Below are 72,089 nucleotides of genomic sequence, written 5' to 3'. Positions count from 1 at the left end.
TATATGATATAGTATATATAGTTATATACGCCTACAGTTTACAGTACGCCATGATCTCACCCACCAATGCTGACACAGCTTGGATGAAGGTCAGAATACCAGCCAGAGGACACCGCTCCTGCCGCTCAAAAAAGAAACATCATTTAGCAGTCACAGTGTTGGAATTGGGAAAATATCTTCAATTTGTTAGCTTTCCATTTTTTTAATTCTGCCATGGCCGGTCCTAAGCCCGTGCTGCGAAAAGAGGAAGGTTGGGTCCTGGGACAGTAAACCAGCCCTGTAAAAAAAAGTGCCGCTATGTTTCGAGTGAAAGGAAGACGTTCACTGCACCTGGGACTGGACAAGTGAGGCTAGCAGAAGGTTTAACAGGGTAACATGGGAATGAGACTGATCATTATATGATATAGTATATATAGTTATATACGCCTACAGTTTACCGTATGCCATGATCTCACCCACCAATGCTGACACAGCTTGGATGAAGGTCAGAATACCAGCCAGAGGACGCCGCTCCTGCCGCTCAAAAAAGAAACATCATTCAGCAGTCACAGCGTTGGAATTGGGAAAATATCTTCAATTTGTTAGCTTTCCATTTTTTTAACTCTGCCATGGCCGGTCCTAAGCCCGTGCTGCGAAAAGAGGAAGGTTGGGTGCTGGGACAGTAAACCAGCCCTGTAAAAAAAAGTGCCACTATGTTTCGAGTGAAAGGAAGACATTCACTGCACCTGGGACTGGACAAGTGTGGCTAGCAGAAGGTTTAACAGGGTAACATGGGAATGAGACTGATCATTATATGATATAGTATATATAGTTATATACGCCTACAGTTTACCGTACGCCATGATCTCCCCCACCAATGCTGACACAGCTTGGATGAAGGTCAGAATACCAGCCAGAGGACACCGCTCCTGCCGCTCAAAAAAGAAACATCATTTAGCAGTCACAGTGTTGGAATTGGGAAAATATCTTCAATTTGTTAGCTTTCCATTTTTTTAATTCTGCCATGGCCGGTCCTAAGCCCGTGCTGCGAAAAGAGGAAGGTTGGGTCCTGGGACAGTAAACCAGCCCTGTAAAAAAAAGTGCCGCTATGTTTCGAGTGAAAGGAAGACGTTCACTGCACCTGGGACTGGACAAGTGAGGCTAGCAGAAGGTTTAACAGGGTAACATGGGAATGAGACTGATCATTATTTGATATAGTATATATAGTTATATACGCCTACAGTTTACCGTATGCCATGATCTCACCCACCAATGCTGACACAGCTTGGATGAAGGTCAGAATACCAGCCAGAGGATGCCGCTCCTGCCGCTCAAAAAAGAAACATCATTCAGCAGTCACAGCGTTGGAATTGGGAAAATATCTTCAATTTGTTAGCTTTACATTTTTTTAACTCTGCCATGGCCGGTCCTAAGCCCGTGCTGCGAAAAGAGGAAGGTTGGGTGCTGGGACAGTAAACCAGCCCTGTAAAAAAAAGTGCCGCTATGTTTCGAGTGAAAGGAAGACGTTCACTGCACCTGGGACTGGACAAGTGTGGCTAGCAGAAGGTTTAACAGGGTAACATGGGAATGAGACTGATCATTATATGATATAGTATATATAGTTATATACGCCTACAGTTTACCGTATGCCATTATCTCACCCACCAATGCTGACACAGCTTGGATGAAGGTCAGAATACCAGCCAGAGGATGCCGCTCCAAAAAGAAACATCATTCAGCAGTCACAGCGTTGGAATTGGGAAAATATCTTCAATTTGTTAGCTTTCCATTTTTTTAACTCTGCCATGGCCGGTCCTAAGCCCGTGCTGCGAAAATAGGAAGGTTGGGTGCTGGGACAGTAAACCAGCCCTGTAAAAAAAAGTGCCGCTATGTTTTGAGTGAAAGGAAGACGTTCACTGCACCTGGGACTGGACAAGTGTGGCTAGCAGAAGGTTTAACAGGGTAACATGGGAATGAGACTGATCATTATATGATATAGTATATATAGTTATATACGCCTACAGTTTACCGTACGCCATGATCTCACCCACCAATGCTGACACAGCTTGGATGAAGGTCAGAATACCAGCCAGAGGACGCCGCTCCTGCCACTCAAAAAAGAAACATCATTCAGCAGTCACAGCTTTGGAATTGGGAAAATATCTTCAATTTGTTAGCTTTCCATTTTTTTAACTCTGCCATGGCCGGTCCTAAGCCCGTGCTGCGAAAAGAGGAAGGTTGGGTGCTGGGACAGTAAACCAGCCCTGTAAAAAAAAGTGCCACTATGTTTCGAGTGAAAGGAAGACATTCACTGCACCTGGGACTGGACAAGTGTGGCTAGCAGAAGGTTTAACAGGGTAACATGGGAATGAGACTGATCATTATATGATATAGTATATATAGTTATATACGCCTACAGTTTACCGTACACCATGATCTCCCCCACCAATGCTGACACAGCTTGGATGAAGGTCAGAATACCAGCCAGAGGACACCGCTCCTGCCGCTCAAAAAAGAAACATCATTTAGCAGTCACAGTGTTGGAATTGGGAAAATATCTTCAATTTGTTAGCTTTCCATTTTTTTAACTCTGCCATGGCCGGTCCTAAGCCCGTGCTGCGAAAAGAGGAAGGTTGGGTCCTGGGACAGTAAACCAGCCCTGTAAAAAAAAGTGCCGCTATGTTTCGAGTGAAAGGAAGACGTTCACTGCACCTGGGACTGGACAAGTGTGGCTAGCAGAAGGTTTAACAGGGTAACATGGGAATGAGACTGATCATTATATGATATAGTATATATAGTTATATACGCCAACAGTTTACCGTACGCCATGATCTCACCCACCAATGCTGACACAGCTTGGATGAAGGTCAGAATACCAGCCAGAGGACGTCGCTCCTGCCACTCAAAAAAGAAACATCATTCAGCAGTCACAGCTTTGGAATTGGGAAAATATCTTCAATTTGTTAGCTTTCCATTTTTTTAACTCTGCCATGGCTGGTCCTAAGCCCTTGCTGCGAAAAGAGGAAGGTTGGGTGCTGGGACAGTAAACCAGCCCTGTAAAAAAAAGTGCCGCTATGTTTCGAGTGAAAGGAAGATGTTCACTGCACCTGGGACTGGACATGTGTGGCTAGCAGAAGGTTTAACAGGGTAACATGGGAATGAGACTGATCATTATATGATATAGTATATATAGTTATATACGCCTACAGTTTACCGTACGCCATGATCTCACCCACCAATGCTGACACAGCTTGGATGAAGGTCAGAATACCAGCCAGAGGACGCCGCTCCTGCCACTCAAAAAAGAAACATCATTCAGCAGTCACAGCTTTGGAATTGGGAAAATATCTTCAATTTGTTAGCTTTCCATTTTTTTAACTCTGCCATGGCCGGTCCTAAGCCCGTGCTGCGAAAAGAGGAAGGTTGGGTGCTGGGACAGTAAACCAGCCCTGTAAAAAAAAGTGCCGCTATGTTTCGAGTGAAAGGAAGACGTTCACTGCACCTGGGACTGGACAAGTGTGGCTAGCAGAAGGTTTAACAGGGTAACATGGGAATGAGACTGATCATTATATGATATAGTATATATAGTTATATACGCCTACAGTTTACCGTACACCATGATCTCACCCACCAATGCTGACACAGCTTGGATGAAGGTCAGAATACCAGCCAGAGGACGCCGCTCCTGCCGCTCAAAAAAGAAACATCATTCAGAAGTCACAGCTTTGGAATTGGGAAAATATCTTCAATTTGTTAGCTTTCCATTTTTTTTAACTCTGCCATGGCCGGTCCTAAGCCCGTGCTGCGAAAAGAGGAAGGTTGGGTGCTGGCACAGTAAACCAGCCCTGTAAAAAAAAGTGCCGCTCTGTTTCGAGTGAAAGGAAGACGTTCACTGCACCTGGGACTGGACAAGCGTGGCTAGCAGAAGGTTTAACAGGGTAACATGGGAATGAGACTGATCATTATATGATATAGTATATATAGTTATATACGCCTACAGTTTACCGTACGCCATGATCTCACCCACCAATGCTGACACAGCTTGGATGAAGGTCAGAATACCAGCCAGAGGACGCCGCTCCTGCCGCTCAAAAAAGAAACATCATTCAGCAGTCACAGCGTTGGAAGTGGGAAAATATCTTCAATTTGTTAGCTTTCCATTTTTTTTAACTCTGCCATGGCCGGTCCTAAGCCCGTGCTGCGAAAAGAGGAAGGTTGGGTGCTGGGACAGTAAACCAGCCCTGTAAAAAAAAAAGTGCCGCTGTTTCAAGTGAAAGGAAGACATTCACTGCACCTGGGACTGGACAAGTGTGGCTAGCAGAAGGTTTAACAGGGTAACATGGGAACGAGACTTATCATGATATGATATAGTATATATAGTTATATACGCCTATAGTTTACCGTACACCATGATCTCACCCACCAATGCTGACACAGCTTGGATGAAGGTCAGCATACCAGCCAGAGGACGCCGCTCCTGCCGCTCAAAAAAGAAACATCATTCAGCAGTCACAGCGTTGGAAGTGGGAAAATATCTTCAATTTGTTAGCTTTCCATTTTTTTTAACTCTGCCATGGCCGGTCCTAAGCCCGTGCTGCGAAAAGAGGAAGGTTGGGTGCTGGGACAGTAAACCAGCCCTGTAAAAAAAAAATGTGCCGCTATGTTTCGAGTGAAAGGAAGACATTCACTGCACCTGGGACTGGACAAGTGTGGCTAGCAGAAGGTTTAACAGGGTAACATGGGAACGAGACTTATCATGATATGATATAGTATATATAGTTATATACGCCTATAGTTTACCGTACACCATGATCTCACCCACCAATGCTGACACAGCTTGGATGAAGGTCAGAATACCAGCCAGAGGACGCCGCTCCTGCCGCTCAAAAAAGAAACATCATTCAGCAGTCACAGCTTTGGAATTGGGAAAATATCTTCAATTTGTTAGCTTTCCATTTTTTTTAACTCTGCCATGGCCGGTCCTAAGCCCGTGCTGCGAAAAGAGGAAGGTTGGGTGCTGGGACAGTAAACCAGCCCTGTAAAAAAAAGTGCCGCTATGTTTCGAGTGAAAGGAAGACGTTCACTGCACCTGGGACTGGACAAGTGTGGCTAGCAGAAGGTTTAACAGGGTAACATGGGAATGAGACTGATCATTATATGATATAGTATATATAGTTATATACGCCTACAGTTTACCGTACGCCATGATCTCACCCACCAATGCTGACACAGCTTGGATGAAGGTCATAATACCAGCCAGAGGACGCCGCTCCTGCCGCTCAAAAAAGAAACATCATTCAGCAGTCACATCTTTGGAATTGGGAAAATATCTTCAATTTGTTAGCTTTACATTTTTTTAACTCTGCCATGGCCGGTCCTAAGCCCGTGCTGCGAAAAGAGGAAGGTTGGGTGCTGGGACAGTAAACCAGCCCTGTAAAAAAAAGTGCCGCTATGTTTCGAGTGAAAGGAAGACGTTCACTGCACCTGGGACTGGACAAGTGTGGCTAGCAAAAGGTTTAACAGGGTAACATGGGAATGAGACTGATCATTATATGATATAGTATATATAGTTATATACGCCTACAGTTTACCGTACGCCATGATCTCACCCACCAATGCTGACACAGCTTGGATGAAGGTCAGAATACCAGCCAGAGGACGCCGCTCCTGCCACTCAAAAAAGAAACATCATTCAGCAGTCACAGCATTGGAATTGGGAAAATATCTTCAATTTGTTAGCTTTCCATTTTTTTTAACTCTGCCATGGCCGGTCCTAAGCCCGTGCTGCGAAAAGAGGAAGGTTGGGTGCTGGGACAGTAAACCAGCCCTGTAAAAAAAAAGTGCCGCTATGTTTCGAGTGAAAGGAAGACATTCACTGCACCTGGGACTGGACAAGTGTGGCTAGCAGAAGGTTTAACAGGGTAACATGGGAACGAGACTTATCATGATATGATATGATATAGTATATATAGTTATATACGCCTATAGTTTACCGTACACCATGATCTCACCCACCAATGCTGACACAGCTTGGATGAAGGTCAGAATACCAGCCAGAGGACGCCGCTCCTGCCTCTCCTGCCGCTCCAAAAGGAAACATTATTCAGCCGTCACAGCGTTGGAATTGGGAAAATATCTTCAATTTGTTAGCTTTCCATTTTTTTAACTCTGCCATGGCCGGTCCTAAGCCCGTGCTGCGAAAAGAGGAAGGTTGGGTGCTAGGACAGTAAACCAGCCCTGTAAAAAAAAGTGTCGCTATCTTTTGAGTGAAAGGAAGACGTTCACTGCACCTGGGACTGGACAATTCCTCCCCATCAGCTACAGCGTGGGGGAGGGGCGAGGACTCCAATGCTGTTAAGGCAAGAAAACATAAGCCATGCCTACTCCGCTTGATAGTCAGCAAATCAGGTGCGTGGCGTGAAAGTGGAGCTCTTGAGGCTCAATCTGCGATTGGCCAACTATATAGCGGTAGTGTTTGGATGATCATACAGAAATTCCTCCCCGTCAGCTGCAGCGTAGGGGACGGGGTGGGGACTCTGAGGCTGTTAAGGCAAGAACATATAAGCCATGCCTACTCAACCTCACAGCACTTGGTTTTCCAGGGATGACCAGCGATCAGCAGACACGGATGACCAGCGATCTGCAGACAGGGAACCTCATGGTACTCAGCGATCCAGGGACGACCAGCGATCAGCAGACAGGGACAACCAGCGATCAACCACAGCTCTCAGGTAGGGACACGGCAGGCTTGCAGGGGCTCAGCAGGGTCCTGGCCGTGGGGTCTGTTTAATCTGAATTGCCTTGTTTAATGTGAACTGCCTTGTTTAATGTGAAATGCCTTGTTTAATGTGAACTGCCTTGTTTAATGTGAACTGCCTTGTTTAATGTGAGCTGCCTTGTTTAATCTGAGCTGAACTTCCTTGTTTGAGCTGAACTTCCTTGTTTGAGCTGAACTGCCTTGTTTGAGCTGAACTGCCTTGTTTGAGCTGAACTGCCTTGTTTGAGCTGAACTGCCTTGTTTAATTTGAGCTGAACTGTCTTGTTTGATTTGAGCTGAACTGTCTTGTTTGATTTGAGCTGAACTGCCTTGTTTGATTTGAGCTGAACTGCCTTGTTTGAGCTGAACTGCCTTGTTTAATTTGAGCTGAACTGTCTTGTTTGATTTGAGCTGAACTGCCTTGTTTGATTTGAGCTGAACTGCCTTGTTTGAGCTGAACTGCCTTGTTTAATTTGAGCTGAACTGCCTTGTTTAATTTGAGCTGCCTTGTTTAATATGAGCTGCCTTGTTTAATCTGAATTTGCGTTGAGCTAAACTGCCTTATTTAATATGAACTGCCTTTGAGCTGAACTGCCTTGTTTAATCCGAACTGCATTGTTTTATCTGAACTCCTTCTGAGCTGAACTGCCATGTTTAATGTGAACTGCCATGTTTAATGTGAATTGCCTTGTTTAATCTGAACTGCCTTGTTTAATCTGAACTGCCTTGTTTAATCTGAATGGCTTTGTTTATTCTAAACTGCTTTGTTTAATCTGAACTGCTGTTGAGCTGAACTGTCTTGTTTTAATCTAAACTGCCATTGAGCTGAACTGCCTTTTGAGCTGAACTGCCTTGTTTAATGTGATCTGCCTTGTTTAATGTGAACTGCCTTGTTTAATGTGAACTGCCATTGAGCTGAACTGCCTTGTTTAATGTGAACTGCCTCATTTAACCCCATTTGCGCTGGCGACACACAAATGTGCGGCCTCCGGGTGTCTGGACCTAGACGCCGAGCAGCCACACATTTGCGTTCAAGTAACAAAAAACATATGTGCTGAGAGCGCGCACCCTGCACGTTCCCAGCACACGCGTGGTACTCACGGAAAGGTCCCGGTCCGCTCTTTCGATCAGGAACTTTCCCGATCATGTGACCGCCATGATGACAAGTCACGGCGGTCACATGATCCCTAAACTGCTTTGTTTAAGCTGAAGTGCCGTTGAGCTTAACTGCTTTGTTTAATCTGAACTGCCGTTGACCTCACCCACCAATGCTGACACAGGAAGACGTTCACTGCACCTGGGACTAGACAATTGTAGATAGCAGAAGGTTTAACAGGGTAACATGGGAATGAGACTTATCATGATATGATATAGTATATATAGTTATATACGCCTATAGTTTACCGTACGCCATGATCTCACCCACCAATGCTGACACAGCTTGGATGAAGGTCAGAATACCAGCCAGAGGACGCCGCTCCTGCCGCTCAAAAAAGAAACATCATTCAGCAGTCACAGCTTTGGAATTGGGAAAATATCTTCAATTTGTTAGCTTTCCATTTTTTTTAACTCTGCCATGGCCGGTCCTAAGCCCGTGCTGCGAAAAGAGGAAGGTTGGGTGCTGGGACAGTAAACCAGCCCTGTAAAAAAAAGTGCCGCTATGTTTCGAGTGAAAGGAAGACGTTCACTGCACCTGGGACTGGACAAGTGTGGCTAGCAGAAGGTTTAACAGGGTAACATGGGAATGAGACTGATCATTATATGATATAGTATATATAGTTATATACGCCTACAGTTTACCTTACGCCATGATCTCACCCACCAATGCTGACACAGCTTGGATGAAGGTCAGAATACCAGCCAGAGGACGTCGCTCCTGCCACTCAAAAAAGAAACATCATTCAGCAGTCACAGCTTTGGAATTGGGAAAATATCTTCAATTTGTTAGCTTTCCATTTTTTTAACTCTGCCATGGCCGGTCCTAAGCCCGTGCTGCGAAAAGAGGAAGGTTGGGTGCTGGGACAGTAAACCAGCCCTGTAAAAAAAAGTGCCGCTATGTTTCGAGTGAAAGGAAGACGTTCACTGCACCTGGGACTGGACAAGTGTGGCTAGCAGAAGGTTTAACAGGGTAACATGGGAATGAGACTGATCATTATATGATATAGTATATATAGTTATATACGCCTACAGTTTACCGTACGCCATGATCTCACCCACCAATGCTGACACAGCTTGGATGAAGGTCAGAATACCAGCCAGAGGACGTCGCTCCTGCCACTCAAAAAAGAAACATCATTCAGCAGTCACAGCTTTGGAATTGGGAAAATATCTTCAATTTGTTAGCTTTCCATTTTTTTAACTCTGCCATGGCCGGTCCTAAGCCCGTGCTGCGAAAAGAGGAAGGTTGGGTGCTAGGACAGTAAACCAGCCCTGTAAAAAAAAGTGTCGCTATCTTTTGAGTGAAAGGAAGACGTTCACTGCACCTGGGACTGGACAATTCCTCCCCATCAGCTACAGCGTGGGGGAGGGGCGAGGACTCCAATGCTGTTAAGGCAAGAAAACATAAGCCATGCCTACTCCGCTTGATAGTCAGCAAATCAGGTGCGTGGCGTGAAAGTGGAGCTCTTGAGGCTCAATCTGCGATTGGCCAACTATATAGCGGTAGTGTTTGGATGATCATACAGAAATTCCTCCCCGTCAGCTGCAGCGTAGGGGACGGGGTGGGGACTCTGAGGCTGTTAAGGCAAGAACATATAAGCCATGCCTACTCAACCTCACAGCACTTGGTTTTCCAGGGATGACCAGCGATCAGCAGACACGGATGACCAGCGATCTGCAGACAGGGAACCTCATGGTACTCAGCGATCCAGGGACGACCAGCGATCAGCAGACAGGGACAACCAGCGATCAACCACAGCTCTCAGGTAGGGACACGGCAGGCTTGCAGGGGCTCAGCAGGGTCCTGGCCGTGGGGTCTGTTTAATCTGAATTGCCTTGTTTAATGTGAACTGCCTTGTTTAATGTGAAATGCCTTGTTTAATGTGAACTGCCTTGTTTAATGTGAACTGCCTTGTTTAATGTGAGCTGCCTTGTTTAATCTGAGCTGAACTTCCTTGTTTGAGCTGAACTTCCTTGTTTGAGCTGAACTGCCTTGTTTGAGCTGAACTGCCTTGTTTGAGCTGAACTGCCTTGTTTGAGCTGAACTGCCTTGTTTAATTTGAGCTGAACTGTCTTGTTTGATTTGAGCTGAACTGTCTTGTTTGATTTGAGCTGAACTGCCTTGTTTGATTTGAGCTGAACTGCCTTGTTTGAGCTGAACTGCCTTGTTTAATTTGAGCTGAACTGTCTTGTTTGATTTGAGCTGAACTGCCTTGTTTGATTTGAGCTGAACTGCCTTGTTTGAGCTGAACTGCCTTGTTTAATTTGAGCTGAACTGCCTTGTTTAATTTGAGCTGCCTTGTTTAATATGAGCTGCCTTGTTTAATCTGAATTTGCGTTGAGCTAAACTGCCTTATTTAATATGAACTGCCTTTGAGCTGAACTGCCTTGTTTAATCCGAACTGCATTGTTTTATCTGAACTCCTTCTGAGCTGAACTGCCATGTTTAATGTGAACTGCCATGTTTAATGTGAATTGCCTTGTTTAATCTGAACTGCCTTGTTTAATCTGAACTGCCTTGTTTAATCTGAATGGCTTTGTTTATTCTAAACTGCTTTGTTTAATCTGAACTGCTGTTGAGCTGAACTGTCTTGTTTTAATCTAAACTGCCGTTGAGCTGAACTGCCTTTTGAGCTGAACTGCCTTGTTTAATGTGATCTGCCTTGTTTAATGTGAACTGCCTTGTTTAATGTGAACTGCCATTGAGCTGAACTGCCTTGTTTAATGTGAACTGCCTCATTTAACCCCATTTGCGCTGGCGACACACAAATGTGCGGCCTCCGGGTGTCTGGACCTAGACGCCGAGCAGCCACACATTTGCGTTCAAGTAACAAAAAACATATGTGCTGAGAGCGCGCACCCTGCACGTTCCCAGCACACGCGTGGTACTCACGGAAAGGTCCCGGTCCGCTCTTTCGATCAGGAACTTTCCCGATCATGTGACCGCCATGATGACAAGTCACGGCGGTCACATGATCCCTAAACTGCTTTGTTTAAGCTGAAGTGCCGTTGAGCTTAACTGCTTTGTTTAATCTGAACTGCCGTTGACCTCACCCACCAATGCTGACACAGGAAGACGTTCACTGCACCTGGGACTAGACAATTGTAGCTAGCAGAAGGTTTAACAGGGTAACATGGGAATGAGACTTATCATGATATGATATAGTATATATAGTTATATACGCCAACAGTTTACCGTACGCCATGATCTCACCCACCAATGCTGACACAGCTTGGATGAAGGTCAGAATACCAGCCAGAGGACGCCGCTCCTGCCGCTCAAAAAAGAAACATCATTCAGCAGTCACAGCGTTGGAATTGGGAAAATATCTTCCATTTGTTAGCTTTCCATTTTTTTTAACTCTGCCATGGCCGGTCCTAAGCCCGTGCTGCGAAAAGAGGAAGGTTGGGTGCTGGGACAGTAAACCAGCCCTGTAAAAAAAAGTGCCGCTATTGTTCGAGTGAAAGGAAGACGTTCACTGCACCTGGGACTGGACAAGTGTGGCTAGCAGAAGGTTTAACAGGGTAACATGGGAATGAGACTGATCATTATATGATATAGTATATATAGTTATATACGCCTACAGTTTACCGTATGCCATGATCTCACCCACCAATGCTGACACAGCTTGGATGAAGGTCAGAATACCAGCCAGAGGATGCCGCTCCTGCCGCTCAAAAAAGAAACATCATTCAGCAGTCACAGCGTTGGAATTGGGAAAATATCTTCAATTTGTTAGCTTTACATTTTTTTAACTCTGCCATGGCCGGTCCTAAGCCCGTGCTGCGAAAAGAGGAAGGTTGGGTGCTGGGACAGTAAACCAGCCCTGTAAAAAAAAGTGCCGCTATGTTTCGAGTGAAAGGAAGACGTTCACTGCACCTGGGACTGGACAAGTGTGGCTAGCAGAAGGTTTAACAGGGTAACATGGGAATGAGACTGATCATTATATGATATAGTATATATAGTTATATACGCCTACAGTTTACCGTACGCCATGATCTCTCCCACCAATGCTGACACAGCTTGGATGAAGGTCAGAATACCAGCCAGAGGACGCCGCTCCTGCCACTCAAAAAAGAAACATCATTCAGCAGTCACAGCTTTGGAAATGGGAAAATATCTTCAATTTGTTAGCTTTCCATTTTTTTAACTCTGCCATGGCCGGTCCTAAGCCCGTGCTGCGAAAAGAGGAAGGTTGGGTGCTGGGACAGTAAACCAGCCCTGTAAAAAAAAGTGCCGCTATGTTTCGAGTGAAAGGAAGACGTTCACTGCACCTGGGACTGGACAAGTGTGGCTAGCAGAAGGTTTAACAGGGTAACATGGGAATGAGACTGATCATTATATGATATAGTATATATAGTTATATACGCCTACAGTTTACCGTACGCCATGATCTCACCCACCAATGCTGACACAGCTTGGATGAAGGTCAGAATACCAGCCAGAGGACGCCGCTCCTGCCACTCAAAAAAGAAACATCATTCAGCAGTCACAGCTTTGGAATTGGGAAAATATCTTCAATTTGTTAGCTTTCCATTTTTTTAACTCTGCCATGGCCGGTCCTAAGCCCGTGCTGCGAAAAGAGGAAGGTTGGGTGCTGGGACAGTAAACCAGCCCTGTAAAAAAAAGTGCCACTATGTTTCGAGTGAAAGGAAGACATTCACTGCACCTGGGACTGGACAAGTGTGGCTAGCAGAAGGTTTAACAGGGTAACATGGGAATGAGACTGATCATTATATGATATAGTATATATAGTTATATACGCCTACAGTTTACCGTACACCATGATCTCCCCCACCAATGCTGACACAGCTTGGATGAAGGTCAGAATACCAGCCAGAGGACACCGCTCCTGCCGCTCAGAAAAGAAACATCATTTAGCAGTCACAGTGTTGGAATTGGGAAAATATCTTCAATTTGTTAGCTTTCCATTTTTTTAACTCTGCCATGGCCGGTCCTAAGCCCGTGCTGCGAAAAGAGGAAGGTTGGGTCCTGGGACAGTAAACCAGCCCTGTAAAAAAAAGTGCCGCTATGTTTCGAGTGAAAGGAAGACGTTCACTGCACCTGGGACTGGACAAGTGTGGCTAGCAGAAGGTTTAACAGGGTAACATGGGAATGAGACTGATCATTATATGATATAGTATATATAGTTATATACGCCAACAGTTTACCGTACGCCATGATCTCACCCACCAATGCTGACACAGCTTGGATGAAGGTCAGAATACCAGCCAGAGGACGTCGCTCCTGCCACTCAAAAAAGAAACATCATTCAGCAGTCACAGCTTTGGAATTGGGAAAATATCTTCAATTTGTTAGCTTTCCATTTTTTTAACTCTGCCATGGCCGGTCCTAAGCCCGTGCTGCGAAAAGAGGAAGGTTGGGTGCTGGGACAGTAAACCAGCCCTGTAAAAAAAAGTGCCGCTATGTTTCGAGTGAAAGGAAGACGTTCACTGCACCTGGGACTGGACAAGTGTGGCTAGCAGAAGGTTTAACAGGGTAACATGGGAATGAGACTGATCATTATATGATATAGTATATATAGTTATATACGCCTACAGTTTACCGTACGTCATGATCTCACCCACCAATGCTGACACAGCTTGGATGAAGGTCAGAATACCAGCCAGAGGACGTCGCTCCTGCCACTCAAAAAAGAAACATCATTCAGCAGTCACAGCTTTGGAATTGGGAAAATATCTTCAATTTGTTAGCTTTCCATTTTTTTAACTCTGCCATGGCCGGTCCTAAGCCCGTGCTGCGAAAAGAGGAAGGTTGGGTGCTGGGACAGTAAACCAGCACTGTAAAAAAAAGTGCCGCTATTGTTCGAGTGAAAGGAAGACGTTCACTGCACCTGGGACTGGACAAGTGTGGCTAGCAGAAGGTTTAACAGGGTAACATGGGAATGAGACTGATCATTATATGATATAGTATATATAGTTATATACGCCTACAGTTTACCGTATGCCATGATCTCACCCACCAATGCTGACACAGCTTGGATGAAGGTCAGAATACCAGCCAGAGGATGCCGCTCCTGCCGCTCAAAAAAGAAACATCATTCAGCAGTCACAGCGTTGGAATTGGGAAAATATCTTCAATTTGTTAGCTTTACATTTTTTTAACTCTGCCATGGCCGGTCCTAAGCCCGTGCTGCGAAAAGAGGAAGGTTGGGTGCTGGGACAGTAAACCAGCCCTGTAAAAAAAAGTGCCGCTATGTTTCGAGTGAAAGGAAGACGTTCACTGCACCTGGGACTGGACAAGTGTGGCTAGCAGAAGGTTTAACAGGGTAACATGGGAATGAGACTGATCATTATATGATATAGTATATATAGTTATATACGCCTACAGTTTACCGTACGCCATGATCTCTCCCACCAATGCTGACACAGCTTGGATGAAGGTCAGAATACCAGCCAGAGGACGCCGCTCCTGCCACTCAAAAAAGAAACATCATTCAGCAGTCACAGCTTTGGAAATGGGAAAATATCTTCAATTTGTTAGCTTTCCATTTTTTTAACTCTGCCATGGCCGGTCCTAAGCCCGTGCTGCGAAAAGAGGAAGGTTGGGTGCTGGGACAGTAAACCAGCCCTGTAAAAAAAAGTGCCGCTATGTTTCGAGTGAAAGGAAGACATTCACTGCACCTGGGACTGGACAAGTGTGGCTAGCAGAAGGTTTAACAGGGTAACATGGGAATGAGACTGATCATTATATGATATAGTATATATAGTTATATACGCCTACAGTTTACCGTACGCCATGATCTCACCCACCAATGCTGACACAGCTTGGATGAAGGTCAGAATACCAGCCAGAGGACGCCGCTCCTGCCACTCAAAAAAGAAACATCATTCAGCAGTCACAGTGTTGGAATTGGGAAAATATCTTCAATTTGTTAGCTTTCCATTTTTTTAACTCTGCCATGGCCGGTCCTAAGCCCGTGCTGCGAAAAGAGGAAGGTTGGGTGCTGGGACAGTAAACCAGCCCTGTAAAAAAAAGTGCCACTATGTTTCGAGTGAAAGGAAGACATTCACTGCACCTGGGACTGGACAAGTGTGGCTAGCAGAAGGTTTAACAGGGTAACATGGGAATGAGACTGATCATTATATGATATAGTATATATAGTTATATACGCCTACAGTTTACCGTACGCCATGATCTCCCCCACCAATGCTGACACAGCTTGGATGAAGGTCAGAATACCAGCCAGAGGACACCGCTCCTGCCGCTCAAAAAAGAAACATCATTTAGCAGTCACAGTGTTGGAATTGGGAAAATATCTTCAATTTGTTAGCTTTCCATTTTTTTAATTCTGCCATGGCCGGTCCTAAGCCCGTGCTGCGAAAAGAGGAAGGTTGGGTCCTGGGACAGTAAACCAGCCCTGTAAAAAAAAGTGCCGCTATGTTTCGAGTGAAAGGAAGACGTTCACTGCACCTGGGACTGGACAAGTGTGGCTAGCAGAAGGTTTAACAGGGTAACATGGGAATGAGACTGATCATTATATGATATAGTATATATAGTTATATACGCCTACAGTTTACCGTATGCCATGATCTCACCCACCAATGCTGACACAGCTTGGATGAAGGTCAGAATACCAGCCAGAGGATGCCGCTCCTGCCGCTCAAAAAAGAAACATCATTCAGCAGTCACAGCGTTGGAATTGGGAAAATATCTTCAATTTGTTAGCTTTACATTTTTTTAACTCTGCCATGGCCGGTCCTAAGCCCGTGCTGCGAAAAGAGGAAGGTTGGGTGCTGGGACAGTAAACCAGCCCTGTAAAAAAAAGTGCCGCTATGTTTCGAGTGAAAGGAAGACGTTCACTGCACCTGGGACTGGACAAGTGTGGCTAGCAGAAGGTTTAACAGGGTAACATGGGAATGAGACTGATCATTATATGATATAGTATATATAGTTATATACGCCTACAGTTTACCGTACACCATGATCTCCCCCACCAATGCTGACACAGCTTGGATGAAGGTCAGAATACCAGCCAGAGGACACCGCTCCTGCCGCTCAAAAAAGAAACATCATTTAGCAGTCACAGTGTTGGAATTGGGAAAATATCTTCAATTTGTTAGCTTTCCATTTTTTTAACTCTGCCATGGCCGGTCCTAAGCCCGTGCTGCGAAAAGAGGAAGGTTGGGTCCTGGGACAGTAAACCAGCCCTGCAAAAAAAAAAGTGCCGCTATGTTTCGAGTGAAAGGAAGACGTTCACTGCACCTGGGACTGGACAAGTGTGGCTAGCAGAAGGTTTAACAGGGTAACATGGGAATGAGACTGATCATTATATGATATAGTATATATAGTTATATACGCCAACAGTTTACCGTACGCCATGATCTCACCCACCAATGCTGACACAGCTTGGATGAAGGTCAGAATACCAGCCAGAGGACGCCGCTCCTGCCACTCAAAAAAGAAACATCATTCAGCAGTCACAGCTTTGGAATTGGGAAAATATCTTCAATTTGTTAGCTTTCCATTTTTTTAACTCTGCCATGGCCGGTCCTAAGCCCGTGCTGCGAAAAGAGGAAGGTTGGGTGCTGGGACAGTAAACCAGCCCTGTAAAAAAAAGTGCCACTATGTTTCGAGTGAAAGGAAGACATTCACTGCACCTGGGACTGGACAAGTGTGGCTAGCAGAAGGTTTAACAGGGTAACATAGGAATGAGACTGATCATTATATGATATAGTATATATAGTTATATACGCCTACAGTTTACCGTACACCATGATCTCCCCCACCAATGCTGACACAGCTTGGATGAAGGTCAGAATACCAGCCAGAGGACACCGCTCCTGCCGCTCAGAAAAGAAACATCATTTAGCAGTCACAGTGTTGGAATTGGGAAAATATCTTCAATTTGTTAGCTTTCCATTTTTTTAACTCTGCCATGGCCGGTCCTAAGCCCGTGCTGCGAAAAGAGGAAGGTTGGGTCCTGGGACAGTAAACCAGCCCTGTAAAAAAAAGTGCCGCTATGTTTCGAGTGAAAGGAAGACGTTCACTGCACCTGGGACTGGACAAGTGTGGCTAGCAGAAGGTTTAACAGGGTAACATGGGAATGAGACTGATCATTATATGATATAGTATATATAGTTATATACGCCAACAGTTTACCGTACGCCATGATCTCACCCACCAATGCTGACACAGCTTGGATGAAGGTCAGAATACCAGCCAGAGGACGTCTCTCCTGCCACTCAAAAAAGAAACATCATTCAGCAGTCACAGCTTTGGAATTGGGAAAATATCTTCAATTTGTTAGCTTTCCATTTTTTTAACTCTGCCATGGCCGGTCCTAAGCCCGTGCTGCGAAAAGAGGAAGGTTGGGTGCTGGGACAGTAAACCAGCACTGTAAAAAAAAGTGCCGCTATTGTTCGAGTGAAAGGAAGACGTTCACTGCACCTGGGACTGGACAAGTGTGGCTAGCAGAAGGTTTAACAGGGTAACATGGGAATGAGACTGATCATTATATGATATAGTATATATAGTTATATACGCCTACAGTTTACCGTATGCCATGATCTCACCCACCAATGCTGACACAGCTTGGATGAAGGTCAGAATACCAGCCAGAGGATGCCGCTCCTGCCGCTCAAAAAAGAAACATCATTCAGCAGTCACAGCGTTGGAATTGGGAAAATATCTTCAATTTGTTAGCTTTCCATTTTTTTAACTCTGCCATGGCCGGTCCTAAGCCCGTGCTGCGAAAAGAGGAAGGTTGGGTGCTGGGACAGTAAACCAGCCCTGTAAAAAAAAGTGCCGCTATGTTTCCAGTGAAAGGAAGACGTTCACTGCACCTGGGACTGGACAAGTGTGGCTAGCAGAAGGTTTAACAGGGTAACATGGGAATGAGACTGATCATTATATGATATAGTATATATAGTTATATACGCCTACAGTTTACCGTACGCCATGATCTCACCCACCAATGCTGACACAGCTTGGATGAAGGTCAGAATACCAGCCAGAGGACGCCGCTCCTGCCACTCAAAAAAGAAACATCATTCAGCAGTCACAGCTTTGGAATTGGGAAAATATCTTCAATTTGTTAGCTTTCCATTTTTTTAACTCTGCCATGGCCGGTCCTAAGCCCGTGCTGCGAAAAGAGGAAGGTTGGGTGCTGGGACAGTAAACCAGCCCTGTAAAAAAAAGTGCCACTATGTTTCGAGTGAAAGGAAGACATTCACTGCACCTGGGACTGGACAAGTGTGGCTAGCAGAAGGTTTAACAGGGTAACATGGGAATGAGACTGATCATTATATGATATAGTATATATAGTTATATACGCCTACAGTTTACCGTATGCCATGATCTCACCCACCAATGCTGACACAGCTTGGATGAAGGTCAGAATACCAGCCAGAGGATGCCGCTCCTGCCGCTCAAAAAAGAAACATCATTCAGCAGTCACAGCGTTGGAATTGGGAAAATATCTTCAATTTGTTAGCTTTCCATTTTTTTAACTCTGCCATGGCCGGTCCTAAGCCCGTGCTGCGAAAAGAGGAAGGTTGGGTGCTGGGACAGTAAACCAGCCCTGTAAAAAAAAGTGCCGCTATGTTTCGAGTGAAAGGAAGACGTTCACTGCACCTGGGACTGGACAAGTGTGGCTAGCAGAAGGTTTAACAGGGTAACATGGGAATGAGACTGATCATTATATGATATAGTATATATAGTTATATACGCCTACAGTTTACCGTACGCCATGATCTCACCCACCAATGCTGACACAGCTTGGATGAAGGTCAGAATACCAGCCAGAGGACGCCGCTCCTGCCACTCAAAAAAGAAACATCATTCAGCAGTCACAGCTTTGGAATTGGGAAAATATCTTCAATTTGTTAGCTTTCCATTTTTTTAACTCTGCCATGGCCGGTCCTAAGCCCGTGCTGCGAAAAGAGGAAGGTTGGGTGCTGGGACAGTAAACCAGCCCTGTAAAAAAAAGTGCCACTATGTTTCGAGTGAAAGGAAGACATTCACTGCACCTGGGACTGGACAAGTGTGGCTAGCAGAAGGTTTAACAGGGTAACATGGGAATGAGACTGATCATTATATGATATAGTATATATAGTTATATACGCCTACAGTTTACCGTATGCCATGATCTCACCCACCAATGCTGACACAGCTTGGATGAAGGTCAGAATACCAGCCAGAGGATGCCGCTCCTGCCGCTCAAAAAAGAAACATCATTCAGCAGTCACAGCGTTGGAATTGGGAAAATATCTTCAATTTGTTAGCTTTCCATTTTTTTAACTCTGCCATGGCCGGTCCTAAGCCCGTGCTGCGAAAAGAGGAAGGTTGGGTGCTGGGACAGTAAACCAGCCCTGTAAAAAAAAGTGCCGCTATGTTTCGAGTGAAAGGAAGACGTTCACTGCACCTGGGACTGGACAAGTGTGGCTAGCAGAAGGTTTAACAGGGTAACATGGGAATGAGACTGATCATTATATGATATAGTATATATAGTTATATACGCCTACAGTTTACCGTACGCCATGATCTCACCCACCAATGCTGACACAGCTTGGATGAAGGTCAGAATACCAGCCAGAGGACGCCGCTCCTGCCACTCAAAAAAGAAACATCATTCAGCAGTCACAGCTTTGGAATTGGGAAAATATCTTCAATTTGTTAGCTTTCCATTTTTTTAACTCTGCCATGGCCGGTCCTAAGCCCGTGCTGCGAAAAGAGGAAGGTTGGGTGCTGGGACAGTAAACCAGCCCTGTAAAAAAAAGTGCCACTATGTTTCGAGTGAAAGGAAGACATTCACTGCACCTGGGACTGGACAAGTGTGGCTAGCAGAAGGTTTAACAGGGTAACATGGGAATGAGACTGATCATTATATGATATAGTATATATAGTTATATACGCCTACAGTTTACCGTACGCCATGATCTCCCCCACCAATGCTGACACAGCTTGGATGAAGGTCAGAATACCAGCCAGAGGACACCGCTCCTGCCGCTCAAAAAAGAAACATCATTTAGCAGTCACAGTGTTGGAATTGGGAAAATATCTTCAATTTGTTAGCTTTCCATTTTTTTAATTCTGCCATGGCCGGTCCTAAGCCCGTGCTGCGAAAAGAGGAAGGTTGGGTCCTGGGACAGTAAACCAGCCCTGTAAAAAAAAGTGCCGCTATGTTTCGAGTGAAAGGAAGACGTTCACTGCACCTGGGACTGGACAAGTGTGGCTAGCAGAAGGTTTAACAGGGTAACATGGGAATGAGACTGATCATTATATGATATAGTATATATAGTTATATACGCCTACAGTTTACCGTATGCCATGATCTCACCCACCAATGCTGACACAGCTTGGATGAAGGTCAGAATACCAGCCAGAGGATGCCGCTCCTGCCGCTCAAAAAAGAAACATCATTCAGCAGTCACAGCGTTGGAATTGGGAAAATATCTTCAATTTGTTAGCTTTACATTTTTTTAACTCTGCCATGGCCGGTCCTAAGCCCGTGCTGCGAAAAGAGGAAGGTTGGGTGCTGGGACAGTAAACCAGCCCTGTAAAAAAAAGTGCCGCTATGTTTCGAGTGAAAGGAAGACGTTCACTGCACCTGGGACTGGACAAGTGTGGCTAGCAGAAGGTTTAACAGGGTAACATGGGAATGAGACTGATCATTATATGATATAGTATATATAGTTATATACGCCTACAGTTTACCGTACGCCATGATCTCACCCACCAATGCTGACACAGCTTGGATGAAGGTCAGAATACCAGCCAGAGGACGCCGCTCCTGCCACTCAAAAAAGAAACATCATTCAGCAGTCACAGCTTTGGAATTGGGAAAATATCTTCAATTTGTTAGCTTTCCATTTTTTTAACTCTGCCATGGCCGGTCCTAAGCCTGTGCTGCGAAAAGAGGAAGGTCGGGTGCTGGGACAGTAAACCAGCCCTGTAAAAAAAAGTGCCACTATGTTTCGAGTGAAAGGAAGACATTCACTGCACCTGGGACTGGACAAGTGTGGCTAGCAGAAGGTTTAACAGGGTAACATGGGAATGAGACTGATCATTATATGATATAGTATATATAGTTATATACGCCTACAGTTTACCGTACACCATGATCTCCCCCACCAATGCTGACACAGCTTGGATGAAGGTCAGAATACCAGCCAGAGGACACCGCTCCTGCCGCTCAGAAAAGAAACATCATTTAGCAGTCACAGTGTTGGAATTGGGAAAATATCTTCAATTTGTTAGCTTTCCATTTTTTTAACTCTGCCATGGCCGGTCCTAAGCCCGTGCTGCGAAAAGAGGAAGGTTGGGTCCTGGGACAGTAAACCAGCCCTGTAAAAAAAAGTGCCGCTATGTTTCGAGTGAAAGGAAGACGTTCACTGCACCTGGGACTGGACAAGTGTGGCTAGCAGAAGGTTTAACAGGGTAACATGGGAATGAGACTGATCATTATATGATATAGTATATATAGTTATATACGCCAACAGTTTACCGTACGCCATGATCTCACCCACCAATGCTGACACAGCTTGGATGAAGGTCAGAATACCAGCCAGAGGACGTCGCTCCTGCCACTCAAAAAAGAAACATCATTCAGCAGTCACAGCTTTGGAATTGGGAAAATATCTTCAATTTGTTAGCTTTCCATTTTTTTAACTCTGCCATGGCCGGTCCTAAGCCCGTGCTGCGAAAAGAGGAAGGTTGGGTGCTGGGACAGTAAACCAGCCCTGTAAAAAAAAGTGCCGCTATGTTTCGAGTGAAAGGAAGATGTTCACTGCACCTGGGACTGGACATGTGTGGCTAGCAGAAGGTTTAACAGGGTAACATGGGAATGAGACTGATCATTATATGATATAGTATATATAGTTATATACGCCTACAGTTTACCGTACGCCATGATCTCACCCACCAATGCTGACACAGCTTGGATGAAGGTCAGAATACCAGCCAGAGGACGTCGCTCCTGCCACTCAAAAAAGAAACATCATTCAGCAGTCACAGCTTTGGAATTGGGAAAATATCTTCAATTTGTTAGCTTTCCATTTTTTTAACTCTGCCATGGCCGGTCCTAAGCCCGTGCTGCGAAAAGAGGAAGGTTGGGTGCTGGGACAGTAAACCAGCACTGTAAAAAAAAGTGCCGCTATTGTTCGAGTGAAAGGAAGACGTTCACTGCACCTGGGACTGGACAAGTGTGGCTAGCAGAAGGTTTAACAGGGTAACATGGGAATGAGACTGATCATTATATGATATAGTATATATAGTTATATACGCCTACAGTTTACCGTACGCCATGATCTCACCCACCAATGCTGACACAGCTTGGATGAAGGTCAGAATACCAGCCAGAGGATGCCGCTCCTGCCGCTCAAAAAAGAAACATCATTCAGCAGTCACAGCGTTGGAATTGGGAAAATATCTTCAATTTGTTAGCTTTACATTTTTTTAACTCTGCCATGGCCGGTCCTAAGCCCGTGCTGCGAAAAGAGGAAGGTTGGGTGCTGGGACAGTAAACCAGCCCTGTAAAAAAAAGTGCCGCTATGTTTCGAGTGAAAGGAAGACGTTCACTGCACCTGGGACTGGACAAGTGTGGCTAGCAGAAGGTTTAACAGGGTAACATGGGAATGAGACTGATCATTATATGATATAGTATATATAGTTATATACGCCTACAGTTTACCGTACACCATGATCTCCCCCACCAATGCTGACACAGCTTGGATGAAGGTCAGAATACCAGCCAGAGGACACCGCTCCTGCCGCTCAAAAAAGAAACATCATTTAGCAGTCACAGTGTTGGAATTGGGAAAATATCTTCAATTTGTTAGCTTTCCATTTTTTTAACTCTGCCATGGCCGGTCCTAAGCCCGTGCTGCGAAAAGAGGAAGGTTGGGTCCTGGGACAGTAAACCAGCCCTGCAAAAAAAAAAGTGCCGCTATGTTTCGAGTGAAAGGAAGACGTTCACTGCACCTGGGACTGGACAAGTGTGGCTAGCAGAAGGTTTAACAGGGTAACATGGGAATGAGACTGATCATTATATGATATAGTATATATAGTTATATACGCCAACAGTTTACCGTACGCCATGATCTCACCCACCAATGCTGACACAGCTTGGATGAAGGTCAGAATACCAGCCAGAGGACGCCGCTCCTGCCACTCAAAAAAGAAACATCATTCAGCAGTCACAGCTTTGGAATTGGGAAAATATCTTCAATTTGTTAGCTTTCCATTTTTTTAACTCTGCCATGGCCGGTCCTAAGCCCGTGCTGCGAAAAGAGGAAGGTTGGGTGCTGGGACAGTAAACCAGCCCTGTAAAAAAAAGTGCCACTATGTTTCGAGTGAAAGGAAGACATTCACTGCACCTGGGACTGGACAAGTGTGGCTAGCAGAAGGTTTAACAGGGTAACATGGGAATGAGACTGATCATTATATGATATAGTATATATAGTTATATACGCCTACAGTTTACCGTATGCCATGATCTCACCCACCAATGCTGACACAGCTTGGATGAAGGTCAGAATACCAGCCAGAGGATGCCGCTCCTGCCGCTCAAAAAAGAAACATCATTCAGCAGTCACAGCGTTGGAATTGGGAAAATATCTTCAATTTGTTAGCTTTCCATTTTTTTAACTCTGCCATGGCCGGTCCTAAGCCCGTGCTGCGAAAAGAGGAAGGTTGGGTGCTGGGACAGTAAACCAGCCCTGTAAAAAAAAGTGCCGCTATGTTTCGAGTGAAAGGAAGACGTTCACTGCACCTGGGACTGGACAAGTGTGGCTAGCAGAAGGTTTAACAGGGTAACATGGGAATGAGACTGATCATTATATGATATAGTATATATAGTTATATACGCCTACAGTTTACCGTACGCCATGATCTCACCCACCAATGCTGACACAGCTTGGATGAAGGTCAGAATACCAGCCAGAGGACGCCGCTCCTGCCACTCAAAAAAGAAACATCATTCAGCAGTCACAGCTTTGGAATTGGGAAAATATCTTCAATTTGTTAGCTTTCCATTTTTTTAACTCTGCCATGGCCGGTCCTAAGCCCGTGCTGCGAAAAGAGGAAGGTTGGGTGCTGGGACAGTAAACCAGCCCTGTAAAAAAAAGTGCCACTATGTTTCGAGTGAAAGGAAGACATTCACTGCACCTGGGACTGGACAAGTGTGGCTAGCAGAAGGTTTAACAGGGTAACATGGGAATGAGACTGATCATTATATGATATAGTATATATAGTTATATACGCCTACAGTTTACCGTACGCCATGATCTCCCCCACCAATGCTGACACAGCTTGGATGAAGGTCAGAATACCAGCCAGAGGACACCGCTCCTGCCGCTCAAAAAAGAAACATCATTTAGCAGTCACAGTGTTGGAATTGGGAAAATATCTTCAATTTGTTAGCTTTCCATTTTTTTAATTCTGCCATGGCCGGTCCTAAGCCCGTGCTGCGAAAAGAGGAAGGTTGGGTCCTGGGACAGTAAACCAGCCCTGTAAAAAAAAGTGCCGCTATGTTTCGAGTGAAAGGAAGACGTTCACTGCACCTGGGACTGGACAAGTGTGGCTAGCAGAAGGTTTAACAGGGTAACATGGGAATGAGACTGATCATTATATGATATAGTATATATAGTTATATACGCCTACAGTTTACCGTATGCCATGATCTCACCCACCAATGCTGACACAGCTTGGATGAAGGTCAGAATACCAGCCAGAGGATGCCGCTCCTGCCGCTCAAAAAAGAAACATCATTCAGCAGTCACAGCGTTGGAATTGGGAAAATATCTTCAATTTGTTAGCTTTACATTTTTTTAACTCTGCCATGGCCGGTCCTAAGCCCGTGCTGCGAAAAGAGGAAGGTTGGGTGCTGGGACAGTAAACCAGCCCTGTAAAAAAAAGTGCCGCTATGTTTCGAGTGAAAGGAAGACGTTCACTGCACCTGGGACTGGACAAGTGTGGCTAGCAGAAGGTTTAACAGGGTAACATGGGAATGAGACTGATCATTATATGATATAGTATATATAGTTATATACGCCTACAGTTTACCGTACGCCATGATCTCACCCACCAATGCTGACACAGCTTGGATGAAGGTCAGAATACCAGCCAGAGGACGCCGCTCCTGCCACTCAAAAAAGAAACATCATTCAGCAGTCACAGCTTTGGAATTGGGAAAATATCTTCAATTTGTTAGCTTTCCATTTTTTTAACTCTGCCATGGCCGGTCCTAAGCCTGTGCTGCGAAAAGAGGAAGGTCGGGTGCTGGGACAGTAAACCAGCCCTGTAAAAAAAAGTGCCACTATGTTTCGAGTGAAAGGAAGACATTCACTGCACCTGGGACTGGACAAGTGTGGCTAGCAGAAGGTTTAACAGGGTAACATGGGAATGAGACTGATCATTATATGATATAGTATATATAGTTATATACGCCTACAGTTTACCGTACACCATGATCTCCCCCACCAATGCTGACACAGCTTGGATGAAGGTCAGAATACCAGCCAGAGGACACCGCTCCTGCCGCTCAGAAAAGAAACATCATTTAGCAGTCACAGTGTTGGAATTGGGAAAATATCTTCAATTTGTTAGCTTTCCATTTTTTTAACTCTGCCATGGCCGGTCCTAAGCCCGTGCTGCGAAAAGAGGAAGGTTGGGTCCTGGGACAGTAAACCAGCCCTGTAAAAAAAAGTGCCGCTATGTTTCGAGTGAAAGGAAGACGTTCACTGCACCTGGGACTGGACAAGTGTGGCTAGCAGAAGGTTTAACAGGGTAACATGGGAATGAGACTGATCATTATATGATATAGTATATATAGTTATATACGCCAACAGTTTACCGTACGCCATGATCTCACCCACCAATGCTGACACAGCTTGGATGAAGGTCAGAATACCAGCCAGAGGACGTCGCTCCTGCCACTCAAAAAAGAAACATCATTCAGCAGTCACAGCTTTGGAATTGGGAAAATATCTTCAATTTGTTAGCTTTCCATTTTTTTAACTCTGCCATGGCCGGTCCTAAGCCCGTGCTGCGAAAAGAGGAAGGTTGGGTGCTGGGACAGTAAACCAGCCCTGTAAAAAAAAGTGCCGCTATGTTTCGAGTGAAAGGAAGATGTTCACTGCACCTGGGACTGGACATGTGTGGCTAGCAGAAGGTTTAACAGGGTAACATGGGAATGAGACTGATCATTATATGATATAGTATATATAGTTATATACGCCTACAGTTTACCGTACGCCATGATCTCACCCACCAATGCTGACACAGCTTGGATGAAGGTCAGAATACCAGCCAGAGGACGTCGCTCCTGCCACTCAAAAAAGAAACATCATTCAGCAGTCACAGCTTTGGAATTGGGAAAATATCTTCAATTTGTTAGCTTTCCATTTTTTTAACTCTGCCATGGCCGGTCCTAAGCCCGTGCTGCGAAAAGAGGAAGGTTGGGTGCTGGGACAGTAAACCAGCACTGTAAAAAAAAGTGCCGCTATTGTTCGAGTGAAAGGAAGACGTTCACTGCACCTGGGACTGGACAAGTGTGGCTAGCAGAAGGTTTAACAGGGTAACATGGGAATGAGACTGATCATTATATGATATAGTATATATAGTTATATACGCCTACAGTTTACCGTACGCCATGATCTCTCCCACCAATGCTGACACAGCTTGGATGAAGGTCAGAATACCAGCCAGAGGACGCCGCTCCTGCCACTCAAAAAAGAAACATCATTCAGCAGTCACAGCTTTGGAAATGGGAAAATATCTTCAATTTGTTAGCTTTCCATTTTTTTAACTCTGCCATGGCCGGTCCTAAGCCCGTGCTGCGAAAAGAGGAAGGTTGGGTGCTGGGACAGTAAACCAGCCCTGTAAAAAAAAGTGCCGCTATGTTTCGAGTGAAAGGAAGACATTCACTGCACCTGGGACTGGACAAGTGTGGCTAGCAGAAGGTTTAACAGGGTAACATGGGAATGAGACTGATCATTATATGATATAGTATATATAGTTATATACGCCTACAGTTTACCGTACGCCATGATCTCACCCACCAATGCTGACACAGCTTGGATGAAGGTCAGAATACCAGCCAGAGGACGCCGCTCCTGCCACTCAAAAAAGAAACATCATTCAGCAGTCACAGCTTTGGAATTGGGAAAATATCTTCAATTTGTTAGCTTTCCATTTTTTTTAACTCTGCCATGGCCGGTCCTAAGCCCGTGCTGCGAAAAGAGGAAGGTTGGGTGCTGGGACAGTAAACCAGCCCTGTAAAAAAAAGTGCCGCTATGTTTCGAGTGAAAGGAAGACGTTCACTGCACCTGGGACTGGACAAGTGTGGCTAGCAGAAGGTTTAACAGGGTAACATGGGAATGAGACTGATCATTATATGATATATTATATATAGTTATATACGCCTACAGTTTACCGTACGCCATGATCTCACCCACCGATGCTGACACAGCTTGGATGAAGGTCAGAATACCAGCCAGAGGACGCCGCTCCTGCCGCTCAAAAAAGAAACATCATTCAGCAGTCACAGTGTTGGAATTGGGAAAATATCTTCAATTTGTTAGCTTTCCATTTTTTTAACTCTGCCATGGCCGGTCCTAAGCCCGTGCTGCGAAAAGAGGAAGGTTGGGTGCTGGGACAGTAAACCAGCCCTGTAAAAAAAAGTGCCGCTATGTTTCGAGTGAAAGGAAGACATTCACTGCACCTGGGACTGGACAAGTGTGGCTAGCAGAAGGTTTAACAGGGTAACATGGGAATGAGACTGATCATTATATGATATAGTATATATAGTTATATACGCCTACAGTTTACCGTACGCCATGATCTCCCCCACCAATGCTGACACAGCTTGGATGAAGGTCAGAAAACCAGCCAGAGGACACCGCTCCTGCCGCTCAAAAAAGAAACATCATTTAGCAGTCACAGTGTTGGAATTGGGAAAATATCTTCCATTTGTTAGCTTTCCATTTTTTTAATTCTGCCATGGCCGGTCCTAAGCCCGTGCTGCGAAAAGAGGAAGGTTGGGTCCTGGGACAGTAAACCAGCCCTGTAAAAAAAAGTGCCGCTATGTTTCGAGTGAAAGGAAGACGTTCACTGCACCTGGGACTGGACAAGTGTGGCTAGCAGAAGGTTTAACAGGGTAACATGGGAATGAGACTGATCATTATATGATATAGTATATATAGTTATATACGCCTACAGTTTACCGTATGCCATGATCTCACCCACCAATGCTGACACAGCTTGGATGAAGGTCAGAATACCAGCCAGAGGATGCCGCTCCTGCCGCTCAAAAAAGAAACATCATTCAGCAGTCACAGCGTTGGAATTGGGAAAATATCTTCAATTTGTTAGCTTTACATTTTTTTAACTCTGCCATGGCCGGTCCTAAGCCCGTGCTGCGAAAAGAGGAAGGTTGGGTGCTGGGACAGTAAACCAGCCCTGTAAAAAAAAGTGCCGCTATGTTTCGAGTGAAAGGAAGACGTTCACTGCACCTGGGACTGGACAAGTGTGGCTAGCAGAAGGTTTAACAGGGTAACATGGGAATGAGACTGATCATTATATGATATAGTATATATAGTTATATACGCCTACAGTTTACCGTACACCATGATCTCCCCCACCAATGCTGACACAGCTTGGATGAAGGTCAGAATACCAGCCAGAGGACACCGCTCCTGCCGCTCAAAAAAGAAACATCATTTAGCAGTCACAGTGTTGGAATTGGGAAAATATCTTCAATTTGTTAGCTTTCCATTTTTTTAACTCTGCCATGGCCGGTCCTAAGCCCGTGCTGCGAAAAGAGGAAGGTTGGGTCCTGGGACAGTAAACCAGCCCTGTAAAAATAAGTGCCGCTATGTTTCGAGTGAAAGGAAGACGTTCACTGCACCTGGGACTGGACAAGTGTGGCTAGCAGAAGGTTTAACAGGGTAACATGGGAATGAGACTGATCATTATATGATATAGTATATATAGTTATATACGCCAACAGTTTACCGTACGCCATGATCTCACCCACCAATGCTGACACAGCTTGGATGAAGGTCAGAATACCAGCCAGAGGACGTCGCTCCTGCCACTCAAAAAAGAATCATCATTCAGCAGTCACAGCTTTGGAATTGGGAAAATATCTTCAATTTGTTAGCTTTCCATTTTTTTAACTCTGCCATGGCCGGTCCTAAGCCCGTGCTGCGAAAAGAGGAAGGTTGGGTGCTGGGACAGTAAACCAGCCCTGTAAAAAAAAGTGCCGCTATGTTTCGAGTGAAAGGAAGTTGTTCAAAGCACCTGGGACTGGACATGTGTGGCTAGCAGAAGGTTTAACAGGGTAACATGGGAATGAGACTGATCATTATATGATATAGTATATATAGTTATATACGCCTACAGTTTACCGTACGCCATGATCTCACCCACCAATGCTGACACAGCTTGGATGAAGGTCAGAATACCAGCCAGAGGACGCCGCTCCTGCCACTCAAAAAAGAAACATCATTCAGCAGTCACAGCTTTGGAATTGGGAAAATATCTTCAATTTGTTAGCTTTCCATTTTTTTAACTCTGCCATGGCCGGTCCTAAGCCCGTGCTGCGAAAAGAGGAAGGTTGGGTCCTGGGACAGTAAACCAGCCCTGTAAAAAAAAGTGCCGCTATGTTTCGAGTGAAAGGAAGACGTTCACTGCACCTGGGACTGGACAAGTGTGGCTAGCAGAAGGTTTAACAGGGTAACATGGGAATGAGACTGATCATTATATGATATAGTATATATAGTTATATACGCCAACAGTTTACCGTACGCCATGATCTCACCCACCAATGCTGACACAGCTTGGATGAAGGTCAGAATACCAGCCAGAGGATGCCGCTCCAAAAAGAAACATCATTCAGCAGTCACAGCGTTGGAATTGGGAAAATATCTTCAATTTGTTAGCTTTCCATTTTTTTAACTCTGCCATGGCCGGTCCTAAGCCCGTGCTGCGAAAATAGGAAGGTTGGGTGCTGGGACAGTAAACCAGCCCTGTAAAAAAAAGTGCCGCTATGTTTTGAGTGAAAGGAAGACGTTCACTGCACCTGGGACTGGACAAGTGTGGCTAGCAGAAGGTTTAACAGGGTAACATGGGAATGAGACTGATCATTATATGATATAGTATATATAGTTATATACGCCTACAGTTTACCGTACGCCATGATCTCACCCACCAATGCTGACACAGCTTGGATGAAGGTCAGAATACCAGCCAGAGGACGCCGCTCCTGCCACTCAAAAAAGAAACATCATTCAGCAGTCACAGCTTTGGAATTGGGAAAATATCTTCAATTTGTTAGCTTTCCATTTTTTTAACTCTGCCATGGCCGGTCCTAAGCCCGTGCTGCGAAAAGAGGAAGGTTGGGTGCTGGGACAGTAAACCAGCCCTGTAAAAAAAAGTGCCACTATGTTTCGAGTGAAAGGAAGACATTCACTGCACCTGGGACTGGACAAGTGTGGCTAGCAGAAGGTTTAACAGGGTAACATGGGAATGAGACTGATCATTATATGATATAGTATATATAGTTATATACGCCTACAGTTTACCGTACACCATGATCTCCCCCACCAATGCTGACACAGCTTGGATGAAGGTCAGAATACCAGCCAGAGGACACCGCTCCTGCCGCTCAAAAAAGAAACATCATTTAGCAGTCACAGTGTTGGAATTGGGAAAATATCTTCAATTTGTTAGCTTTCCATTTTTTTAACTCTGCCATGGCCGGTCCTAAGCCCGTGCTGCGAAAAGAGGAAGGTTGGGTCCTGGGACAGTAAACCAGCCCTGTAAAAAAAAGTGCCGCTATGTTTCGAGTGAAAGGAAGACGTTCACTGCACCTGGGACTGGACAAGTGTGGCTAGCAGAAGGTTTAACAGGGTAACATGGGAATGAGACTGATCATTATATGATATAGTATATATAGTTATATACGCCAACAGTTTACCGTACGCCATGATCTCACCCACCAATGCTGACACAGCTTGGATGAAGGTCAGAATACCAGCCAGAGGACGTCGCTCCTGCCACTCAAAAAAGAAACATCATTCAGCAGTCACAGCTTTGGAATTGGGAAAATATCTTCAATTTGTTAGCTTTCCATTTTTTTAACTCTGCCATGGCTGGTCCTAAGCCCTTGCTGCGAAAAGAGGAAGGTTGGGTGCTGGGACAGTAAACCAGCCCTGTAAAAAAAAGTGCCGCTATGTTTCGAGTGAAAGGAAGATGTTCACTGCACCTGGGACTGGACATGTGTGGCTAGCAGAAGGTTTAACAGGGTAACATGGGAATGAGACTGATCATTATATGATATAGTATATATAGTTATATACGCCTACAGTTTACCGTACGCCATGATCTCACCCACCAATGCTGACACAGCTTGGATGAAGGTCAGAATACCAGCCAGAGGACGCCGCTCCTGCCACTCAAAAAAGAAACATCATTCAGCAGTCACAGCTTTGGAATTGGGAAAATATCTTCAATTTGTTAGCTTTCCATTTTTTTAACTCTGCCATGGCCGGTCCTAAGCCCGTGCTGCGAAAAGAGGAAGGTTGGGTGCTGGGACAGTAAACCAGCCCTGTAAAAAAAAGTGCCGCTATGTTTCGAGTGAAAGGAAGACGTTCACTGCACCTGGGACTGGACAAGTGTGGCTAGCAGAAGGTTTAACAGGGTAACATGGGAATGAGACTGATCATTATATGATATAGTATATATAGTTATATACGCCTACAGTTTACCGTACACCATGATCTCACCCACCAATGCTGACACAGCTTGGATGAAGGTCAGAATACCAGCCAGAGGACGCCGCTCCTGCCGCTCAAAAAAGAAACATCATTCAGAAGTCACAGCTTTGGAATTGGGAAAATATCTTCAATTTGTTAGCTTTCCATTTTTTTTAACTCTGCCATGGCCGGTCCTAAGCCCGTGCTGCGAAAAGAGGAAGGTTGGGTGCTGGCACAGTAAACCAGCCCTGTAAAAAAAAGTGCCGCTCTGTTTCGAGTGAAAGGAAGACGTTCACTGCACCTGGGACTGGACAAGCGTGGCTAGCAGAAGGTTTAACAGGGTAACATGGGAATGAGACTGATCATTATATGATATAGTATATATAGTTATATACGCCTACAGTTTACCGTACGCCATGATCTCACCCACCAATGCTGACACAGCTTGGATGAAGGTCAGAATACCAGCCAGAGGACGCCGCTCCTGCCGCTCAAAAAAGAAACATCATTCAGCAGTCACAGCGTTGGAAGTGGGAAAATATCTTCAATTTGTTAGCTTTCCATTTTTTTTAACTCTGCCATGGCCGGTCCTAAGCCCGTGCTGCGAAAAGAGGAAGGTTGGGTGCTGGGACAGTAAACCAGCCCTGTAAAAAAAAAAGTGCCGCTGTTTCAAGTGAAAGGAAGACATTCACTGCACCTGGGACTGGACAAGTGTGGCTAGCAGAAGGTTTAACAGGGTAACATGGGAACGAGACTTATCATGATATGATATAGTATATATAGTTATATACGCCTATAGTTTACCGTACACCATGATCTCACCCACCAATGCTGACACAGCTTGGATGAAGGTCAGCATACCAGCCAGAGGACGCCGCTCCTGCCGCTCAAAAAAGAAACATCATTCAGCAGTCACAGCGTTGGAAGTGGGAAAATATCTTCAATTTGTTAGCTTTCCATTTTTTTTAACTCTGCCATGGCCGGTCCTAAGCCCGTGCTGCGAAAAGAGGAAGGTTGGGTGCTGGGACAGTAAACCAGCCCTGTAAAAAAAAAATGTGCCGCTATGTTTCGAGTGAAAGGAAGACATTCACTGCACCTGGGACTGGACAAGTGTGGCTAGCAGAAGGTTTAACAGGGTAACATGGGAACGAGACTTATCATGATATGATATAGTATATATAGTTATATACGCCTATAGTTTACCGTACACCATGATCTCACCCACCAATGCTGACACAGCTTGGATGAAGGTCAGAATACCAGCCAGAGGACGCCGCTCCTGCCGCTCAAAAAAGAAACATCATTCAGCAGTCACAGCTTTGGAATTGGGAAAATATCTTCAATTTGTTAGCTTTCCATTTTTTTTAACTCTGCCATGGCCGGTCCTAAGCCCGTGCTGCGAAAAGAGGAAGGTTGGGTGCTGGGACAGTAAACCAGCCCTGTAAAAAAAAGTGCCGCTATGTTTCGAGTGAAAGGAAGACGTTCACTGCACCTGGGACTGGACAAGTGTGGCTAGCAGAAGGTTTAACAGGGTAACATGGGAATGAGACTGATCATTATATGATATAGTATATATAGTTATATACGCCTACAGTTTACCGTACGCCATGATCTCACCCACCAATGCTGACACAGCTTGGATGAAGGTCATAATACCAGCCAGAGGACGCCGCTCCTGCCGCTCAAAAAAGAAACATCATTCAGCAGTCACATCTTTGGAATTGGGAAAATATCTTCAATTTGTTAGCTTTACATTTTTTTAACTCTGCCATGGCCGGTCCTAAGCCCGTGCTGCGAAAAGAGGAAGGTTGGGTGCTGGGACAGTAAACCAGCCCTGTAAAAAAAAGTGCCGCTATGTTTCGAGTGAAAGGAAGACGTTCACTGCACCTGGGACTGGACAAGTGTGGCTAGCAAAAGGTTTAACAGGGTAACATGGGAATGAGACTGATCATTATATGATATAGTATATATAGTTATATACGCCTACAGTTTACCGTACGCCATGATCTCACCCACCAATGCTGACACAGCTTGGATGAAGGTCAGAATACCAGCCAGAGGACGCCGCTCCTGCCACTCAAAAAAGAAACATCATTCAGCAGTCACAGCATTGGAATTGGGAAAATATCTTCAATTTGTTAGCTTTCCATTTTTTTTAACTCTGCCATGGCCGGTCCTAAGCCCGTGCTGCGAAAAGAGGAAGGTTGGGTGCTGGGACAGTAAACCAGCCCTGTAAAAAAAAAGTGCCGCTATGTTTCGAGTGAAAGGAAGACATTCACTGCACCTGGGACTGGACAAGTGTGGCTAGCAGAAGGTTTAACAGGGTAACATGGGAACGAGACTTATCATGATATGATATGATATAGTATATATAGTTATATACGCCTATAGTTTACCGTACACCATGATCTCACCCACCAATGCTGACACAGCTTGGATGAAGGTCAGAATACCAGCCAGAGGACGCCGCTCCTGCCTCTCCTGCCGCTCCAAAAGGAAACATTATTCAGCCGTCACAGCGTTGGAATTGGGAAAATATCTTCAATTTGTTAGCTTTCCATTTTTTTAACTCTGCCATGGCCGGTCCTAAGCCCGTGCTGCGAAAAGAGGAAGGTTGGGTGCTAGGACAGTAAACCAGCCCTGTAAAAAAAAGTGTCGCTATCTTTTGAGTGAAAGGAAGACGTTCACTGCACCTGGGACTGGACAATTCCTCCCCATCAGCTACAGCGTGGGGGAGGGGCGAGGACTCCAATGCTGTTAAGGCAAGAAAACATAAGCCATGCCTACTCCGCTTGATAGTCAGCAAATCAGGTGCGTGGCGTGAAAGTGGAGCTCTTGAGGCTCAATCTGCGATTGGCCAACTATATAGCGGTAGTGTTTGGATGATCATACAGAAATTCCTCCCCGTCAGCTGCAGCGTAGGGGACGGGGTGGGGACTCTGAGGCTGTTAAGGCAAGAACATATAAGCCATGCCTACTCAACCTCACAGCACTTGGTTTTCCAGGGATGACCAGCGATCAGCAGACACGGATGACCAGCGATCTGCAGACAGGGAACCTCATGGTACTCAGCGATCCAGGGACGACCAGCGATCAGCAGACAGGGACAACCAGCGATCAACCACAGCTCTCAGGTAGGGACACGGCAGGCTTGCAGGGGCTCAGCAGGGTCCTGGCCGTGGGGTCTGTTTAATCTGAATTGCCTTGTTTAATGTGAACTGCCTTGTTTAATGTGAAATGCCTTGTTTAATGTGAACTGCCTTGTTTAATGTGAACTGCCTTGTTTAATGTGAGCTGCCTTGTTTAATCTGAGCTGAACTTCCTTGTTTGAGCTGAACTTCCTTGTTTGAGCTGAACTGCCTTGTTTGAGCTGAACTGCCTTGTTTGAGCTGAACTGCCTTGTTTGAGCTGAACTGCCTTGTTTAATTTGAGCTGAACTGTCTTGTTTGATTTGAGCTGAACTGTCTTGTTTGATTTGAGCTGAACTGCCTTGTTTGATTTGAGCTGAACTGCCTTGTTTGAGCTGAACTGCCTTGTTTAATTTGAGCTGAACTGTCTTGTTTGATTTGAGCTGAACTGCCTTGTTTGATTTGAGCTGAACTGCCTTGTTTGAGCTGAACTGCCTTGTTTAATTTGAGCTGAACTGCCTTGTTTAATTTGAGCTGCCTTGTTTAATATGAGCTGCCTTGTTTAATCTGAATTTGCGTTGAGCTAAACTGCCTTATTTAATATGAACTGCCTTTGAGCTGAACTGCCTTGTTTAATCCGAACTGCATTGTTTTATCTGAACTCCTTCTGAGCTGAACTGCCATGTTTAATGTGAACTGCCATGTTTAATGTGAATTGCCTTGTTTAATCTGAACTGCCTTGTTTAATCTGAACTGCCTTGTTTAATCTGAATGGCTTTGTTTATTCTAAACTGCTTTGTTTAATCTGAACTGCTGTTGAGCTGAACTGTCTTGTTTTAATCTAAACTGCCGTTGAGCTGAACTGCCTTTTGAGCTGAACTGCCTTGTTTAATGTGATCTGCCTTGTTTAATGTGAACTGCCTTGTTTAATGTGAACTGCCATTGAGCTGAACTGCCTTGTTTAATGTGAACTGCCTCATTTAACCCCATTTGCGCTGGCGACACACAAATGTGCGGCCTCCGGGTGTCTGGACCTAGACGCCGAGCAGCCACACATTTGCGTTCAAGTAACAAAAAACATATGTGCTGAGAGCGCGCACCCTGCACGTTCCCAGCACACGCGTGGTACTCACGGAAAGGTCCCGGTCCGCTCTTTCGATCAGGAACTTTCCCGATCATGTGACCGCCATGATGACAAGTCACGGCGGTCACATGATCCCTAAACTGCTTTGTTTAAGCTGAAGTGCCGTTGAGCTTAACTGCTTTGTTTAATCTGAACTGCCGTTGACCTCACCCACCAATGCTGACACAGGAAGACGTTCACTGCACCTGGGACTAGACAATTGTAGCTAGCAGAAGGTTTAACAGGGTAACATGGGAATGAGACTTATCATGATATGATATAGTATATATAGTTATATACGCCTATAGTTTACCGTACGCCATGATCTCACCCACCAATGCTGACACAGCTTGGATGAAGGTCAGAATACCAGCCAGAGGACGCCGCTCCTGTCGCTCAAAAAAGAAACATCATTCAGCAGTCACAGCTTTGGAATTGGGAAAATATCTTCAATTTGTTAGCTTTCCATTTTTTTTAACTCTGCCATGGCCGGTCCTAAGCCCGTGCTGCGAAAAGAGGAAGGTTGGGTGCTGGGACAGTAAACCAGCCCTGTAAAAAAAAGTGCCGCTATGTTTCGAGTGAAAGGAAGACGTTCACTGCACCTGGGACTGGACAAGTGTGGCTAGCAGAAGGTTTAACAGGGTAACATGGGAATGAGACTGATCATTATATGATATAGTATATATAGTTATATACGCCTACAGTTTACCTTACGCCATGATCTCACCCACCAATGCTGACACAGCTTGGATGAAGGTCAGAATACCAGCCAGAGGACGCCGCTCCTGTCGCTCAAAAAAGAAACATCATTCAGCAGTCACAGCTTTGGAATTGGGAAAATATCTTCAATTTGTTAGCTTTCCATTTTTTTTAACTCTGCCATGGCCGGTCCTAAGCCCGTGCTGCGAAAAGAGGAAGGTTGGGTGCTGGGACAGTAAACCAGCCCTGTAAAAAAAAGTGCCGCTATGTTTCGAGTGAAAGGAAGACGTTCACTGCACCTGGGACTGGACAAGTGTGGCTAGCAGAAGGTTTAACAGGGTAACATGGGAATGAGACTGATCATTATATGATATAGTATATATAGTTATATACGCCTACAGTTTACCTTACGCCATGATCTCACCCACCAATGCTGACACAGCTTGGATGAAGGTCAGAATACCAGCCAGAGGACGTCGCTCCTGCCACTCAAAAAAGAAACATCATTCAGCAGTCACAGCTTTGGAATTGGGAAAATATCTTCAATTTGTTAGCTTTCCATTTTTTTAACTCTGCCATGGCCGGTCCTAAGCCCGTGCTGCGAAAAGAGGAAGGTTGGGTGCTGGGACAGTAAACCAGCCCTGTAAAAAAAAGTGCCGCTATGTTTCGAGTGAAAGGAAGACGTTCACTGCACCTGGGACTGGACAAGTGTGGCTAGCAGAAGGTTTAACAGGGTAACATGGGAATGAGACTGATCATTATATGATATAGTATATATAGTTATATACGCCTACAGTTTACCGTACGCCATGATCTCACCCACCAATGCTGACACAGCTTGGATGAAGGTCAGAATACCAGCCAGAGGACGTCGCTCCTGCCACTCAAAAAAGAAACATCATTCAGCAGTCACAGCTTTGGAATTGGGAAAATATCTTCAATTTGTTAGCTTTCCATTTTTTTAACTCTGCCATGGCCGGTCCTAAGCCCGTGCTGCGAAAAGAGGAAGGTTGGGTGCTAGGACAGTAAACCAGCCCTGTAAAAAAAAGTGTCGCTATCTTTTGAGTGAAAGGAAGACGTTCACTGCACCTGGGACTGGACAATTCCTCCCCATCAGCTACAGCGTGGGGGAGGGGCGAGGACTCCAATGCTGTTAAGGCAAGAAAACATAAGCCATGCCTACTCCGCTTGATAGTCAGCAAATCAGGTGCGTGGCGTGAAAGTGGAGCTCTTGAGGCTCAATCTGCGATTGGCCAACTATATAGCGGTAGTGTTTGGATGATCATACAGAAATTCCTCCCCGTCAGCTGCAGCGTAGGGGACGGGGTGGGGACTCTGAGGCTGTTAAGGCAAGAACATATAAGCCATGCCTACTCAACCTCACAGCACTTGGTTTTCCAGGGATGACCAGCGATCAGCAGACACGGATGACCAGCGATCTGCAGACAGGGAACCTCATGGTACTCAGCGATCCAGGGACGACCAGCGATCAGCAGACAGGGACAACCAGCGATCAACCACAGCTCTCAGGTAGGGACACGGCAGGCTTGCAGGGGCTCAGCAGGGTCCTGGCCGTGGGGTCTGTTTAATCTGAATTGCCTTGTTTAATGTGAACTGCCTTGTTTAATGTGAAATGCCTTGTTTAATGTGAACTGCCTTGTTTAATGTGAACTGCCTTGTTTAATGTGAGCTGCCTTGTTTAATCTGAGCTGAACTTCCTTGTTTGAGCTGAACTTCCTTGTTTGAGCTGAACTGCCTTGTTTGAGCTGAACTGCCTTGTTTGAGCTGAACTGCCTTGTTTGAGCTGAACTGCCTTGTTTGAGCTGAACTGCCTTGTTTAATTTGAGCTGAACTGTCTTGTTTGATTTGAGCTGAACTGTCTTGTTTGATTTGAGCTGAACTGCCTTGTTTGATTTGAGCTGAACTGCCTTGTTTGAGCTGAACTGCCTTGTTTAATTTGAGCTGAACTGTCTTGTTTGATTTGAGCTGAACTGCCTTGTTTGATTTGAGCTGAACTGCCTTGTTTGAGCTGAACTGCCTTGTTTAATTTGAGCTGAACTGCCTTGTTTAATTTGAGCTGCCTTGTTTAATATGAGCTGCCTTGTTTAATCTGAATTTGCGTTGAGCTAAACTGCCTTATTTAATATGAACTGCCTTTGAGCTGAACTGCCTTGTTTAATCCGAACTGCATTGTTTTATCTGAACTCCTTCTGAGCTGAACTGCCATGTTTAATGTGAACTGCCATGTTTAATGTGAATTGCCTTGTTTAATCTGAACTGCCTTGTTTAATCTGAACTGCCTTGTTTAATCTGAATGGCTTTGTTTATTCTAAACTGCTTTGTTTAATCTGAACTGCTGTTGAGCTGAACTGTCTTGTTTTAATCTGAACTGCCGTTGAGCTGAACTGCCTTTTGAGCTGAACTGCCTTGTTTAATGTGATCTGCCTTGTTTAATGTGAACTGCCTTGTTTAATGTGAACTGCCATTGAGCTGAACTGCCTTGTTTAATGTGAACTGCCTCATTTAACCCCATTTGCGCTGGCGACACACAAATGTGCGGCCTCCGGGTGTCTGGACCTAGACGCCGAGCAGCCACACATTTGCGTTCAAGTAACAAAAAACATATGTGCTGAGAGCGCGCACCCTGCACGTTCCCAGCACACGCGTGGTACTCACGGAAAGGTCCCGGTCCGCTCTTTCGATCAGGAACTTTCCCGATCATGTGACCGCCATGATGACAAGTCACGGCGGTCACATGATCCCTAAACTGCTTTGTTTAAGCTGAAGTGCCGTTGAGCTTAACTGCTTTGTTTAATCTGAACTGCCGTTGACCTCACCCACCAATGCTGACACAGGAAGACGTTCACTGCACCTGGGACTAGACAATTGTAGCTAGCAGAAGGTTTAACAGGGTAACATGGGAATGAGACTTATCATGATATGATATAGTATATATAGTTATATACGCCAACAGTTTACCGTACGCCATGATCTCACCCACCAATGCTGACACAGCTTGGATGAAGGTCAGAATACCAGCCAGAGGACGCCGCTCCTGCCGCTCAAAAAAGAAACATCATTCAGCAGTCACAGCGTTGGAATTGGGAAAATATCTTCCATTTGTTAGCTTTCCATTTTTTTTAACTCTGCCATGGCCGGTCCTAAGCCCGTGCTGCGAAAAGAGGAAGGTTGGGTGCTGGGACAGTAAACCAGCCCTGTAAAAAAAAGTGCCGCTATTGTTCGAGTGAAAGGAAGACGTTCACTGCACCTGGGACTGGACAAGTGTGGCTAGCAGAAGGTTTAACAGGGTAACATGGGAATGAGACTGATCATTATATGATATAGTATATATAGTTATATACGCCTACAGTTTACCGTATGCCATGATCTCACCCACCAATGCTGACACAGCTTGGATGAAGGTCAGAATACCAGCCAGAGGATGCCGCTCCTGCCGCTCAAAAAAGAAACATCATTCAGCAGTCACAGCGTTGGAATTGGGAAAATATCTTCAATTTGTTAGCTTTACATTTTTTTAACTCTGCCATGGCCGGTCCTAAGCCCGTGCTGCGAAAAGAGGAAGGTTGGGTGCTGGGACAGTAAACCAGCCCTGTAAAAAAAAGTGCCGCTATGTTTCGAGTGAAAGGAAGACGTTCACTGCACCTGGGACTGGACAAGTGTGGCTAGCAGAAGGTTTAACAGGGTAACATGGGAATGAGACTGATCATTATATGATATAGTATATATAGTTATATACGCCTACAGTTTACCGTACGCCATGATCTCTCCCACCAATGCTGACACAGCTTGGATGAAGGTCAGAATACCAGCCAGAGGACGCCGCTCCTGCCACTCAAAAAAGAAACATCATTCAGCAGTCACAGCTTTGGAAATGGGAAAATATCTTCAATTTGTTAGCTTTCCATTTTTTTAACTCTGCCATGGCCGGTCCTAAGCCCGTGCTGCGAAAAGAGGAAGGTTGGGTGCTGGGACAGTAAACCAGCCCTGTAAAAAAAAGTGCCGCTATGTTTCGAGTGAAAGGAAGACGTTCACTGCACCTGGGACTGGACAAGTGTGGCTAGCAGAAGGTTTAACAGGGTAACATGGGAATGAGACTGATCATTATATGATATAGTATATATAGTTATATACGCCTACAGTTTACCGTACGCCATGATCTCACCCACCAATGCTGACACAGCTTGGATGAAGGTCAGAATACCAGCCAGAGGACGCCGCTCCTGCCACTCAAAAAAGAAACATCATTCAGCAGTCACAGCTTTGGAATTGGGAAAATATCTTCAATTTGTTAGCTTTCCATTTTTTTAACTCTGCCATGGCCGGTCCTAAGCCCGTGCTGCGAAAAGAGGAAGGTTGGGTGCTGGGACAGTAAACCAGCCCTGTAAAAAAAAGTGCCACTATGTTTCGAGTGAAAGGAAGACATTCACTGCACCTGGGACTGGACAAGTGTGGCTAGCAGAAGGTTTAACAGGGTAACATGGGAATGAGACTGATCATTATATGATATAGTATATATAGTTATATACGCCTACAGTTTACCGTACACCATGATCTCCCCCACCAATGCTGACACAGCTTGGATGAAGGTCAGAATACCAGCCAGAGGACACCGCTCCTGCCGCTCAGAAAAGAAACATCATTTAGCAGTCACAGTGTTGGAATTGGGAAAATATCTTCAATTTGTTAGCTTTCCATTTTTTTAACTCTGCCATGGCCGGTCCTAAGCCCGTGCTGCGAAAAGAGGAAGGTTGGGTCCTGGGACAGTAAACCAGCCCTGTAAAAAAAAGTGCCGCTATGTTTCGAGTGAAAGGAAGACGTTCACTGCACCTGGGACTGGACAAGTGTGGCTAGCAGAAGGTTTAACAGGGTAACATGGGAATGAGACTGATCATTATATGATATAGTATATATAGTTATATACGCCAACAGTTTACCGTACGCCATGATCTCACCCACCAATGCTGACACAGCTTGGATGAAGGTCAGAATACCAGCCAGAGGACGTCGCTCCTGCCACTCAAAAAAGAAACATCATTCAGCAGTCACAGCTTTGGAATTGGGAAAATATCTTCAATTTGTTAGCTTTCCATTTTTTTAACTCTGCCATGGCCGGTCCTAAGCCCGTGCTGCGAAAAGAGGAAGGTTGGGTGCTGGGACAGTAAACCAGCCCTGTAAAAAAAAGTGCCGCTATGTTTCGAGTGAAAGGAAGACGTTCACTGCACCTGGGACTGGACAAGTGTGGCTAGCAGAAGGTTTAACAGGGTAACATGGGAATGAGACTGATCATTATATGATATAGTATATATAGTTATATACGCCTACAGTTTACCGTACGTCATGATCTCACCCACCAATGCTGACACAGCTTGGATGAAGGTCAGAATACCAGCCAGAGGACGTCGCTCCTGCCACTCAAAAAAGAAACATCATTCAGCAGTCACAGCTTTGGAATTGGGAAAATATCTTCAATTTGTTAGCTTTCCATTTTTTTAACTCTGCCATGGCCGGTCCTAAGCCCGTGCTGCGAAAAGAGGAAGGTTGGGTGCTGGGACAGTAAACCAGCACTGTAAAAAAAAGTGCCGCTATTGTTCGAGTGAAAGGAAGACGTTCACTGCACCTGGGACTGGACAAGTGTGGCTAGCAGAAGGTTTAACAGGGTAACATGGGAATGAGACTGATCATTATATGATATAGTATATATAGTTATATACGCCTACAGTTTACCGTATGCCATGATCTCACCCACCAATGCTGACACAGCTTGGATGAAGGTCAGAATACCAGCCAGAGGATGCCGCTCCTGCCGCTCAAAAAAGAAACATCATTCAGCAGTCACAGCGTTGGAATTGGGAAAATATCTTCAATTTGTTAGCTTTACATTTTTTTAACTCTGCCATGGCCGGTCCTAAGCCCGTGCTGCGAAAAGAGGAAGGTTGGGTGCTGGGACAGTAAACCAGCCCTGTAAAAAAAAGTGCCGCTATGTTTCGAGTGAAAGGAAGACGTTCACTGCACCTGGGACTGGACAAGTGTGGCTAGCAGAAGGTTTAACAGGGTAACATGGGAATGAGACTGATCATTATATGATATAGTATATATAGTTATATACGCCTACAGTTTACCGTACGCCATGATCTCTCCCACCAATGCTGACACAGCTTGGATGAAGGTCAGAATACCAGCCAGAGGACGCCGCTCCTGCCACTCAAAAAAGAAACATCATTCAGCAGTCACAGCTTTGGAAATGGGAAAATATCTTCAATTTGTTAGCTTTCCATTTTTTTAACTCTGCCATGGCCGGTCCTAAGCCCGTGCTGCGAAAAGAGGAAGGTTGGGTGCTGGGACAGTAAACCAGCCCTGTAAAAAAAAGTGCCGCTATGTTTCGAGTGAAAGGAAGACATTCACTGCACCTGGGACTGGACAAGTGTGGCTAGCAGAAGGTTTAACAGGGTAACATGGGAATGAGACTGATCATTATATGATATAGTATATATAGTTATATACGCCTACAGTTTACCGTACGCCATGATCTCACCCACCAATGCTGACACAGCTTGGATGAAGGTCAGAATACCAGCCAGAGGACGCTGCTCCTGCCACTCAAAAAAGAAACATCATTCAGCAGTCACAGTGTTGGAATTGGGAAAATATCTTCAATTTGTTAGCTTTCCATTTTTTTAACTCTGCCATGGCCGGTCCTAAGCCCGTGCTGCGAAAAGAGGAAGGTTGGGTGCTGGGACAGTAAACCAGCCCTGTAAAAAAAAGTGCCACTATGTTTCGAGTGAAAGGAAGACATTCACTGCACCTGGGACTGGACAAGTGTGGCTAGCAGAAGGTTTAACAGGGTAACATGGGAATGAGACTGATCATTATATGATATAGTATATATAGTTATATACGCCTACAGTTTACCGTACGCCATGATCTCCCCCACCAATGCTGACACAGCTTGGATGAAGGTCAGAATACCAGCCAGAGGACACCGCTCCTGCCGCTCAAAAAAGAAACATCATTTAGCAGTCACAGTGTTGGAATTGGGAAAATATCTTCAATTTGTTAGCTTTCCATTTTTTTAATTCTGCCATGGCCGGTCCTAAGCCCGTGCTGCGAAAAGAGGAAGGTTGGGTCCTGGGACAGTAAACCAGCCCTGTAAAAAAAAGTGCCGCTATGTTTCGAGTGAAAGGAAGACGTTCACTGCACCTGGGACTGGACAAGTGTGGCTAGCAGAAGGTTTAACAGGGTAACATGGGAATGAGACTGATCATTATATGATATAGTATATATAGTTATATACGCCTACAGTTTACCGTATGCCATGATCTCACCCACCAATGCTGACACAGCTTGGATGAAGGTCAGAATACCAGCCAGAGGATGCCGCTCCTGCCGCTCAAAAAAGAAACATCATTCAGCAGTCACAGCGTTGGAATTGGGAAAATATCTTCAATTTGTTAGCTTTACATTTTTTTAACTCTGCCATGGCCGGTCCTAAGCCCGTGCTGCGAAAAGAGGAAGGTTGGGTGCTGGGACAGTAAACCAGCCCTGTAAAAAAAAGTGCCGCTATGTTTCGAGTGAAAGGAAGACGTTCACTGCACCTGGGACTGGACAAGTGTGGCTAGCAGAAGGTTTAACAGGGTAACATGGGAATGAGACTGATCATTATATGATATAGTATATATAGTTATATACGCCTACAGTTTACCGTACGCCATGATCTCTCCCACCAATGCTGACACAGCTTGGATGAAGGTCAGAATACCAGCCAGAGGACGCCGCTCCTGCCACTCAAAAAAGAAACATCATTCAGCAGTCACAGCTTTGGAAATGGGAAAATATCTTCAATTTGTTAGCTTTCCATTTTTTTAACTCTGCCATGGCCGGTCCTAAGCCCGTGCTGCGAAAAGAGGAAGGTTGGGTGCTGGGACAGTAAACCAGCCCTGTAAAAAAAAGTGCCGCTATGTTTCGAGTGAAAGGAAGACATTCACTGCACCTGGGACTGGACAAGTGTGGCTAGCAGAAGGTTTAACAGGGTAACATGGGAATGAGACTGATCATTATATGATATAGTATATATAGTTATATACGCCTACAGTTTACCGTACGCCATGATCTCACCCACCAATGCTGACACAGCTTGGATGAAGGTCAGAATACCAGCCAGAGGACGCCGCTCCTGCCACTCAAAAAAGAAACATCATTCAGCAGTCACAGTGTTGGAATTGGGAAAATATCTTCAATTTGTTAGCTTTCCATTTTTTTAACTCTGCCATGGCCGGTCCTAAGCCCGTGCTGCGAAAAGAGGAAGGTTGGGTGCTGGGACAGTAAACCAGCCCTGTAAAAAAAAGTGCCACTATGTTTCGAGTGAAAGGAAGACATTCACTGCACCTGGGACTGGACAAGTGTGGCTAGCAGAAGGTTTAACAGGGTAACATGGGAATGAGACTGATCATTATATGATATAGTATATATAGTTATATACGCCTACAGTTTACCGTACGCCATGATCTCCCCCACCAATGCTGACACAGCTTGGATGAAGGTCAGAATACCAGCCAGAGGACACCGCTCCTGCCGCTCAAAAAAGAAACATCATTTAGCAGTCACAGTGTTGGAATTGGGAAAATATCTTCAATTTGTTAGCTTTCCATTTTTTTAATTCTGCCATGGCCGGTCCTAAGCCCGTGCTGCGAAAAGAGGAAGGTTGGGTCCTGGGACAGTAAACCAGCCCTGTAAAAAAAAGTGCCGCTATGTTTCGAGTGAAAGGAAGACGTTCACTGCACCTGGGACTGGACAAGTGTGGCTAGCAGAAGGTTTAACAGGGTAACATGGGAATGAGACTGATCATTATATGATATAGTATATATAGTTATATACGCCTACAGTTTACCGTATGCCATGATCTCACCCACCAATGCTGACACAGCTTGGATGAAGGTCAGAATACCAGCCAGAGGATGCCGCTCCTGCCGCTCAAAAAAGAAACATCATTCAGCAGTCACAGCGTTGGAATTGGGAAAATATCTTCAATTTGTTAGCTTTACATTTTTTTAACTCTGCCATGGCCGGTCCTAAGCCCGTGCTGCGAAAAGAGGAAGGTTGGGTGCTGGGACAGTAAACCAGCCCTGTAAAAAAAAGTGCCGCTATGTTTCGAGTGAAAGGAAGACGTTCACTGCACCTGGGACTGGACAAGTGTGGCTAGCAGAAGGTTTAACAGGGTAACATGGGAATGAGACTGATCATTATATGATATAGTATATATAGTTATATACGCCTACAGTTTACCGTACACCATGATCTCCCCCACCAATGCTGACACAGCTTGGATGAAGGTCAGAATACCAGCCAGAGGACACCGCTCCTGCCGCTCAAAAAAGAAACATCATTTAGCAGTCACAGTGTTGGAATTGGGAAAATATCTTCAATTTGTTAGCTTTCCATTTTTTTAACTCTGCCATGGCCGGTCCTAAGCCCGTGCTGCGAAAAGAGGAAGGTTGGGTCCTGGGACAGTAAACCAGCCCTGCAAAAAAAAAAGTGCCGCTATGTTTCGAGTGAAAGGAAGACGTTCACTGCACCTGGGACTGGACAAGTGTGGCTAGCAGAAGGTTTAACAGGGTAACATGGGAATGAGACTGATCATTATATGATATAGTATATATAGTTATATACGCCAACAGTTTACCGTACGCCATGATCTCACCCACCAATGCTGACACAGCTTGGATGAAGGTCAGAATACCAGCCAGAGGACGCCGCTCCTGCCACTCAAAAAAGAAACATCATTCAGCAGTCACAGCTTTGGAATTGGGAAAATATCTTCAATTTGTTAGCTTTCCATTTTTTTAACTCTGCCATGGCCGGTCCTAAGCCCGTGCTGCGAAAAGAGGAAGGTTGGGTGCTGGGACAGTAAACCAGCCCTGTAAAAAAAAGTGCCACTATGTTTCGAGTGAAAGGAAGACATTCACTGCACCTGGGACTGGACAAGTGTGGCTAGCAGAAGGTTTAACAGGGTAACATAGGAATGAGACTGATCATTATATGATATAGTATATATAGTTATATACGCCTACAGTTTACCGTACACCATGATCTCCCCCACCAATGCTGACACAGCTTGGATGAAGGTCAGAATACCAGCCAGAGGACACCGCTCCTGTCGCTCAGAAAAGAAACATCATTTAGCAGTCACAGTGTTGGAATTGGGAAAATATCTTCAATTTGTTAGCTTTCCATTTTTTTAACTCTGCCATGGCCGGTCCTAAGCCCGTGCTGCGAAAAGAGGAAGGTTGGGTCCTGGGACAGTAAACCAGCCCTGTAAAAAAAAGTGCCGCTATGTTTCGAGTGAAAGGAAGACGTTCACTGCACCTGGGACTGGACAAGTGTGGCTAGCAGAAGGTTTAACAGGGTAACATGGGAATGAGACTGATCATTATATGATATAGTATATATAGTTATATACGCCAACAGTTTACCGTACGCCATGATCTCACCCACCAATGCTGACACAGCTTGGATGAAGGTCAGAATACCAGCCAGAGGACGTCTCTCCTGCCACTCAAAAAAGAAACATCATTCAGCAGTCACAGCTTTGGAATTGGGAAAATATCTTCAATTTGTTAGCTTTCCATTTTTTTAACTCTGCCATGGCCGGTCCTAAGCCCGTGCTGCGAAAAGAGGAAGGTTGGGTGCTGGGACAGTAAACCAGCCCTGTAAAAAAAAGTGCCGCTATGTTTCGAGTGAAAGGAAGATGTTCACTGCACCTGGGACTGGACATGTGTGGCTAGCAGAAGGTTTAACAGGGTAACATGGGAATGAGACTGATCATTATATGATATAGTATATATAGTTATATACGCCTACAGTTTACCGTACGCCATGATCTCACCCACCAATGCTGACACAGCTTGGATGAAGGTCAGAATACCAGCCAGAGGACGTCGCTCCTGCCACTCAAAAAAGAAACATCATTCAGCAGTCACAGCTTTGGAATTGGGAAAATATCTTCAATTTGTTAGCTTTCCATTTTTTTAACTCTGCCATGGCCGGTCCTAAGCCCGTGCTGCGAAAAGAGGAAGGTTGGGTGCTGGGACAGTAAACCAGCACTGTAAAAAAAAGTGCCGCTATTGTTCGAGTGAAAGGAAGACGTTCACTGCACCTGGGACTGGACAAGTGTGGCTAGCAGAAGGTTTAACAGGGTAACATGGGAATGAGACTGATCATTATATGATATAGTATATATAGTTATATACGCCTACAGTTTACCGTATGCCATGATCTCACCCACCAATGCTGACACAGCTTGGATGAAGGTCAGAATACCAGCCAGAGGATGCCGCTCCTGCCGCTCAAAAAAGAAACATCATTCAGCAGTCACAGCGTTGGAATTGGGAAAATATCTTCAATTTGTTAGCTTTCCATTTTTTTAACTCTGCCATGGCCGGTCCTAAGCCCGTGCTGCGAAAAGAGGAAGGTTGGGTGCTGGGACAGTAAACCAGCCCTGTAAAAAAAAGTGCCGCTATGTTTCCAGTGAAAGGAAGACGTTCACTGCACCTGGGACTGGACAAGTGTGGCTAGCAGAAGGTTTAACAGGGTAACATGGGAATGAGACTGATCATTATATGATATAGTATATATAGTTATATACGCCTACAGTTTACCGTACGCCATGATCTCACCCACCAATGCTGACACAGCTTGGATGAAGGTCAGAATACCAGCCAGAGGACGCCGCTCCTGCCACTCAAAAAAGAAACATCATTCAGCAGTCACAGCTTTGGAATTGGGAAAATATCTTCAATTTGTTAGCTTTCCATTTTTTTAACTCTGCCATGGCCGGTCCTAAGCCCGTGCTGCGAAAAGAGGAAGGTTGGGTGCTGGGACAGTAAACCAGCCCTGTAAAAAAAAGTGCCACTATGTTTCGAGTGAAAGGAAGACATTCACTGCACCTGGGACTGGACAAGTGTGGCTAGCAGAAGGTTTAACAGGGTAACATGGGAATGAGACTGATCATTATATGATATAGTATATATAGTTATATACGCCTACAGTTTACCGTATGCCATGATCTCACCCACCAATGCTGACACAGCTTGGATGAAGGTCAGAATACCAGCCAGAGGATGCCGCTCCTGCCGCTCAAAAAAGAAACATCATTCAGCAGTCACAGCGTTGGAATTGGGAAAATATCTTCAATTTGTTAGCTTTCCATTTTTTTAACTCTGCCATGGCCGGTCCTAAGCCCGTGCTGCGAAAAGAGGAAGGTTGGGTGCTGGGACAGTAAACCAGCCCTGTAAAAAAAAGTGCCGCTATGTTTCGAGTGAAAGGAAGACGTTCACTGCACCTGGGACTGGACAAGTGTGGCTAGCAGAAGGTTTAACAGGGTAACATGGGAATGAGACTGATCATTATATGATATAGTATATATAGTTATATACGCCTACAGTTTACCGTACGCCATGATCTCACCCACCAATGCTGACACAGCTTGGATGAAGGTCAGAATACCAGCCAGAGGACGCCGCTCCTGCCACTCAAAAAAGAAACATCATTCAGCAGTCACAGCTTTGGAATTGGGAAAATATCTTCAATTTGTTAGCTTTCCATTTTTTTAACTCTGCCATGGCCGGTCCTAAGCCCGTGCTGCGAAAAGAGGAAGGTTGGGTGCTGGGACAGTAAACCAGCCCTGTAAAAAAAAGTGCCACTATGTTTCGAGTGAAAGGAAGACATTCACTGCACCTGGGACTGGACAAGTGTGGCTAGCAGAAGGTTTAACAGGGTAACATGGGAATGAGACTGATCATTATATGATATAGTATATATAGTTATATACGCCTACAGTTTACCGTACGCCATGATCTCCCCCACCAATGCTGACACAGCTTGGATGAAGGTCAGAATACCAGCCAGAGGACACCGCTCCTGCCGCTCAAAAAAGAAACATCATTTAGCAGTCACAGTGTTGGAATTGGGAAAATATCTTCAATTTGTTAGCTTTCCATTTTTTTAATTCTGCCATGGCCGGTCCTAAGCCCGTGCTGCGAAAAGAGGAAGGTTGGGTCCTGGGACAGTAAACCAGCCCTGTAAAAAAAAGTGCCGCTATGTTTCGAGTGAAAAGAAGACGTTCACTGCACCTGGGACTGGACAAGTGTGGCTAGCAGAAGGTTTAACAGGGTAACATGGGAATGAGACTGATCATTATATGATATAGTATATATAGTTATATACGCCTACAGTTTACCGTATGCCATGATCTCACCCACCAATGCTGACACAGCTTGGATGAAGGTCAGAATACCAGCCAGAGGATGCCGCTCCTGCCGCTCAAAAAAGAAACATCATTCAGCAGTCACAGCGTTGGAATTGGGAAAATATCTTCAATTTGTTAGCTTTACATTTTTTTAACTCTGCCATGGCCGGTCCTAAGCCCGTGCTGCGAAAAGAGGAAGGTTGGGTGCTGGGACAGTAAACCAGCCCTGTAAAAAAAAGTGCCGCTATGTTTCGAGTGAAAGGAAGACGTTCACTGCACCTGGGACTGGACAAGTGTGGCTAGCAGAAGGTTTAACAGGGTAACATGGGAATGAGACTGATCATTATATGATATAGTATATATAGTTATATACGCCTACAGTTTACCGTACGCCATGATCTCACCCACCAATGCTGACACAGCTTGGATGAAGGTCAGAATACCAGCCAGAGGACGCCGCTCCTGCCACTCAAAAAAGAAACATCATTCAGCAGTCACAGCTTTGGAATTGGGAAAATATCTTCAATTTGTTAGCTTTCCATTTTTTTAACTCTGCCATGGCCGGTCCTAAGCCTGTGCTGCGAAAAGAGGAAGGTCGGGTGCTGGGACAGTAAACCAGCCCTGTAAAAAAAAGTGCCACTATGTTTCGAGTGAAAGGAAGACATTCACTGCACCTGGGACTGGACAAGTGTGGCTAGCAGAAGGTTTAACAGGGTAACATGGGAATGAGACTGATCATTATATGATATAGTATATATAGTTATATACGCCTACAGTTTACCGTACACCATGATCTCCCCCACCAATGCTGACACAGCTTGGATGAAGGTCAGAATACCAGCCAGAGGACACCGCTCCTGCCGCTCAGAAAAGAAACATCATTTAGCAGTCACAGTGTTGGAATTGGGAAAATATCTTCAATTTGTTAGCTTTCCATTTTTTTAACTCTGCCATGGCCGGTCCTAAGCCCGTGCTGCGAAAAGAGGAAGGTTGGGTCCTGGGACAGTAAACCAGCCCTGTAAAAAAAAGTGCCGCTATGTTTCGAGTGAAAGGAAGACGTTCACTGCACCTGGGACTGGACAAGTGTGGCTAGCAGAAGGTTTAACAGGGTAACATGGGAATGAGACTGATCATTATATGATATAGTATATATAGTTATATACGCCAACAGTTTACCGTACGCCATGATCTCACCCACCAATGCTGACACAGCTTGGATGAAGGTCAGAATACCAGCCAGAGGACGTCGCTCCTGCCACTCAAAAAAGAAACATCATTCAGCAGTCACAGCTTTGGAATTGGGAAAATATCTTCAATTTGTTAGCTTTCCATTTTTTTAACTCTGCCATGGCCGGTCCTAAGCCCGTGCTGCGAAAAGAGGAAGGTTGGGTGCTGGGACAGTAAACCAGCCCTGTAAAAAAAAGTGCCGCTATGTTTCGAGTGAAAGGAAGATGTTCACTGCACCTGGGACTGGACATGTGTGGCTAGCAGAAGGTTTAACAGGGTAACATGGGAATGAGACTGATCATTATATGATATAGTATATATAGTTATATACGCCTACAGTTTACCGTACGCCATGATCTCACCCACCAATGCTGACACAGCTTGGATGAAGGTCAGAATACCAGCCAGAGGACGTCGCTCCTGCCACTCAAAAAAGAAACATCATTCAGCAGTCACAGCTTTGGAATTGGGAAAATATCTTCAATTTGTTAGCTTTCCATTTTTTTAACTCTGCCATGGCCGGTCCTAAGCCCGTGCTGCGAAAAGAGGAAGGTTGGGTGCTGGGACAGTAAACCAGCACTGTAAAAAAAAGTGCCGCTATTGTTCGAGTGAAAGGAAGACGTTCACTGCACCTGGGACTGGACAAGTGTGGCTAGCAGAAGGTTTAACAGGGTAACATGGGAATGAGACTGATCATTATATGATATAGTATATATAGTTATATACGCCTACAGTTTACCGTACGCCATGATCTCTCCCACCAATGCTGACACAGCTTGGATGAAGGTCAGAATACCAGCCAGAGGACGCCGCTCCTGCCACTCAAAAAAGAAACATCATTCAGCAGTCACAGCTTTGGAAATGGGAAAATATCTTCAATTTGTTAGCTTTCCATTTTTTTAACTCTGCCATGGCCGGTCCTAAGCCCGTGCTGCGAAAAGAGGAAGGTTGGGTGCTGGGACAGTAAACCAGCCCTGTAAAAAAAAGTGCCGCTATGTTTCGAGTGAAAGGAAGACATTCACTGCACCTGGGACTGGACAAGTGTGGCTAGCAGAAGGTTTAACAGGGTAACATGGGAATGAGACTGATCATTATATGATATAGTATATATAGTTATATACGCCTACAGTTTACCGTACGCCATGATCTCACCCACCAATGCTGACACAGCTTGGATGAAGGTCAGAATACCAGCCAGAGGACGCCGCTCCTGCCACTCAAAAAAGAAACATCATTCAGCAGTCACAGCTTTGGAATTGGGAAAATATCTTCAATTTGTTAGCTTTCCATTTTTTTTAACTCTGCCATGGCCGGTCCTAAGCCCGTGCTGCGAAAAGAGGAAGGTTGGGTGCTGGGACAGTAAACCAGCCCTGTAAAAAAAAGTGCCGCTATGTTTCGAGTGAAAGGAAGACGTTCACTGCACCTGGGACTGGACAAGTGTGGCTAGCAGAAGGTTTAACAGGGTAACATGGGAATGAGACTGATCATTATATGATATATTATATATAGTTATATACGCCTACAGTTTACCGTACGCCATGATCTCACCCACCGATGCTGACACAGCTTGGATGAAGGTCAGAATACCAGCCAGAGGACGCCGCTCCTGCCGCTCAAAAAAGAAACATCATTCAGCAGTCACAGTGTTGGAATTGGGAAAATATCTTCAATTTGTTAGCTTTCCATTTTTTTAACTCTGCCATGGCCGGTCCTAAGCCCGTGCTGCGAAAAGAGGAAGGTTGGGTGCTGGGACAGTAAACCAGCCCTGTAAAAAAAAGTGCCGCTATGTTTCGAGTGAAAGGAAGACATTCACTGCACCTGGGACTGGACAAGTGTGGCTAGCAGAAGGTTTAACAGGGTAACATGGGAATGAGACTGATCATTATATGATATAGTATATATAGTTATATACGCCTACAGTTTACCGTACGCCATGATCTCCCCCACCAATGCTGACACAGCTTGGATGAAGGTCAGAAAACCAGCCAGAGGACACCGCTCCTGCCGCTCAAAAAAGAAACATCATTTAGCAGTCACAGTGTTGGAATTGGGAAAATATCTTCCATTTGTTAGCTTTCCATTTTTTTAATTCTGCCATGGCCGGTCCTAAGCCCGTGCTGCGAAAAGAGGAAGGTTGGGTCCTGGGACAGTAAACCAGCCCTGTAAAAAAAAGTGCCGCTATGTTTCGAGTGAAAGGAAGACGTTCACTGCACCTGGGACTGGACAAGTGTGGCTAGCAGAAGGTTTAACAGGGTAACATGGGAATGAGACTGATCATTATATGATATAGTATATATAGTTATATACGCCTACAGTTTACCGTATGCCATGATCTCACCCACCAATGCTGACACAGCTTGGATGAAGGTCAGAATACCAGCCAGAGGATGCCGCTCCTGCCGCTCAAAAAAGAAACATCATTCAGCAGTCACAGCGTTGGAATTGGGAAAATATCTTCAATTTGTTAGCTTTACATTTTTTTAACTCTGCCATGGCCGGTCCTAAGCCCGTGCTGCGAAAAGAGGAAGGTTGGGTGCTGGGACAGTAAACCAGCCCTGTAAAAAAAAGTGCCGCTATGTTTCGAGTGAAAGGAAGACGTTCACTGCACCTGGGACTGGACAAGTGTGGCTAGCAGAAGGTTTAACAGGGTAACATGGGAATGAGACTGATCATTATATGATATAGTATATATAGTTATATACGCCTACAGTTTACCGTACACCATGATCTCCCCCACCAATGCTGACACAGCTTGGATGAAGGTCAGAATACCAGCCAGAGGACACCGCTCCTGCCGCTCAAAAAAGAAACATCATTTAGCAGTCACAGTGTTGGAATTGGGAAAATATCTTCAATTTGTTAGCTTTCCATTTTTTTAACTCTGCCATGGCCGGTCCTAAGCCCGTGCTGCGAAAAGAGGAAGGTTGGGTCCTGGGACAGTAAACCAGCCCTGTAAAAAAAAGTGCCGCTATGTTTCGAGTGAAAGGAAGACGTTCACTGCACCTGGGACTGGACAAGTGTGGCTAGCAGAAGGTTTAACAGGGTAACATGGGAATGAGACTGATCATTATATGATATAGTATATATAGTTATATACGCCAACAGTTTACCGTACGCCATGATCTCACCCACCAATGCTGACACAGCTTGGATGAAGGTCAGAATACCAGCCAGAGGACGTCGCTCCTGCCACTCAAAAAAGAATCATCATTCAGCAGTCACAGCTTTGGAATTGGGAAAATATCTTCAATTTGTTAGCTTTCCATTTTTTTAACTCTGCCATGGCCGGTCCTAAGCCCGTGCTGCGAAAAGAGGAAGGTTGGGTCCTGGGACAGTAAACCAGCCCTGTAAAAAAAAGTGCCGCTATGTTTCGAGTGAAAGGAAGACGTTCACTGCACCTGGGACTGGACAAGTGTGGCTAGCAGAAGGTTTAACAGGGTAACATGGGAATGAGACTGATCATTATATGATATAGTATATATAGTTATATACGCCAACAGTTTACCGTACGCCATGATCTCACCCACCAATGCTGACACAGCTTGGATGAAGGTCAGAATACCAGCCAGAGGACGTCGCTCCTGCCACTCAAAAAAGAATCATCATTCAGCAGTCACAGCTTTGGAATTGGGAAAATATCTTCAATTTGTTAGCTTTCCATTTTTTTAACTCTGCCATGGCCGGTCCTAAGCCCGTGCTGCGAAAAGAGGAAGGTTGGGTGCTGGGACAGTAAACCAGCCCTGTAAAAAAAAGTGCCGCTATGTTTCGAGTGAAAGGAAGTTGTTCAAAGCACCTGGGACTGGACATGTGTGGCTAGCAGAAGGTTTAACAGGGTAACATGGGAATGAGACTGATCATTATATGATATAGTATATATAGTTATATACGCCTACAGTTTACCGTACGCCATGATCTCACCCACCAATGCTGACACAGCTTGGATGAAGGTCAGAATACCAGCCAGAGGACGCCGCTCCTGCCACTCAAAAAAGAAACATCATTCAGCAGTCACAGCTTTGGAATTGGGAAAATATCTTCAATTTGTTAGCTTTCCATTTTTTTAACTCTGCCATGGCCGGTCCTAAGCCCGTGCTGCGAAAAGAGGAAGGTTGGGTGCTGGGACAGTAAACCAGCCCTGTAAAAAAAAGTGCCACTATGTTTCGAGTGAAAGGAAGACATTCACTGCACCTGGGACTGGACAAGTGTGGCTAGCAGAAGGTTTAACAGGGTAACATGGGAATGAGACTGATCATTATATGATATAGTATATATAGTTATATACGCCTACAGTTTACCGTACACCATGATCTCCCCCACCAATGCTGACACAGCTTGGATGAAGGTCAGAATACCAGCCAGAGGACACCGCTCCTGCCGCTCAGAAAAGAAACATCATTTAGCAGTCACAGTGTTGGAATTGGGAAAATATCTTCAATTTGTTAGCTTTCCATTTTTTTAACTCTGCCATGGCCGGTCCTAAGCCCGTGCTGCGAAAAGAGGAAGGTTGGGTCCTGGGACAGTAAACCAGCCCTGTAAAAAAAAGTGCCGCTATGTTTCGAGTGAAAGGAAGACGTTCACTGCACCTGGGACTGGACAAGTGTGGCTAGCAGAAGGTTTAACAGGGTAACATGGGAATGAGACTGATCATTATATGATATAGTATATATAGTTATATACGCCAACAGTTTACCGTACGCCATGATCTCACCCACCAATGCTGACACAGCTTGGATGAAGGTCAGAATACCAGCCAGAGGACGTCTCTCCTGCCACTCAAAAAAGAAACATCATTCAGCAGTCACAGCTTTGGAATTGGGAAAATATCTTCAAATTGTTAGCTTTCCATTTTTTTAACTCTGCCATGGCCGGTCCTAAGCCCGTGCTGCGAAAAGAGGAAGGTTGGGTGCTGGGACAGTAAACCAGCCCTGTAAAAAAAAGTGCCGCTATGTTTCGAGTGAAAGGAAGATGTTCACTGCACCTGGGACTGGACATGTGTGGCTAGCAGAAGGTTTAACAGGGTAACATGGGAATGAGACTGATCATTATATGATATAGTATATATAGTTATATACGCCTACAGTTTACCGTACGCCATGATCTCACCCACCAATGCTGACACAGCTTGGATGAAGGTCAGAATACCAGCCAGAGGACGTCGCTCCTGCCACTCAAAAAAGAAACATCATTCAGCAGTCACAGCTTTGGAATTGGGAAAATATCTTCAATTTGTTAGCTTTCCATTTTTTTAACTCTGCCATGGCCGGTCCTAAGCCCGTGCTGCGAAAAGAGGAAGGTTGGGTGCTGGGACAGTAAACCAGCACTGTAAAAAAAAGTGCCGCTATTGTTCGAGTGAAAGGAAGACGTTCACTGCACCTGGGACTGGACAAGTGTGGCTAGCAGAAGGTTTAACAGGGTAACATGGGAATGAGACTGATCATTATATGATATAGTATATATAGTTATATACGCCTACAGTTTACCGTATGCCATGATCTCACCCACCAATGCTGACACAGCTTGGATGAAGGTCAGAATACCAGCCAGAGGATGCCGCTCCTGCCGCTCAAAAAAGAAACATCATTCAGCAGTCACAGCGTTGGAATTGGGAAAATATCTTCAATTTGTTAGCTTTACATTTTTTTAACTCTGCCATGGCCGGTCCTAAGCCCGTGCTGCGAAAAGAGGAAGGTTGGGTGCTGGGACAGTAAACCAGCCCTGTAAAAAAAAGTGCCGCTATGTTTCGAGTGAAAGGAAGACGTTCACTGCACCTGGGACTGGACAAGTGTGGCTAGCAGAAGGTTTAACAGGGTAACATGGGAATGAGACTGATCATTATATGATATAGTATATATAGTTATATACGCCTACAGTTTACCGTACGCCATGATCTCACCCACCAATGCTGACACAGCTTGGATGAAGGTCAGAATACCAGCCAGAGGACGCCGCTCCTGCCACTCAAAAAAGAAACATCATTCAGCAGTCACAGCTTTGGAAATGGGAAAATATCTTCAATTTGTTAGCTTTCCATTTTTTTAACTCTGCCATGGCCGGTCCTAAGCCCGTGCTGCGAAAAGAGGAAGGTTGGGTGCTGGGACAGTAAACCAGCCCTGTAAAAAAAAGTGCCGCTATGTTTCGAGTGAAAGGAAGACATTCACTGCACCTGGGACTGGACAAGTGTGGCTAGCAGAAGGTTTAACAGGGTAACATGGGAATGAGACTGATCATTATATGATATAGTATATATAGTTATATACGCCTACAGTTTACCGTACGCCATGATCTCACCCACCAATGCTGACACAGCTTGGATGAAGGTCAGAATACCAGCCAGAGGACGCCGCTCCTGCCGCTCAAAAAAGAAACATCATTCAGCAGTCACAGCTTTGGAATTGGGAAAATATCTTCAATTTGTTAGCTTTCCATTTTTTTTAACTCTGCCATGGCCGGTCCTAAGCCCGTGCTGCGAAAAGAGGAAGGTTGGGTGCTGGGACAGTAAACCAGCCCTGTAAAAAAAAGTGCCGCTATGTTTCGAGTGAAAGGAAGACGTTCACTGCACCTGGGACTGGACAAGTGTGGCTAGCAGAAGGTTTAACAGGGTAACATGGGAATGAGACTGATCATTATATGATATAGTATATATAGTTATATACGCCTACAGTTTACCGTACGCCATGATCTCACCCACCAATGCTGACACAGCTTGGATGAAGGTCAGAATACCAGCCAGAGGACGCCGCTCCTGCCGCTCATAAAAGAAACATCATTCAGCAGTCACAGTGTTGGAATTGGGAAAATATCTTCAATTTGTTAGCTTTCCATTTTTTTAACTCTGCCATGGCCGGTCCTAAGCCCGTGCTGCGAAAAGAGGAAGGTTGGGTGCTGGGACAGTAAACCAGCCCTGTAAAAAAAAGTGCCACTATGTTTCGAGTGAAAGGAAGACATTCACTGCACCTGGGACTGGACAAGTGTGGCTAGCAGAAGGTTTAACAGGGTAACATGGGAATGAGACTGATCATTATATGATATAGTATATATAGTTATATACGCCTACAGTTTACCGTACGCCATGATCTCCCCCACCAATGCTGACACAGCTTGGATGAAGGTCAGAATACCAGCCAGAGGACACCGCTCCTGCCGCTCAAAAAAGAAACATCATTTAGCAGTCACAGTGTTGGAATTGGGAAAATATCTTCAATTTGTTAGCTTTCCATTTTTTTAATTCTGCCATGGCCGGTCCTAAGCCCGTGCTGCGAAAAGAGGAAGGTTGGGTCCTGGGACAGTAAACCAGCCCTGTAAAAAAAAGTGCCGCTATGTTTCGAGTGAAAGGAAGACGTTCACTGCACCTGGGACTGGACAAGTGTGGCTAGCAGAAGGTTTAACAGGGTAACATGGGAATGAGACTGATCATTATATGATATAGTATATATAGTTATATACGCCTACAGTTTACCGTATGCCATGATCTCACCCACCAATGCTGACACAGCTTGGATGAAGGTCAGAATACCAGCCAGAGGATGCCGCTCCTGCCGCTCAAAAAAGAAACATCATTCAGCAGTCACAGCGTTGGAATTGGGAAAATATCTTCAATTTGTTAGCTTTCCATTTTTTTAACTCTGCCATGGCCGGTCCTAAGCCCGTGCTGCGAAAAGAGGAAGGTTGGGTGCTGGGACAGTAAACCAGCCCTGTAAAAAAAAGTGCCGCTATGTTTCGAGTGAAAGGAAGATGTTCACTGCACCTGGGACTGGACAAGTGTGGCTAGCAGAAGGTTTAACAGGGTAACATGGGAATGAGACTGATCATTATATGATATAGTATATATAGTTATATACGCCTACAGTTTACCGTACGCCATGATCTCACCCACCAATGCTGACACAGCTTGGATGAAGGTCAGAATACCAGCCAGAGGACGCCGCTCCTGCCACTCAAAAAAGAAACATCATTCAGCAGTCACAGCGTTGGAATTGGGAAAATATCTTCAATTTGTTAGCTTTCCATTTTTTTAACTCTGCCATGGCCGGTCCTAAGCCCGTGCTGCGAAAAGAGGAAGGTTGGGTGCTGGGACAGTAAACCAGCCCTGTAAAAAAAAGTGCCACTATGTTTCGAGTGAAAGGAAGACATTCACTGCACCTGGGACTGGACAAGTGTGGCTAGCAGAAGGTTTAACAGGGTAACATGGGAATGAGACTGATCATTATATGATATAGTATATATAGTTATATACGCCTACAGTTTACCGTACACCATGATCTCCCCCACCAATGCTGACACAGCTTGGATGAAGGTCAGAATACCAGCCAGAGGACACCGCTCCTGCCGCTCAAAAAAGAAACATCATTTAGCAGTCACAGTGTTGGAATTGGGAAAATATCTTCAATTTGTTAGCTTTCCATTTTTTTAACTCTGCCATGGCCGGTCCTAAGCCCGTGCTGCTAAAAGAGGAAGGTTGGGTCCTGGGACAGTAAACCAGCCCTGTAAAAAAAAGTGCCGCTATGTTTCGAGTGAAAGGAAGACGTTCACTGCACCTGGGACTGGACAAGTGTGGCTAGCAGAAGGTTTAACAGGGTAACATGGGAATGAGACTGATCATTATATGATATAGTATATATAGTTATATACGCCAACAGTTTACCGTACGCCATGATCTCACCCACCAATGCTGACACAGCTTGGATGAAGGTCAGAATACCAGCCAGAGGACGTCGCTCCTGCCACTCAAAAAAGAAACATCATTCAGCAGTCACAGCTTTGGAATTGGGAAAATATCTTCAATTTGTTAGCTTTCCATTTTTTTAACTCTGCCATGGCCGGTCCTAAGCCCGTGCTGCGAAAAGAGGAAAGTTGGGTGCTGGGACAGTAAACCAGCCCTGTAAAAAAAAGTGCCGCTATGTTTCGAGTGAAAGGAAGATGTTCACTGCACCTGGGACTGGACATGTGTGGCTAGCAGAAGGTTTAACAGGGTAACATGGGAATGAGACTGATCATTATATGATATAGTATATATAGTTATATACGCCTACAGTTTACCGTACGCCATGATCTCACCCACCAATGCTGACACAGCTTGGATGAAGGTCAGAATACCAGCCAGAGGACGTCGCTCCTGCCACTCAAAAAAGAAACATCATTCAGCAGTCACAGCTTTGGAATTGGGAAAATATCTTCAATTTGTTAGCTTTCCATTTTTTTAACTCTGCCATGGCCGGTCCTAAGCCAGTGCTGCGAAAAGAGGAAGGTTGGGTGCTGGGACAGTAAACCAGCACTGTAAAAAAAAGTGCCGCTATTGTTCGAGTGAAAGGAAGACGTTCACTGCACCTGGGACTGGACAAGTGTGGCTAGCAGAAGGTTTAACAGGGTAACATGGGAATGAGACTGATCATTATATGATATAGTATATATAGTTATATACGCCTACAGTTTACCGTATGCCATGATCTCACCCACCAATGCTGACACAGCTTGGATGAAGGTCAGAATACCAGCCAGAGGATGCCGCTCCTGCCGCTCAAAAAAGAAACATCATTCAGCAGTCACAGCGTTGGAATTGGGAAAATATCTTCAATTTGTTAGCTTTACATTTTTTTAACTCTGCCATGGCCGGTCCTAAGCCCGTGCTGCGAAAAGAGGAAGGTTGGGTGCTGGGACAGTAAACCAGCCCTGTAAAAAAAAGTGCCGCTATGTTTCGAGTGAAAGGAAGACGTTCACTGCACCTGGGACTGGACAAGTGTGGCTAGCAGAAGGTTTAACAGGGTAACATGGGAATGAGACTGATCATTATATGATATAGTATATATAGTTATATACGCCTACAGTTTACCGTACGCCATGATCTCTCCCACCAATGCTGACACAGCTTGGATGAAGGTCAGAATACCAGCCAGAGGACGCCGCTCCTGCCACTCAAAAAAGAAACATCATTCAGCAGTCACAGCTTTGGAAATGGGAAAATATCTTCAATTTGTTAGCTTTCCATTTTTTTAACTCTGCCATGGCCGGTCCTAAGCCCGTGCTGCGAAAAGAGGAAGGTTGGGTGCTGGGACAGTAAACCAGCCCTGTAAAAAAAAGTGCCGCTATGTTTCGAGTGAAAGGAAGACATTCACTGCACCTGGGACTGGACAAGTGTGGCTAGCAGAAGGTTTAACAGGGTAACATGGGAATGAGACTGATCATTATATGATATAGTATATATAGTTATATACGCCTACAGTTTACCGTACGCCATGATCTCACCCACCAATGCTGACACAGCTTGGATGAAGGTCAGAATACCAGCCAGAGGACGCCGCTCCTGCCACTCAAAAAAGAAACATCATTCAGCAGTCACAGCGTTGGAATTGGGAAAATATCTTCAATTTGTTAGCTTTCCATTTTTTTAACTCTGCCATGGCCGGTCCTAAGCCCGTGCTGCGAAAAGAGGAAGGTTGGGTGCTGGGACAGTAAACCAGCCCTGTAAAAAAAAGTGCCACTATGTTTCGAGTGAAAGGAAGACATTCACTGCACCTGGGACTGGACAAGTGTGGCTAGCAGAAGGTTTAACAGGGTAACATGGGAATGAGACTGATCATTATATGATATAGTATATATAGTTATATACGCCTACAGTTTACCGTACACCATGATCTCCCCCACCAATGCTGACACAGCTTGGATGAAGGTCAGAATACCAGCCAGAGGACACCGCTCCTGCCGCTCAAAAAAGAAACATCATTTAGCAGTCACAGTGTTGGAATTGGGAAAATATCTTCAATTTGTTAGCTTTCCATTTTTTTAACTCTGCCATGGCCGGTCCTAAGCCCGTGCTGCTAAAAGAGGAAGGTTGGGTCCTGGGACAGTAAACCAGCCCTGTAAAAAAAAGTGCCGCTATGTTTCGAGTGAAAGGAAGACGTTCACTGCACCTGGGACTGGACAAGTGTGGCTAGCAGAAGGTTTAACAGGGTAACATGGGAATGAGACTGATCATTATATGATATAGTATATATAGTTATATACGCCAACAGTTTACCGTACGCCATGATCTCACCCACCAATGCTGACACAGCTTGGATGAAGGTCAGAATACCAGCCAGAGGACGTCGCTCCTGCCACTCAAAAAAGAAACATCATTCAGCAGTCACAGCTTTGGAATTGGGAAAATATCTTCAATTTGTTAGCTTTCCATTTTTTTAACTCTGCCATGGCCGGTCCTAAGCCCGTGCTGCGAAAAGAGGAAAGTTGGGTGCTGGGACAGTAAACCAGCCCTGTAAAAAAAAGTGCCGCTATGTTTCGAGTGAAAGGAAGATGTTCACTGCACCTGGGACTGGACATGTGTGGCTAGCAGAAGGTTTAACAGGGTAACATGGGAATGAGACTGATCATTATATGATATAGTATATATAGTTATATACGCCTACAGTTTACCGTACGCCATGATCTCACCCACCAATGCTGACACAGCTTGGATGAAGGTCAGAATACCAGCCAGAGGACGTCGCTCCTGCCACTCAAAAAAGAAACATCATTCAGCAGTCACAGCTTTGGAATTGGGAAAATATCTTCAATTTGTTAGCTTTCCATTTTTTTAACTCTGCCATGGCCGGTCCTAAGCCAGTGCTGCGAAAAGAGGAAGGTTGGGTGCTGGGACAGTAAACCAGCACTGTAAAAAAAAGTGCCGCTATTGTTCGAGTGAAAGGAAGACGTTCACTGCACCTGGGACTGGACAAGTGTGGCTAGCAGAAGGTTTAACAGGGTAACATGGGAATGAGACTGATCATTATATGATATAGTATATATAGTTATATACGCCTACAGTTTACCGTATGCCATGATCTCACCCACCAATGCTGACACAGCTTGGATGAAGGTCAGAATACCAGCCAGAGGATGCCGCTCCTGCCGCTCAAAAAAGAAACATCATTCAGCAGTCACAGCGTTGGAATTGGGAAAATATCTTCAATTTGTTAGCTTTACATTTTTTTAACTCTGCCATGGCCGGTCCTAAGCCCGTGCTGCGAAAAGAGGAAGGTTGGGTGCTGGGACAGTAAACCAGCCCTGTAAAAAAAAGTGCCGCTATGTTTCGAGTGAAAGGAAGACGTTCACTGCACCTGGGACTGGACAAGTGTGGCTAGCAGAAGGTTTAACAGGGTAACATGGGAATGAGACTGATCATTATATGATATAGTATATATAGTTATATACGCCTACAGTTTACCGTACGCCATGATCTCTCCCACCAATGCTGACACAGCTTGGATGAAGGTCAGAATACCAGCCAGAGGACGCCGCTCCTGCCACTCAAAAAAGAAACATCATTCAGCAGTCACAGCTTTGGAAATGGGAAAATATCTTCAATTTGTTAGCTTTCCATTTTTTTAACTCTGCCATGGCCGGTCCTAAGCCCGTGCTGCGAAAAGAGGAAGGTTGGGTGCTGGGACAGTAAACCAGCCCTGTAAAAAAAAGTGCCGCTATGTTTCGAGTGAAAGGAAGACATTCACTGCACCTGGGACTGGACAAGTGTGGCTAGCAGAAGGTTTAACAGGGTAACATGGGAATGAGACTGATCATTATATGATATAGTATATATAGTTATATACGCCTACAGTTTACCGTACGCCATGATCTCACCCACCAATGCTGACACAGCTTGGATGAAGGTCAGAATACCAGCCAGAGGACGCCGCTCCTGCCGCTCAAAAAAGAAACATCATTCAGAAGTCACAGCTTTGGAATTGGGAAAATATCTTCAATTTGTTAGCTTTCCATTTTTTTTAACTCTGCCATGGCCGGTCCTAAGCCCGTGCTGCGAAAAGAGGAAGGTTGGGTGCTGGGACAGTAAACCAGCCCTGTAAAAAAAAGTGCCGCTATGTTTCGAGTGAAAGGAAGACGTTCACTGCACCTGGGACTGGACAAGTGTGGCTAGCAGAAGGTTTAACAGGGTAACATGGGAATGAGACTGATCATTATATGATATAGTATATATAGTTATATACGCCTACAGTTTACCGTACGCCATGATCTCACCCACCAATGCTGACACAGCTTGGATGAAGGTCAGAATACCAGCCAGAGGACGCCGCTCCTGCCGCTCATAAAAGAAACATCATTCAGCAGTCACAGTGTTGGAATTGGGAAAATATCTTCAATTTGTTAGCTTTCCATTTTTTTAACTCTGCCATGGCCGGTCCTAAGCCCGTGCTGCGAAAAGAGGAAGGTTGGGTGCTGGGACAGTAAACCAGCCCTGTAAAAAAAAGTGCCACTATGTTTCGAGTGAAAGGAAGACATTCACTGCACCTGGGACTGGACAAGTGTGGCTAGCAGAAGGTTTAACAGGGTAACATGGGAATGAGACTGATCATTATATGATATAGTATATATAGTTATATACGCCTACAGTTTACCGTACGCCATGATCTCCCCCACCAATGCTGACACAGCTTGGATGAAGGTCAGAATACCAGCCAGAGGACACCGCTCCTGCCGCTCAAAAAAGAAACATCATTTAGCAGTCACAGTGTTGGAATTGGGAAAATATCTTCAATTTGTTAGCTTTCCATTTTTTTAATTCTGCCATGGCCGGTCCTAAGCCCGTGCTGCGAAAAGAGGAAGGTTGGGTCCTGGGACAGTAAACCAGCCCTGTAAAAAAAAGTGCCGCTATGTTTCGAGTGAAAGGAAGACGTTCACTGCACCTGGGACTGGACAAGTGTGGCTAGCAGAAGGTTTAACAGGGTAACATGGGAATGAGACTGATCATTATATGATATAGTATATATAGTTATATACGCCTACAGTTTACCGTATGCCATGATCTCACCCACCAATGCTGACACAGCTTGGATGAAGGTCAGAATACCAGCCAGAGGATGCCGCTCCTGCCGCTCAAAAAAGAAACATCATTCAGCAGTCACAGCGTTGGAATTGGGAAAATATCTTCAATTTGTTAGCTTTACATTTTTTTAACTCTGCCATGGCCGGTCCTAAGCCCGTGCTGCGAAAAGAGGAAGGTTGGGTGCTGGGACAGTAAACCAGCCCTGTAAAAAAAAGTGCCGCTATGTTTCGAGTGAAAGGAAGATGTTCACTGCACCTGGGACTGGACAAGTGTGGCTAGCAGAAGGTTTAACAGGGTAACATGGGAATGAGACTGATCATTATATGATATAGTATATATAGTTATATACGCCTACAGTTTACCGTACGCCATGATCTCACCCACCAATGCTGACACAGCTTGGATGAAGGTCAGAATACCAGCCAGAGGACGCCGCTCCTGCCACTCAAAAAAGAAACATCATTCAGCAGTCACAGCTTTGGAATTGGGAAAATATCTTCAATTTGTTAGCTTTCCATTTTTTTAACTCTGCCATGGCCGGTCCTAAGCCCGTGCTGCGAAAAGAGGAAGGTTGGGTGCTGGGACAGTAAACCAGCCCTGTAAAAAAAAGTGCCACTATGTTTCGAGTGAAAGGAAGACATTCACTGCACCTGGGACTGGACAAGTGTGGCTAGCAGAAGGTTTAACAGGGTAACATGGGAATGAGACTGATCATTATATGATATAGTATATATAGTTATATACGCCTACAGTTTACCGTACACCATGATCTCCCCCACCAATGCTGACACAGCTTGGATGAAGGTCAGAATACCAGCCAGAGGACACCGCTCCTGCCGCTCAAAAAAGAAACATCATTTAGCAGTCACAGTGTTGGAATTGGGAAAATATCTTCAATTTGTTAGCTTTCCATTTTTTTAACTCTGCCATGGCCGGTCCTAAGCCCGTGCTGCGAAAAGAGGAAGGTTGGGTCCTGGGACAGTAAACCAGCCCTGTAAAAAAAAGTGCCGCTATGTTTCGATTGAAAGGCAGACGTTCACTGCACCTGGGACTGGACAAGTGTGGCTAGCAGAAGGTTTAACAGGGTAACATGGGAATGAGACTGATCATTATATGATATAGTATATATAGTTATATACGCCAACAGTTTACCGTACGCCATGATCTCACCCACCAATGCTGACACAGCTTGGATGAAGGTCAGAATACCAGCCAGAGGACGTCGCTCCTGCCACTCAAAAAAGAAACATCATTCAGCAGTCACAGCTTTGGAATTGGGAAAATATCTTCAATTTGTTAGCTTTCCATTTTTTTAACTCTGCCATGGCCGGTCCTAAGCCCGTGCTGCGAAAAGAGGAAGGTTGGGTGCTGGGACAGTAAACCAGCCCTGTAAAAAAAAGTGCCGCTATGTTTCGAGTGAAAGGAAGATGTTCACTGCACCTGGGACTGGACATGTGTGGCTAGCAGAAGGTTTAACAGGGTAACATGGGAATGAGACTGATCATTATATGATATAGTATATATAGTTATATACGCCTACAGTTTACCGTACGCCATGATCTCACCCACCAATGCTGACACAGCTTGGATGAAGGTCAGAATACCAGCCAGAGGACGTCGCTCCTGCCACTCAAAAAAGAAACATCATTCAGCAGTCACAGCTTTGGAATTGGGAAAATATCTTCAATTTGTTAGCTTTCCATTTTTTTAACTCTGCCATGGCCGGTCCTAAGCCAGTGCTGCGAAAAGAGGAAGGTTGGGTGCTGGGACAGTAAACCAGCACTGTAAAAAAAAGTGCCGCTATTGTTCGAGTGAAAGGAAGACGTTCACTGCACCTGGGACTGGACAAGTGTGGCTAGCAGAAGGTTTAACAGGGTAACATGGGAATGAGACTGATCATTATATGATATAGTATATATAGTTATATACGCCTACAGTTTACCGTATGCCATGATCTCACCCACCAATGCTGACACAGCTTGGATGAAGGTCAGAATACCAGCCAGAGGATGCCGCTCTTGCCGCTCAAAAAAGAAACATCATTCAGCAGTCACAGCGTTGGAATTGGGAAAATATCTTCAATTTGTTAGCTTTACATTTTTTTAACTCTGCCATGGCCGGTCCTAAGCCCGTGCTGCGAAAAGAGGAAGGTTGGGTGCTGGGACAGTAAACCAGCCCTGTAAAAAAAAGTGCCGCTATGTTTCGAGTGAAAGGAAGACGTTCACTGCACCTGGGACTGGACAAGTGTGGCTAGCAGAAGGTTTAACAGGGTAACATGGGAATGAGACTGATCATTATATGATATAGTATATATAGTTATATACGCCTACAGTTTACCGTACGCCATGATCTCACCCACCAATGCTGACACAGCTTGGATGAAGGTCAGAATACCAGCCAGAGGACGCCGCTCCTGCCGCTCAAAAAAGAAACATCATTCAGAAGTCACAGCTTTGGAATTGGGAAAATATCTTCAATTTGTTAGCTTTCCATTTTTTTTAACTCTGCCATGGCCGGTCCTAAGCCCGTGCTGCAAAAAGAGGAAGTTTGGGTGCTGGGACAGTAAACCAGCCCTGTAAAAAAAAGTGCCGCTCTGTTTCGAGTGAAAGGAAGACGTTCACTGCACCTGGGACTGGACAAGCGTGGCTAGCAGAAGGTTTAACAGGGTAACATGGGAATGAGACTGATCATTATATGATATAGTATATATAGTTATATACGCCTACAGTTTACCGTACGCCATGATCTCACCCACCAATGCTGACACAGCTTGGATGAAGGTCAGCATACCAGCCAGAGGACGCCGCTCCTGCCGCTCAAAAAAGAAACATCATTCAGCAGTCACAGCGTTGGAAGTGGGAAAATATCTTCAATTTGTTAGCTTTCCATTTTTTTTAACTCTGCCATGGCCGGTCCTAAGCCCGTGCTGCGAAAAGAGGAAGGTTGGGTGCTGGGACAGTAAACCAGCCCTGTAAAAAAAAAATGTGCCGCTATGTTTCGAGTGAAAGGATGACATTCACTGCACCTGGGACTGGACAAGTGTGGCTAGCAGAAGGTTTAACAGGGTAACATGGGAACGAGACTTATCATGATATGATATAGTATATATAGTTATATACGCCTATAGTTTACCGTACACCATGATCTCACCCACCAATGCTGACACAGCTTGGATGAAGGTCAGAATACCAGCCAGAGGACGCCGCTCCTGCCGCTCAAAAAAGAAACATCATTCAGCAGTCACAGCTTTGGAATTGGGAAAATATCTTCAATTTGTTAGCTTTCCATTTTTTTTAACTCTGCCATGGCCGGTCCTAAGCCCGTGCTGCGAAAAGAGGAAGGTTGGGTGCTGGGACAGTAAACCAGCCCTGTAAAAAAAAAGTGCCGCTATGTTTCGAGTGAAAGGAAGACGTTCACTGCACCTGGGACTGGACAAGTGTGGCTAGCAGAAGGTTTAACAGGGTAACATGGGAATGAGACTGATCATTATATGATATAGTATATATAGTTATATACGCCTACAGTTTACCGTACGCCATGATCTCACCCACCAATGCTGACACAGCTTGGATGAAGGTCATAATACCAGCCAGAGGACGCCGCTCCTGCCGCTCAAAAAAGAAACATCATTCAGCAGTCACATCTTTGGAATTGGGAAAATATCTTCAATTTGTTAGCTTTACATTTTTTTAACTCTGCCATGGCCGGTCCTAAGCCCGTGCTGCGAAAAGAGGAAGGTTGGGTGCTGGGACAGTAAACCAGCCCTGTAAAAAAAAGTGCCGCTATGTTTCGAGTGAAAGGAAGACGTTCACTGCACCTGGGACTGGACAAGTGTGGCTAGCAAAAGGTTTAACAGGGTAACATGGGAATGAGACTGATCATTATATGATATAGTATATATAGTTATATACGCCTACAGTTTACCGTACGCCATGATCTCACCCACCAATGCTGACACAGCTTGGATGAAGGTCAGAATACCAGCCAGAGGACGCCGCTCCTGCCACTCAAAAAAGAAACATCATTCAGCAGTCACAGCGTTGGAATTGGGAAAATATCTTCAATTTGTTAGCTTTCCATTTTTTTTAACTCTGCCATGGCCGGTCCTAAGCCCGTGCTGCGAAAAGAGGAAGGTTGGGTGCTGGGACAGTAAACCAGCCCTGTAAAAAAAAAGTGCCGCTATGTTTCGAGTGAAAGGAAGACATTCACTGCACCTGGGACTGGACAAGTGTGGCTAGCAGAAGGTTTAACAGGGTAACATGGGAACGAGACTTATCATGATATGATATAGTATATATAGTTATATACGCCTATAGTTTACCGTACACCATGATCTCACCCACCAATGCTGACACAGCTTGGATGAAGGTCAGAATACCAGCCAGAGGACGCCGCTCCTGCCTCTCCTTCCGCTCCAAAGGAAACATTATTCAGCTGTCACAGCGTTGGAATTGGGAAAATATCTTCAATTTGTTAGCTTTCCATTTTTTTAACTCTGCCATGGCCGGTCCTAAGCCCGTGCTGCGAAAAGAGGAAGGTTGGGTGCTAGGACAGTAAACCAGCCCTGTAAAAAAAAGTGTCACTATCTTTTGAGTGAAAGGAAGACGTTCACTGCACCTGGGACTGGACAATTCCTCCCCATCAGCTACAGCGTGGGGGAGGGGCGAGGACTCCAATGCTGTTAAGGCAAGAAAACATAAGCCATGCCTACTCCGCTTGATAGTCAGCAAATCAGGTGCGTGGCGTGAAAGTGGAGCTCTTGAGGCTCAATCTGCGATTGGCCAACTATATAGCGGTAGTGTTTGGATGATCATACAGAAATTCCTCCCCGTCAGCTGCAGCGTAGGGGACGGGGTGGGGACTCTGAGGCTGTTAAGGCAAGAACATATAAGCCATGCCTACTCAACCTCACAGCACTTGGTTTTCCAGGGATGACCAGCGATCAGCAGACACGGATGACCAGCGATCTGCAGACAGGGAACCTCATGGTACTCAGCGATCCAGGGACGACCAGCGATCAGCAGATAGGGACAACCAGCGATCAACCACAGCTCTCAGGTAGGGACACGGCAGGTTTGCAGGGGCTCAGCAGGGTCCTGGCCGTGGGGTCTGTTTAATCTGAATTGCCTTGTTTAATGTGAACTGCCTTGTGTAATGTGAAATGCCTTGTTTAATGTGAACTGCCTTGTTTAATGTGAACTGCCTTGTTTAATGTGAGCTGCCTTGTTTAATCTGAGCTGAACTTCCTTGTTTGAGCTGAACTTCCTTGTTTGAGCTGAACTGCCTTGTTTGAGCTGAACTGCCTTGTTTGAGCTGAACTGCCTTGTTTGAGCTGAACTGCCTTGTTTGAGCTGAACTGCCTTGTTTAATTTGAGCTGAACTGTCTTGTTTGATTTGAGCTGAACTGTCTTGTTTGATTTGAGCTGAACTGCCTTGTTTGATTTGAGCTGAACTGCCTTGTTTGAGCTGAACTGCCTTGTTTAATTTGAGCTGAACTGTCTTGTTTGATTTGAGCTGAACTGCCTTGTTTGATTTGAGCTGAACTGCCTTGTTTGAGCTGAACTGCCTTGTTTAATTTGAGCTGAACTGCCTTGTTTAATTTGAGCTGCCTTGTTTAATATGAGCTGCCTTGTTTAATCTGAATTTGCGTTGAGCTAAACTGCCTTATTTAATATGAACTGCCTTTGAGCTGAACTGCCTTGTTTAATCCGAACTGCATTGTTTTATCTGAACTCCTTCTGAGCTGAACTGCCATGTTTAATGTGAACTGCCATGTTTAATGTGAATTGCCTTGTTTAATCTGAACTGCCTTGTTTAATCTGAACTGCCTTGTTTAATCTGAATGGCTTTGTTTATTCTAAACTGCTTTGTTTAATCTGAACTGCTGTTGAGCTGAACTGTCTTGTTTTAATCTAAACTGCCGTTGAGCTGAACTGCCTTTTGAGCTGAACTGCCTTGTTTAATGTGATCTGCCTTGTTTAATGTGAACTGCCTTGTTTAATGTGAACTGCCATTGAGCTGAACTGCTTTGTTTAATGTGAACTGCCTCATTTAACCCCATTTGCGCTGGCGACACACAAATGTGCGGCCTCCGGGTGTCTGGACCTAGACGCCGAGCAGCCACACATTTGCGTTCAAGTAACAAAAAACATATGTGCTGAGAGCGCGCACCCTGCACGTTCCCAGCACACGCGTGGTACTCACGGAAAGGTCCCGGTCCGCTCTTTCGATCAGGAACTTTCCCGATCATGTGACCGCCATGATGACAAGTCACGGCGGTCACATGATCCCTAAACTGCTTTGTTTAAGCTGAAGTGCCGTTGAGCTTAACTGCTTTGTTTAATCTGAACTGCCGTTGACCTCACCCACCAATGCTGACACAGGAAGACGTTCACTGCACCTGGGACTGGACAATTGTAGCTAGCAGAAGGTTTAACAGGGTAACATGGGAATGAGACTTATCATGATATGATATAGTATATATAGTTATATACGCCTATAGTTTACCGTACGCCATGATCTCACCCACCAATGCTGACACAGCTTGGATGAAGGTCAGAATACCAGCCAGAGGACGCCGCTCCTGCCGCTCAAAAAAGAAACATCATTCAGCAGTCACAGCTTTGGAATTGGGAAAATATCTTCAATTTGTTAGCTTTCCATTTTTTTTAACTCTGCCATGGCCGGTCCTAAGCCCGTGCTGCGAAAAGAGGAAGGTTGGGTGCTGGGACAGTAAACCAGCCCTGTAAAAAAAAGTGCCGCTATGTTTCGAGTGAAAGGAAGACGTTCACTGCACCTGGGACTGGACAAGTGTGGCTAGCAGAAGGTTTAACAGGGTAACATGGGAATGAGACTGATCATTATATGATATAGTATATATAGTTATATACGCCTACAGTTTACCGTACGCCATGATCTCACCCACCAATGCTGACACAGCTTGGATGAAGGTCAGAATACCAGCCAGAGGACGTCGCTCCTGCCACTCAAAAAAGAAACATCATTCAGCAGTCACAGCTTTGGAATTGGGAAAATATCTTCAATTTGTTAGCTTTCCATTTTTTTAACTCTGCCATGGCCGGTCCTAAGCCCGTGCTGCGAAAAGAGGAAGGTTGGGTGCTGGGACAGTAAACCAGCACTGTAAAAAAAATGCCGCTATTGTTCGAGTGAAAGGAAGACGTTCACTGCACCTGGGACTGGACAAGTGTGGCTAGCAGAAGGTTTAA

The sequence above is a fragment of the Staurois parvus genome, unplaced genomic scaffold (assembly GCF_062004578.1).
Source record: "Staurois parvus isolate SC_StPar_1 unplaced genomic scaffold, SC_StPar_1.0 ptg001133l, whole genome shotgun sequence".
NCBI classification, from domain to species: domain Eukaryota; kingdom Metazoa; phylum Chordata; class Amphibia; order Anura; family Ranidae; genus Staurois; species Staurois parvus.
The sequence above is the reverse complement of the archived record's forward strand: the minus strand, read 5'-3'. Positions refer to the sequence as shown.